The sequence below is a fragment of the Bufo gargarizans genome, chromosome 5, assembly GCF_014858855.1.
Source record: "Bufo gargarizans isolate SCDJY-AF-19 chromosome 5, ASM1485885v1, whole genome shotgun sequence".
Classification (NCBI taxonomy): Eukaryota; Metazoa; Chordata; class Amphibia; order Anura; family Bufonidae; genus Bufo; species Bufo gargarizans.
The window spans coordinates 274,685,418-274,757,506 of NC_058084.1; positions in this window are offsets into that span (position 1 = coordinate 274,685,418).

The following is a 72,089-nucleotide window of genomic DNA, read 5'->3' on the forward strand; positions in this document are numbered from 1 at the left end:
AGATTGTGCATTGAATGGCTCATTCCTCCTCTCAGTCACAGCAGGAATGCGTGGAGGTCACTTCTGTGTCTGAAACTGTGCCTTGGAGCCAGGGTTTCAGGAGGAGGCAGAGGGCCCCATGCATAACTGTGTTAGTGGCGTTAGTAGCGGCAGCCATAGCCACATTGGTGGTGGAAGGGGCAGTAATAATTACAGTAGTATTCGGGGCAAAAACAGAGCAGGAAATTGGGATGGGGCCAAGGAGCTCACAAATACATATCACCAGTGGCGTTGCTAGTTTAAAATATTCGGGGCCTAGGCCCCTAATGTTTTGTCCCAGGCCCAGAATGTCCTGCCTGCCAGCTAGATACAATTGTATTGCCATTCTCAGGACGGTAATACAATTAACTCTAATGCACTGGAAGAGCTGAAGGACCTGTGATGACATCACGGGTCATGTGACCAGTAAAATACGCATGGTGTGAGAAGGACCTGCAATGATGTCATCATCATGTGACCAATGTAGGAGAAGACGGCGGTGAAGAGAAGTCCTGGGGTAAGAAGCTGTGGTGATGTCTGCTACATGAGGAGTGGTAAGTGAAGGGAGAGACAGAGCAATGCTAGGAGTTGTTATTTAACTGGGACTGTATGTTAGGGCTGAAGGGAGGGATGTTATTTACATGGGACTGTATGTAGGAGGGGGCTGGGGCAGGGCAATGCTATTTACACAGCACTGTATGTTGAAGGCGGCTGTGGGAGGGGATGATGTTGTTTACATAGGACTGTATGTTGAAGGCGGTTGTGGGAGGTAGTGATGTTATGTATATGGGATTGTATGTTGAGGGGCAGTGTTATTTACATGAGATTGCATGTTGAAGGCGGCTGGGGAGGAGGTGATATTATTTACATTGGACTGTATTTTGTAGGGGCTGAAAGCAGCGGAGTGATGTTATTTACATGGGACTCTATTTTGGAGGGGGCAGGAGAGATGGTGTAATGTTATTTACATGGGACTGTATGGTGGAGGGAGGAATATAACTACAGGGGGCACTGCAGGGGGCATTATAAATACTGTGGGGACTTCAGGGTAAGCATTATAACAGTAGGGGGCAGTATAAATACTAAGGGCACTGTAGGTGTATTATAAATCCAGGGGACATTATAGGCATTCTTATTACTACTGGGGGCTCTATAGGAGGGACTTATAGATTTGCTTTATTTCAACTAAGAGCACTGTGGGGGCCTTATTACTACCAAGGGGTCTGTAGAGAGCTTTATTACCACTGGGGGAACAATAGGGGGCATTATTTCTACTGGAGGCTCTGTGAAGGCATTACTAATGCTGGAGGGCTCTTCTACTAATGGGGGCACTCTTGGGAAGCATATCACTGTTGGGGGCAGTGTGGGGGCTCTATTACTAATGAGGGCATTCTAGAAGGGAATTACTATTAGTGGTACTTTAAGGAGCACTATTACTATGGGGGCACTCTATTTTCTTCAGGATAGTATTGAGGTATTGGGGGCACAGCAAGCAGCAGGATAACCCTGTGGGGACTCAAAGTTGGGATGATGATGGAAATGTGAGGAAGCTAAGATATTTGTGTGTCACACTCTGCAGAGACGAGGCAATGCTGAAATAAGTTGTACGGACCAAATGGAGAAGATGATGACAGAGAAGATCTACATCGGAAGAGATGTCACCTGTGAGGTCCTGGATGTGACAGTTATGTGCTGCTGTATGGTAAGTACAGGAAAATGTGGTGTGCGAGGGGATGGTCGATTTAGAGAACTGGGCCATATTCAATGGGGCTTGGGCTTGAGACCCTAGCAATACCCCTGCATATCACAGTCTGAAAAAAGTGCCAAAGAGGGTGAGTATGATTTTGTATTCGACAGGATTTGAAATCCTGATTTGTGTGCTGTGGAGGAGGCAATATAACAGAAGAAGTGTGGTGGCAGCAGCAATAATGAGTAGAAGCAATGTATGGACAGAACCTCCTAAAGAATAGTGTTGATCGCGAATATTCTAATTGCAAATTTTTATCGCTAATATTGCCACTTTGCCTAAAATTCGCGACTATCTAGAATATAGTGCTATATATTCGTAATCGCAAATATTCTAGATTTTTTTTCATCAGTACCCATGATCCCTCACTGCTTCTTGCTTGTTGGCCAATGAGAAGGCTGCAATATCTTGGACTTTCGAAGTAGTGTTTGTTGATTGCGAATTTCCGTATCGCAAACATTTTTTAATCGCTAATTTTTATTGCAAATTTTCTGATTGGCGATTTTCACAATCAAAAAAATAATGACTGGAAGTCACGAATTCTCAAATTTGCAAATTTAGGGTGAATATTCACCCAAAAATTCGCTAATTTGAATATTGCCCATGCCGCTCATCACTACTAAAGCACTGCCAGTGCCAGATCTGTCTCAGGAACTGGTGATGCCACTGATACTGTAGGTGCCAGACCAAAAGGTGCCAGACCTAAGTCAAGCTTGGCTGCCTCTATCTCTGTGTGGAGTGTGCGAGTATGTTCTGTCTGGCAGTTTATCTCCCCAGTGCCGGAAAACAAAAGCATTGTGTAAGATCTGTAGGAGTAAAATAACATGTGGGCGTTCAAACACAGGCGCATGCAGTTGCATCTCCCGATCCAGTGTGAAAAAAATAACGGTCCCCAGCTAGTGCAATAAGAGTGTCCTCCTTATTCCGGTCTCCTATGTGGCAACCAGGCTGCATCCATGTGCAGTATACTGTCAATGTCATAATTATAATCACTTACTGCTTCTCCCACTCAGTCATCTTCTCCTACTCCACTCCATGTTTGGCCCTGAATAATGGAATGTGTGGCCAGGAAACAACTTAACACGTCCAGCAATCCGCTGATTCATAGACTTAACTACCACCCTGGCCAAGTTACTGGAGGTGCAGTCTCTGCTGTACCACTTAGTATAGTCTGCTGACATTAGGGAGTTGATGGCATCAGCCCAGCCTTGCTAAAAGATACCTAGCTGCGAAAACCCACCCCTGCTTGTACTGTCATACAGCGGAGAATGTAGGCTTCTCCTTGCAATTCTCATTGTGCAACCTGGAGCAGCTTTTATGAGAGAGGACAGAACATGTTTTTTAAGGCCCAATAGGCAGCACTGCAGCAAAAAGGACAGTTCCTACTGACACCTACACATGTGTCTCGGTCTGGTTCCCACACATGCCACTTAGGCTACTTTCACACTGGCGTTTTGGTTTCTGTTTGTGAGATCCGTTCTGGGATCTCACAAGCGGTCCAAAACGGACCAGTTTTGCCCTTAATGCATTCTGAATGGATAAGGATCCGCTCAAAATGCATCAGTTTGTATCCGTTCTGCCTCCATTCCTCTTTGGAGGCGAACAACAAAATGCTTCTTGCAGCGTTTTGGTGTCAGTCTGACGAAATTAAACCAAACTGATCACTGATCACTGACACAATATGGCACAATTGAAAACGGATCCATCCCCCATTGACTTTCAATGGTGTTCAAGACGGATCCGTTTTGGCTATGTTAAAGATAATACGGATCCGTTCTGAACGGATGCATGCGGTTGCATTATCTGAACGGATGCGTTTGTGCAGATCCATGACGGATCCGCACCAAACGCGAGTGTGAATGTAGCCTTATCTGCTGCCTCCACAGACATCGACCTTCTGTGTCCAACAGCAGCAGGGCAGAGCACCACTCCTCCTCCCTCCTATCACATGTGTAAAGTGAAGAATTGCCATGCAGTGTTAGAGCTAAATGGCCTGAGTGACAGTAGTCACATAGCTAATCAGTTGCTAAAGTGCATCAGGCAGCAAACATCCCACTGGCTTTCTCACTGCCAAAACCAAGTGGGCAAGGTGGTCAGTGCTCATGGCCGGAATATTGTGGCCACACTGCATTTTGAGGAAAACCTTGTCATGCAACACTTTTTAAAAAAGTGTACTGGCGAGCGGAAGGTGCTGGCAAATGCAAGAAACTGTCATTGCATTTCAACCATTCTTATGTGGCAAGGAATGCCCCCCTGGACTTGTAGCCATAAAATGGCCTGCTGTTATACCACTTGATCTGAGACGCTCCAACTTGCTGGAATTCCACTTTGCACATGCTACAGTGTTTGTATGAGCAGCATAAAGTTGTGAATGATTTTGTCATGCACCAGACCACTTCAATAGGGAGCATGTGTTGTTTCAAAGTCAGGCAGTGGCAGCTTATCAGAGACACCTGTCATGTACTGAAGCCATTTGAAGAGGCCATAAAATCTGTCAGAATGGACAACTTCAGCATAAACAATGTCATTCCCCTCATATTTAGCTTATAACACATGCTCACACTGATGCAACAAGGGACAATGGCAGAAGAAGTACAGCTTGCGCATCTTGCTGGCTATCCTGTAGCTGTTGAGGAGCCACAAAGAGAAAGTCTCAGAGAGGATGAAGATGAGAAGGTGTCACTAGAGGATGAGGTGGTGGAGTCGGTACTGGAGGAGCAGGAGGTTGATGATGACAATAACGCCAGTTAAGACACCCAATTATCTTATTGGGCTCAGAGCTGGAAAGAACTGGCTATTGTGGCATGCTGGCCAGAATGGCAAGCTATATCCTTGCTTTCTTATGTAATGGCAGGCTTATCATTCATATGAAGTGTGGTGATTACTGGATAGCCATGCTTTTAGACCCTCGCTATCAAAGCAAAATGGGTAAGGAATTTGCTAGACACAGTATCTCTATTGTCTGATTGCAAATGAGCATAGGCGAGTAAGGTATTAATTTGCTGTTGGGGGAGGAGCCTTTGTGGGAGTGTGTGTATATATATCCACACAGTATTAGCTTGTTAATTATAGCTTGCTGCTTTTCCAAGACTGCTTTACCAAGAGCTGATCTACAAGAGCATTGGAGATATTCAGAAGGTAATCTGGAGGTGGACACAATCTAAACAAGTAAGATTTGTTTGTTTAAAATCTTTCCCCTCTTTACAATGGCAGACCTGGTTCTGTGCAGGAATTGTTGTGCTTTTATTTCAGGTTCCACTCTTCAGAGGTTTGGATACTGTCTAATCTGTAGACAGCTGTCCATAATGCAGCAGGATATAACCTTTTTGAAATATGAGATTTTTAAATTAACCACTAAACAAACTCAGGCTGAGAACATTGCAATGCCACTGCCACAGAGGCCCCCTAGAAATGGAAGATGGGTTACTGTAGGTTCTGGTAGACTGAGAGTTGTGGATAGAAGGCATGTCCCACAGTCTGTGGCTCTCCATAATTCATTTGCAGCACTTTCAGAGTGCAAGAGCAACATGGAGGATGGCTCAAGCACAGGGGGTGAGAAACAATCATCTCCCATGGCTAAAGTATGTAAGACTGCAGCCAAAGACAAAAAGGAGAAGGTGAGGATTGATAGTAGGCAGCTGTTGGTGGGCGATTCCATCATAAGAGGTGTGAAGTTTGAGGAGAATGGTGTTGTGAGATGTCTCCCTGGTTCTACCGCTAGCAGGGATAGACGACGGATCCTTAATATTGTTAGGCAAGCAAAGCAGAAAAGGGAAGTGGATGTTATTTTCCATCTTGGGACAAACGATCTGGCTTGCAATGAGGTTTCAAAGGTGAAAGAAGCTTTTCACACACTTGGAAAGGATATACGGGCGGTTGCATCAACAGTTTCATTCTCTGCAGTTTTGCGTGTGCATAAACTTCAGCATGACAGGAAGATGCGCATTAAGGAATTCAATGTATGGCTTGGTGAATGGTGTCTGAACCAAGGGTTTGGCTTTGTGTCTCATGTTAGCACTTGTTGGAATGGAAAAGAACTGTACAAGAAAGATGGTTTGCATCTTTCTCTCAAGGGAACGAATGTCCTCGGTGAACAGTTCCAAGTATTTGCTAAGAAGCATTTAAACTAGGAAAGGGGGGCAAAAGAGTGATAATCCAGCAGTCCAACTGCCCCCCGAAACAATGCCAGAAGAGACCAGTAGCACAAAGGTTAAGAAATGACAAGCTCAGAGTCTTGTCTACAAATACTCGTAGTCTAGGGAATAATATCAACGAACTTGAGGCTATAATGGCATCTGAGAATATAGATGTAGTGGCTGTTACTGAGACGTGGTTCAAGGGGAGTAATGACTGGGATACATCAATACCAGGGTTCTCTCTATACAGGAAAGATAGAGAAAGCAAGAAGGGGGGAGGGGTGGCCCTGTATGTGAAAGATAGCATAAAATCTAATTTGATACAAGTTAGCAAGAACAATTTAGAGTTAGTTTGGGTTACCTTGCAGCTTGATAATCATAAGGTAACTTGTGTAGGTGTGATATATAGACCACCTAGCCAAGTCAAAGAATTAGATGATCTACTAGTTGAGGAAATAGCTAAAATGACATTGAAGGGGGGAAGTTATCATTATGGGAGACTTCAATCTTCCAGATGTAAACTGGAAAACCAAAATAGCTAGTTCTGCCAGGAGTACAGATATTCTAAATTCTCTACTGGGATTATCTCTACAGCAAGAAGTGGAGGAGCCAACCCGGAAGGAGGCCATTTTAGATTTAGTATTCACAAATGGGAATTTGGTATCTGATATTACTGTAGGGGAAAGCTTGGAATCTAGTGATCACCAGTCAGTGTGGTTTACTATAAGTACAGTGACTGAGTCACACCACACAAAAACAAAAGTTTTAGATTTTAGAAAAACGGACTTTTCTAAAATTAGATTAGTGGTATACGAGTCCCTATCAGACTGGAACAGTTTCATTGGAGTCCAGGAGAAATGGGACTACTTAAAAGTGGCACTATTGAAGGCAACAGAAAATTGCATTAGGCTTGTCAGTAAAAGCAAAAAAAGGAAAAGAACACTGTGGTACTCAGCAGAAGTGGCCAAAATCATTAAAAACAAAAAGATAGCATTTAGGAATTATAAAAAAAAAATAAAAAATAAAAAACAGGATGACAGACAAATTTATAAGATTAGGCAGAGAGAGGCCAAACAAGTTATAAGAGCTTCTAAAGCACAGGCAGAAGAGAAATTAGCTCAGTCAGGGAAAAAAGGCGATAAGGCATTCTTCAGATACATAAATGAAAAAAGGAAACTAAAACAAGGAATTACCAAATTAAAAACAAAAGAAGGAAGGTATATGGAAGAAGATAAAGGACTAGCTGACTGCCTCAATGAATACTTCTGTTCAGTTTTTACAAAGGAAAATGAAGGAGAAGGACCTCAGTTAGGAAAGAAGACTAATGAATCTTTTGATGCATGTGTCTTTACAGAGGAAGAGGTTCTAAGTCAACTGTCTAAAATTAATACAAATAAGTCACAGGGGCCTGATGGGATACACCCAAAGCTATTAAAAGAGCTCAGCGGTGAACTAGCAAAACCATTAACAGATTTATTTAACCAATCACTGGCAACAGGAGTCGTCCCAGAAGATTGGAAATTAGCAAATGTTGTGCCCATTCACAAGAAAGGTAGTAGGGAGGAATCGGGCAACTATAGGCCAGTAAGCCTGACATCAATAGTGGGGAAATTAATGGAAACCATACTTAAGGAGAGGATTGTGGAACATCTAAAATCCCATGGATTGAAAGATGAAAAACAGCATGGGTTTACTTCAGGGAGATCATGTCAAACTAATCTAATAGATTTTTTTGATTGGGTGACTCAAATAATAGATGGAGGAGGTGCAGTAGACATCGCTTATCTAGACTTTAGTAAGGCTTTTGATACTGTCCCACATAGAAGGCTTATCAATAAAGTGCAGTCTTTGGGCTTGGACTCCCATATTGTTAAATGGATTAGGCAGTGGCTGAGGGACAGGCAACAGAGGGTTGTAGTCAATGGAGTATATTCAGACCAAGGTCTTGTTACCAGTGGGGTACCTCAGGGATCTGTTCTGGGACCCATATTGTTTAATATCTTTATCAGCGAAATTGCAGAAAGCCTCGATGGTAAGGTGTGTCTTTTTGCTGATGACACAAAGATTTGTAACAGGGTTGATGTTCCTAAAGGGATATACCAAATGGAAAAGGACTTAGGAAAACTAGAGGAATGGTACAAAAATCTGGCAACTAAAATTTAATGTTGATAAGTGCAAGATAATGCACCTGGGACGTAATAACCCAAGAGCAGAATATAAAATCAGTGATACAGTCCTAACCTCAGTATCTGAGGAAAGGGATTTAGGGATCATTATTTCAGAAGACTTAAAGGTAGGCAGACAATGTCATAGAGCAGCAGGAAATGCTAGCAGAATGCTTGGGTGTATAGAGAGAGGAATTACCAGTAGAAAGAGGGAGGTGCTCATGCCGCTCTACAGAGCACTAGTGAGACCTCATTTGGAGTATTGTGCTCAGTACTGGAGACCATATCTCCAGAAGGATATTGATACTTTGGAGAGAGTTCAGAGAAGAGCTACTAAACTGGTACATGGATTGCAGGATAAAACTTACCAGGAAAGATTAAAGCACCTTAACATGTATAGCTTGGAATAAAGACGAGACAGAGGGGATATGATAGAAACTTTTAAATACATAAAGGGAATCAACAAGGTAAAAGAGCAGAGAATATTTAAAAGAAGAAAAACTGCTACAAGAGGACATCGTTTTAAATTAGAGGGGCAAAGGTTTAAAAGTAATATCAGGAAGTATTACTTTACTGAGAGAGTAGTGGATGCATGGAATAGCCTTCCTGCAGAAGTGGTAGCTGCAAATACAGTGGAGGAGTTTAAGCATGCATGGGATAGGCATAAGGCCATCCTTCATATAAGATAGGGCCAGGGGCTATCCATAGTATTTAGTAAATTGGGCAGACTAGATAGGCCAAATGGTTCTTATCTGCCGACACATTCTATGAAAGGGAGGCCAAATTATTTTATTACCAGGAAACACTGTGTATGCAGCTTGCCACAGCTTTCAGCAAGCAGGCGTTTGACATCCACATTTTTGAGGTCCCTGCCTTCTGCCATCTCCGCTAGAGAAAGAGCAAAAATGTGTAAAAATTAACTAAAGAGATAACATCTTTTCATAAAAAATATGATTCCTAGGACACTAGAGGCTATATACCATTTTTAAGGGCAATTTGAGCAACTTTGATTCCGAATCAATCAACGCCTTCCGAAACAAATTCGATTTTTTCAAATCTTCACCAAATCAGACACAAAATGCATTTCAAGAAATATATTCATTCTTACAATAGACCTTTAAACAATTGCTCAAGCACCTCAACACCTATCTAACTTTGGCACTTACCACAGACAGACATTGTTGTGCCTTTGGTGATCTCCCAGAATTGTATTTTAGCCGTCATGGCAGATAACAGGTAGAATTTAGTGTTTGGTTCCCGTCTTACAGAGATCGCCTTGACGTGTGTCAGACGGGCCCAAATACATTTTGTACATTTTTGTACTTTATTTGGTTTGCAGAGTGCTGTTGTATTGTATTTTTTTATTTGTGTTTTCAGCCATGGCAATGTGCACCTGCACATTGGGATGTGCTGACTGACCCCCTTTTTTTCTTTGCGGCTTAGTGATCTTCTATATCATGCAATTTAGCAGTAAGTCTACTAATCTCCTTTTCTAATGTCTCATTGGCATCAATCAGTGTTATAGCATAAGCAGAAATAAAATATGAACAAAATATGTCTTCAAACCTGCTCCGACTCAGATACAGGAGCAGACATGCTTCCATAATTCACGTTTCATCATACTGATTGTAAAGACACCAAATATGAAATATGTAGGCTTTAAAGAAGGTGAGATGCTTGTCACTTGGGAATGCATTCAGTAAAGTATGGGGAGTTTGTCCCTTCATGGCTTCATGTCCCAAATGCAATTATTAATATGTAGTTCTTAAAAAGGTTCTCTGATCCTAACATCATTTTTTTTTTTATGTGTGCCTAACACCCCTAACAAAGCACAATCTACTGTAATCATGCTCTTTACACCTCCTGTGGCCTTAATAGTACACCTTAACATTAATCCTGCTAGTCTTTCTCTGTGTTAGAGCTCATTCAAGGACCGTCCGAATGGGTTCTCATCCATTACGCAATTTTGCAGAACGGGTGCAGACCCATTCATTTTAATGTCCGCATCTGTAGTTCCGTTCCGCGGCCCCACAAAAAAATATAGAGCAAGTCCTATTCTTGTCCGCAATTGCGGACAATTATAGGCATTTCTATTATAGTTCCAGCCATGTGCGGTCAGCAAATTGTGAAATGCTACTTATTGGGGTGTCTACCTTGCTTAATAGATAAGCAATTCTATTATGCCTTGATTCTCAAATTGTAGTGAATAAGCTGTGTAATTTAACTGTTATTGGGGTGTCCATCTTGTTGGATAGATAATCAATTCTATTAAAACTTGATTCTCAAATTGGGGTGAATAAGCTGTCTAATACTATTGTTATTGGGGTGTCCACATTGACATCAAATTAATAATTTTACATATACAGTTACTGTTACTGTACAGTATGTCCAACCAAGTGGTGACAGGGCCCTCCAAAGGAAGGGGCAGAAATAACATTTCTCATGCTGTGATTCCAGCGCCAATGTCCTCCTCTGCCTCCTCATCCTTCAACTTGTCCTCAGCCTCCACTGAAGGCGCAGTTCTGAGTGGTCTCCCAGATGCTGATAAATATGGCTGGCCAGGAGAGGTGGCACCTACATTTCAAGGCTACCTGAGCCCTGTGGGGGCTGAACTAGCAGAGGAGGAGGATGAGGACAAGGAAGAGGACATTAACTCCCAGGAATTATATACAGAAATAGGTGCTTTAATAGTAGGAGCATGAGGAGATGGAGGGCAATGAGGAAGACCAGGCAGATAACCCTGATAGATCCTGGCAGTATGCAGTGGAGAGAAAGGCAGGGAGTCCCTCCTATTCCCTTGTGCAAAGGGACAGCAACATAATCAGCATTCGGCAGAGGGATGACTACTGGCTGTCCATGATGTCAGACCCTCACTACCGGGCCAAAATGGGTGTAATTTTTTCACCTGCTGAGAGGGATCATATACTCAACTACTATCGAGACACCCTATATAGTCAGTCAGTCGCTGCCTATGTGCATTATCACCCATCCTAATGAAGGTGTGACCGGTGTGACCCTCTGAGCTCATGGTCGACTGGTCGACTTCCATGACTGCTGGGGGGGGGGGGGGTAGGAGCAGTACCAGCTCCATCAGCAGCAACTTAAGTCTTGAGTCTCTAATGAGAACTTTTCTTCACCCGCCTACTGAAGAAAACACCCAGCAGCAGTGGGACATGGAGCAGAACCAGCAGGTGGTGGCATACTTGGAGTGCACCCTTTCACCCCAGATCCAAGATCCCATGGACTATTGGGCAACCAAACTTGAATTGTGGCTGCAACTGCCCAAGCTTGCCCTGGATAAGCTTTCCTGCCTGGCCAGCAGTGTGGCATCAAAGCGGGTGTTTAGTGCAGCGGGGGGCATAGTTACCCCAAAGAGAACTCGCCTTTCAACACAAAATGTAGAGAGATTGACCTTTATAAAGACTAATCAGGAGTGGATCAGCCAGGATTTCCACACACCTGTGCCTGATGCATCAGACTTGTTTATTCTGGCATTGATGTTCTGACTGCAGTGTGCTGCCACACCAGAGCATTGTGAAAAATGCCCTGCTACTTCTGGTCATGTGCTTCAGCCACTATTCTGATGCTGCCATCTCCTTGATGCCACACACCGGCTGCCTCTGCTGCCATCTTTTCCTACTGCCACCATCTTGTGCTAGTACAGCCACTACTATTGCCCCCCCCCTCTCACATACCCACTCTGTGTTTGGGCCACTATGTTGACTTCTCATGCTGTTGCCACCCTCACCAATCTGACTGGTTCTCTATGTTTACTCTTCATGCTGTTGCCACCCTCACCACTCTGTTACAGGGCCACTAATGTCAATGTTTGGCCTTGTGGACATCACTGTTTATTTTACCCTTCTGATCTGTCAGAAGAACCGTAAAATGAAAAACACAATGGATCCTGTCTTTGGAGCATCCATAATGCCAATATCACACACTATTTTGCATTGTGTTTTGATCACTATTTGGAAGCCAAAAGCAGAAGTGGATCCAAAACACAGAAGACTTGCAAATATTTCCATCACATCATCTCTGTTTTGGATCCACTCCTGTTTTTGCCTTACCCATACTGATCAAAAACTGATGCAAAAAAATTACCAAATACTGACCATGGGTAGTCGGATGCAAAAAAGACAAGACTCGCTTTTTTGGGGTTGTTCTTATGACAAATCAGCAGAAGGGAAAAATAAACAGTGATGTCAACACAAACTTACAGCTGACACTCTCCCCACTCTGTCATGGGGCCACTACTTGTATCAGTGGCTAACAAAATAGGTGTCACGGTCTCTCCTGTGACAGAGGTCAGAACATCTAGGAGACTGGCTGCATGTGATCTGACAGCCTCTCTGGTTTTACTCTTCTGTGTTGTTGCTGGGTATGACCACATCTCTGGTCTCAGGTGTAGATTAAGTGGTCATTCCTACTCCTCTATTTAGTCTGGCCTCACCCATAGTGCTATGCGGCTGATAGCACCATTTGGTTGTGAAGAGCTGGTGTCTGATTCTCCTCTGAGTTCCTGCTCGTCTGCATATTTTGGAGTTAAGGTTTTCCCCTACCTTTTGGTATTAGGCCTGAGGGAGTCTCCTGTTTCTTTAGCTGGGAAGGAACAGGTCATCTCTTGTCCTGACACTATTTCCAGGGCCCTTTAGGGTCAGATAGGGGCCTAGGTTCCTGCGTATGAACATTCCTACTATCAAGGTCTGTTCATTCTTATAGTAGTCAGGGCTTGGGTTAGGGATTCATTGAGTATACAGTACATGAAGTACTATGAAATTGAAGACAATTACGGAAATGTGATACACTATACCTGAGGGGATCCGATGGTTGCTGCACTATGAATTATCACAAGAGAATGAATTGTTTTGTATAGAGTTTTTATATGCACCAGTATGGAATTGAACAGGAAATTAGCACTGATTACTTCCTGCAATGTTTCTATATATACACAGTCACTTTATTATTTGTTTCACTTGGCTTGATAATGGCTCTGTGAGAGAGCTGAAACGTTGCCTGTATCAACATGTGTTGAATAAATTTTGTATGAAGGAGTGCTGCGTTACATTTATTTGGATTGTGTTTGGACCCCAGGACCTAGGGGAATAACGCTGACACCTGAATCATCTCCATCACTTGAAGTGAGTAGTGCTGCCCTGTCATTTTTTAGATATACTTTTGGTCTTCAAGGCTTTGCACCAGTGGAAAAAAGTTAAAGGTCTGTTGTGGCCTCGCAAGTTCATTACAATAAGGTATGGAGAATTCTACAGTTAACCATGAAGCACATGTTTTTTCATACAATAACTTGGATGTGGAAAGGATTATGGGAGCTGTAGAGGGTGAGGCCATCTTTTTGAATGTACCCTCGGTAACCAATCTCAAAAGGGACTATGAGAATGTGACAAAAAATAATCTTTCGTTTGAATTACATTTGTTAACACTGGCACAATATCATAAACATAACCGGATCCCGAGAGGGATAAAGACACGGTTGAAACGTAATATTTTTACACAAGATGCTGAGTTTCGAGCCAAATTTGAGGCCATTTCTAACAAATATGCACTATATATTATTCTCCTTAATATTGAATATCTGCAGAAGGATGTGCTTGCATCTAAAGAGAGGATGCAAGTTCTTGAAAACTCATTAAGAACTAATACGACAAACAGGATTATAAGACCGAACGAGTATATGTATGGAAGGAGACACAAAATAACGCAAGGACGTATCCAAAAAGACCTTAGAAAAAGTTTCAGGATTCCAAGCGTGATACGAGGGGTCAACAGAAGGAAAATAAGCTGAATACTAACAAGTTGGTTCATGTTCCTTTTTTAGGAGACAGCTGTCCCCCCACGGAAACCGTACAAGGAGGGGAGGATGTTGTCGCCATCCCTCCCGGAAGAAACAAGCCACAACGTCCACAGAGACAAATGACTTCCAAAATACAGAGAAAGAAATAAGTCCATACAATGCAGTGGTAAATATATCATAATATGAGTTAATTATTATGGAAATGAAAGTGTTAAACAAGGGGTTGTCATTTTGTCCACAGTCCAAAATGGATTGGTTCCAGATGGAATTTGACTTGAACCGCTTCTTCAGGGTTGCTGCACTATGAATTGTCACAAGAGAATGAATTGTTTTGTATGGAGTTTTTATATGCATCAGGATGGAATTGAACAGGAAATTAGCACTGTTTACTTCCTGCAATATTTCTATATATGCACAGTCACTTTATTATGTGTTTCACTTGCCTTGATAATGGCTCTGTGAAAGAGCTGAAACGTTGCCTGTATCAACACGTGTTGAATAAATTTTGTAATGTTTCACTTTTTATCTAAGGAGTGCTGCGTTACATTTATTTGGATTGTGTTTGGACCCCAGGACCTATGGGAATAACGCTGGCACCTAAATCATCTGCATCACTTCAAGTGAGGAGTGCTGCCCTGCCATTTTTTGGATATACAGTTGCAAGAAAAAGTATGTGAACCCTTTGGAATGATATGGATTTCTGCACAAATTGGTCATAAAATGTGATCTGATCTTCCTCTAAGTCACAACAATTGACAATCACAGTCTGCTTAAACTAATAACACACAAAGAATTAAATGTTACCATGTTTTTATTGAACACACCATGTAAATATTCGCAGTGCAGGTGGAAAAAGTATGTGAACCCTTAGATTTAGTAACTGGTTGAACCTCCTTTGGCAGCAATAACTTCTAACAAATGTTTCCTGTAGTTGCAGATCAGATGTGCACAACGGTCAGGAGTAATTCTTGACCATTCCTCTTTACAGAACTGTTTCAGTTCAGCAATATTCTTGGGATGTCTGGTGTGAATCGATTTGAGGTCAGGACTCTGACTGGACCACTCCAGAAGGCATATTATCTTCTGTTTAAGCCATTCTGTTGTTGATTTACTTCTATGCTTTGGGTCGTTGTCCTGTTGCAACACCCATCTTCTGTTGAGCGTCAGCTGGTGGAGAGATGGCCTTAAAGGGAACCTGTCATGTGGATATTTGATTATAATCTAACTAATTATATACAATCATTAACTACTAAAAAGTGCCTTAGGCTACTTTCACACTAGCGTTCGATCGGATCCGTTCTGAACGGATCCGCTCATATTAATGCAGACGGTGGCTCCGTTCAGAACGGATCCGTCTGCATTATATTGGCAAAAAATGGCTAAGTGTGAAATTAGCCTGAGCAGATCCGTCCAGACTTTTACATTGAAAGTCAATGGGGGACGGATCCGTTTGAAGATTGAGCCATATTGTGGCATCTTCAAACGGATCCGTCACCATTGACTTACATTGTAAGTCTGGACGGATCCGCACGGCCAGGCGGACACCGGAATGCTGCAAGCAGCGTTCAGGTGTCCGCCTGCTGAGCGGAGCGGAGGCTGAACGCCGCCAGACTGATGCAGTCTGAGCGGATCCGCATCCATTCAGACTGCATCAAGGCTGGACGGAAGCGTTCGGGTCCGCTTGTGAGCCCCTTCAAACGGAGCTCACGAGCGGACAGCCGAACGCTAGTGTGAAACTAGCCTTAGATGTATTCACTTACTGGTGTGACAGATGGTTATCTCATAATATACACACAAAGATTCTGCATGCTAATGAGCTAATTTGAGTCCGGCGTGATGTCATTGAGTCCAACGTATATTTAATTCAGAGCTATAGCCACTCCCCTGCCCACCTGCTGCTAATTCATATGGAAACAAACTGTCATTCAGCAGCAGGTGGGCGGGGAGAGTCGGGAGCTCATGAATATTCATGACTCATCATTATCAGCTGGAGCTTTTCAATACAAGATGTTGGCAGATTGACTGGGTCAATTAAAGAAAGTGACCTAGCATTTTGCTAATAGAATCAGTCACTAATTTATGTTGCCCTTAGTTAGGACACCATAAAACTGGTGACAGGTTCCCTTTAAGTTCTCCTGCAAAATGTCTTGATAAACTTGGAAATTGATTTTTCCTTCGATGATAGCAATCCATCCAGGCCCTGACGCAGCAAAGCAGCCCCAAACCATGATGCCCCCACCACCATACTTCACAGTTGGGATGAGATTTTGATGTTGGTGTGCTGTGCCTCTTTTTCTCCACACATAGTGTTGTGTGTTTCTTCCAAACAACTCAACTTTGGTTTCATCTGTCCACAGAATATTTTGCCAGTACTGCTGTGAAACATCCAGGTGCTATTGTGAAAACTGTAAACGTGTAGCAAATTTTTTTTGGGACAGCAGTGGCTTCCTCTGTGGTATCCTCCCATGAAATCCATTCTTGTTTAGTATTTTACGTATTGTAGATTTGCTAACAGGGATGTTAGCATATGCCAGAGACTTTTGTAAGTCTTTAGCTGACACTCTAGGATTCTTCTTCACCGCATTGAGCAGTCTGCGCTGTGGTCTTGCAGTCATCTTTACAGGACAGCCACTTAGGGAGAGTAGCAGCAGTGCTGAACTTTCTTCATTTATAGACAAGCTTTATGCAAGTCAACAATTCTTAATCGTAGGTCTTCTTAGAGCTCTTTTGTGCAAGGCATCATTCACATGAGGCAATGCTTCTTGTGAAAAGCAAACCCAGAACTAGTGTTTTTTTTATAGGGCAGGGCAGCTGTTACCAACACCTCCAATCTCATCTCATTGATTGGACTCCAGTTGGCTGACACCTTACTCCAATTAGCTCTTGGAGATGTCATTAGTCTAGGGGTTCACATACTTTTTCCACCTGCACTGTGAATGTTTACATGGTGTGTTCAATAAAAACATGGAAACATTTAATTCTTTGTGTGTTATTGGTTTAAGCAGACTGTGATTGTCTATTGTTGTGACTTAGATGAAGATCAGATCACATTTTATGACCAATTTGTGCAGAAATCCATATAATTCCAAAGGGTTCACATACTTTATCTTTCAACTGTATATATAAAGGATACAAGGCAGCACTCCTGTCTTGTAAGTGAAAACGGATCCCTTTATTACACCATATGCAACGTTTCAGCTCATCTTATTGGAGCCTTTGTCAAGCAGTGAATTCAGTGCTCATCATAAGTATATATACTTTAGGTGAATGCATTCAAGACTTGATTGTTACAAAAATGTATCAATCAATAACCATGATTATCAGTGTAAATACAAAAGACATTAATACATAAAAATTCATAAACATAATAAAACACGATCCCCAGAATTAACAAATAAATATCCGTGTATAAATTCATGTGTATATTTATTAATCCACAATATTATAGTGTATATCATCATGATATAAATAATTGTGCACATGTGTAAATATAATCCTATGTGGTTATTGTATAATTAAAACTATGTTCTATCGTGGGGCGCTCACCCTATTAATCAGGACTCCATGTGGCTGCAGTCTGGCGTGCCGAAATAGCTACTGCCCCTGCACGGGCACAGTGCAAGTCTCGCGAGAACATCACACCGCTCGTGCGTTCATGCAACCTGGGTGATGCAATGTTTCCACCAGATACTTGATAAAGTTTGCCCTCTTTGAATCCTCCACATCGCATGTTTCTACAGATCCAAGATACTCAGCTGGTAGTCATAGTTACCAGGTAAACAGAGATGGTTCCATTGATGATATAAAGCAAAAAAAAAAATATATTAAAACTAGACATTGAATCCCTTCTTGAGGTTGAGACCTGTAATATATTTTTGTTTCAAGATAATTTTTATATTCAGCTGCGCGGAACCGCAATGGGGTGAAACGTAGCGCCAAATTATGCAAATATCTTTATGGCCCATATGGAGGAGAGACACATCTATGTGAGTCACCACTTCAGACATGTTCTGGGATGGTGGCGTTACATAGATGATGTCTTCCTACTTCGGACGGGTACGGAATCAGAACTTACTGATTTCTGATAATTTGACAACAGCATAGATCCTGGGGTTAAGTTCACACTTGTATGATTACCAAATGAGGTACAATTCTTGGATGTTACTGTAAGGAGAGTAGGTCAACAATTGCATATGGATTTATATGTGAAAGCAACAGATAGAAACACATTGCTGAGATATGATAGTAATCATTCCGAACCAATGTTGAAATCCTTACTCTATAGTCAACTACTCAGGGTAAATTTTTTTTTCAAAACACAGAGGTCTAGGAAGAAATATTAACAGAGATTGGGACCAAATTTGTCAGTAGAGGTTACCCGAGAAATTTGAAACAGAGGTGCACTGATAAGGTACATTTATTGTCTAGGGAGACCCTTTTAAGAAGTGACAAAACACAGAAAACTAAAATGGATTGTATTCCATTTGTCTCTAGTTACACACCAATGAGTATGAAAAGTATGAAGAAAATTCTGTATGCCTCCACTCATGTCCTTCCAATATACCCAAAATCTTCCTGTCTTGTCTAGGCTGATATAGGCTCCAAGAAACAAACATGCTGTTCAGATTTTGGTGTCACCAGGACAGGTTGTTACCCCTGCCACAACTGTTTAAATTGATCATTAATTTTGAGAGATCCCTCGTCTGCACATCCAGATACTGGGGCGGGTATACGTATAAAACATTATTTAACTTGTGACTCATCGCATGTAGTTAATTTACTTGAATGCCCTTGTCACTTGCACTACGTAGGAGAAAACATGTGGGACGTTAACCCCTTCCCGACCGCAATCTGTATATATACGTGATAGCTGCACATACCCCGTGCAGCTACCATGTATATAAACGTTCTGGCAGCTCTTTAATCCAAGAGCTGCAAAGTGCTTGGATTAATGCTTCTGCCCCTGCCTTCTATGCTGTCACGGACAGCATACAGTGCAATAATGCCGGCAAGGGACCAATCAGAGTGGCCCCTTGCCGGCAATAGATCCGATTGGTTAGTCTGGCAGACTAACCAATCGGATTGTGGCAGTGAAAAAATGCCAGTTTCAGGCTCTGATCTGTGCTCTGCAGATCAGAGCCTGAAATCACAGTTTCCTTGTGCCCCCCCCCGATCCGTGCAGCCCCCCCGATCTGTGCAGCCCCCCCGATCTGTGCAGCCCCCATCTGTGCCTCATCTTGCGTCCACAGACAGTGCCCCTCATTGAGTCCGCCCCCTCCATTCCTCCTGCTGGCCGCGGAATGGAAGCGTCACACCCTCCCTCCCCCCCTTCCAGCGCTGCCCCCCGCTCGGTCTGCCCCCCTGCTGTGTTTGATGGCAGCGGCTCCATTCCTGAGCCGCCACCATCATCAGAGTGTCAGCTCTATGCTGACACTCTGCTGTAAGTTCTGTAACCCCATAGATGCCGCGGCAGTGGCATCCATGGGGTTAATAGAGGGAGGAGGCTCCCTCTCTCCACCATCAGGGCTGCTGCGCTGCGATGGCAGCCCTGATGGTTGCCATAGCAACCGGACGCTTTGCAAAAGCGTCCGCTGTTGCCACCTACAGGGCATCTGAATGTATTACACTTTGCAATGCAAGTGCATTGCAAAGTATAGTACAGCCCCACTGGATCTTCAAGATTCAAAAAAGTAAAAATAAATAAATAAAAATGTAAAATTAAAAAAATAAATTGCCGTTTCCTATAAAAAAATTAAAATAAAAAAACTACACATATTAGGTAACACCGCGTCCGTAACGACCGTTTCTATAAAGATATCACATGATAGACCCGTCCGATAAACACCATAAAAAATAAAAACTGTGTAAAAAAAAGCCATTTTTGTCACCTTACATCACAAAAAGTGCAACAGCAAGCGATCGAAAAGGCGTCTGACCCTCAAAATAGTAGCAATCAAACCGTCACCTCGTCCCGCAAAAAATTATACCCTATTTAAGACAATCGCCCAAAAAATAAAAAAGCTATGGCTCTCAGACTATGGAGACACTAAAACATAATTTTTTTTGTTTCAGAAATGCTATTATTGTGTAAAACTTAAATAAATAAGAAAAAGTATACATATTAGGTATTGCCACGTTCACAACTATCTTCTCTATAAAACTATCACATAACCTAACTCCTCAGATGAACACTGTAAAAATAAATAAATGAAAACTGTTCCAAAACAGCCAATTTTTGGGTCACCTTGGCCCATAAAGTGTAATAATGAATGATCAAAAAATCCTATGTACCCAAAAATGGTACCAATAAAAACCTCAACACTTTCTGCAAAAAACAAGCCCCTGCACAAGACGATCAGCAGAAAAATAAAAAACATATGGCGTTCAGAAAACCAATCCAGCACAATCTGCCTTCCAAAAACCGTATGGCATTCCTTTCCTTTTGCGCCCTGCCGTGTGCCCGTACAGCAGTTTATGACCACATGTGGGGTGTTTATGTAAACCGCAGAATCAGGGTAATAAATATTGAGTTTTGTTTGGCTGTTAACCCTCAATGTGTTAAAGAAAAAAAAATTATAAAATGGAAAATCTGCCCAAAAAGTGAAATTTAGAAATTTCATCTCCATTTTCCTTTAATTCTAAATGCTTAACAAAGTTTGTAAAATCAGTTTTGAGTAACTTGAGGGGTGTAGTTTCTACAATGGGGTCATTTATGGGGGTTTCCACTATGTAAGCCTCACAAACCTGAGCTGGTCCTTAAAAAATGGGTTTTGGAAATTTTCGTAAAAATTGTAAGAATTGCTTCTAAACTTCTAAGCCTTCTAACGTCCTAAAAAAAATAAAATTACATTTCCAAAATGATGCCAACATAAAGTCGACATATGAGGAATGTTAAGTAATAAATATTTTATTAGGTATGACTTTCTGTTTTAGAAGCAGAGAAATTGTGAATTTTTCAAAATTTTTGGTAAATTTGGGATTTTTTCATAAATAAAGGTGAAATATATTGAATCAAATATATGACTATCATGTAGTACAATGTGTCACGAGAAAACAATCTCAGAATGGCGTGGATTAGTAAAAGTGTTCCAAAGCTATTACCACATAAAGTGACGCATGTCAGATTTGTAAATTTTGACCTGGACACTGGGGCATCAATGACCCTTGGTCATGAAAGGGTTAAGACTAGGGATGAGCGAACTCGAACTGTATAGTTCGGGTTCGTACCGAATTTTGGGGTGTCCGTGACACGGACCCGAACCCGGACATTTTCGTAAAAGTCCGGGTTCGGGTTCGGTGTTCGTCGCTTTCTTCGCGCTTTTGTGACGCTTTCTTGGCGCTTTTTGAAAGGCTGCAAAGCAGCCAATCAACAAGCGTCATACTACTTGCCCCAAGAGGCCATCACAGCCATGCCTACTATTGGCATGGCTGTGATTGGCCAGAGCACCATGTGACCCAGCCTCTATTTAAGCTGGAGTCACATAGCGCCGCCCGTCACTCTGCTCTGATTAGCGTAGGGAGAGGTTGCGGCTGCGACAGTAGGGCGAGATTAGGCAGATTAACTCCTCCAAAGGACTTGATTAACTGATCGATCTGCAGCTGTGGATCATTGAGCTGCTGATCCTCAATTGCTCACTGTTTTTAGGCTGCACAGACCGTTTGTCAGTCTCATTTTTCTGGGGTGATCGGCGGCCATTTTGTGTCTTGTGGTGCGCCAGCACAAGCTGCGACCAAGTGCATTTAACCCTCAATGGTGTGGTTGTTTTTTGGCTAAAGCCTACATCAGGGTGAAGCTGTCACACCAAGTGCATTTAACCAGCAATAGTCTGTTCATTTTTTGGCCATATACAAAATCAGGGGCAAGCTGCGCCTGTCACCAAGTGCATTTAACCCTCAATGGTGTGGTTGTTTTTTGGCTAAAGCCTACATCAGGGTGAAGCTGTCACACCAAGTGCATTTAACCAGCAATAGTCTGTTCATTTTTTGGCCATATACAAAATCAGGGGCAAGCTGCGCCTGTCACCAAGTGCATTTAACCCTCAATGGTGTGGTTGTTTTTTGGCTAAAGCCTACATCAGGGTGAAGCTGTCACACCAAGTGCATTTAACCAGCAATAGTCTGTTCATTTTTTGGCCATATCCCAGTCTAATTCTGTCACTAAATCCATACCGGTCACCCAGCGCCTAAATACTAGGCCTCAAATTTATATCCAGCTAAATCTGTCCCTAGTGCTGTAGCTGGGCGAGTTATTTAGTGTCCGTTCAAGCACATTTCTTGTTCTGGGTTGAAATACAATTCCCAATTTAGCAATTTCATAATTTAGTGGTTCCTGCTATATCAGAGCTATTTGAAATCTATCCCAAAAAGGGTATATAATATTGAAGGTGCACATTGGGTCATTCAGAATAACTTCACACACACCCGCTACTGTGTATTTCCAAGTCTAATTCTGTCACTAAACCCATACCTGTCACCCAGCGCCTAAATACTAGGCCTCAAATTTAAATCCCTCTAAATCTCTCGTTACCCACCGCTGTACTGTTGTTGCTGGGCAAGATATTTAGTGTCCGTCAAAGCACATTTTTTGTTCTGGGTTGAAGTACAATTCCCAATTTAGCAATTTCATAATTTAGTGGTTTCTGCTATATCAGAGCTATTTGAAATCTATCCCTAAAAGGGTATATAATATTGAAGGTGCACATAGGGTCATTCAGAATAACTTCACACACACGCTTCTGTGCATTTCCAAGTCTAATTCTGTCACTAAATCCATACCGGTGACCCAGCGCCTAAATACTAGGCCTCAAATTTAAATCCCTCTAAATCTCTCGTTACCCACCACTGTACTGTTGTTGCTGGGCAAGATATTTAGTGTCCGTCAAAGCACATTTTTTGTTCTGGGTTGAAGTACAATTCCCAATTTAGCAATTTCATAATTTAGTGGTTTCTGCTATATCAGAGCTATTTGAAATCTATCCCTAAAAGGGTATATAATATTGAAGGTGCACATAGGGTCATTCAGAATAACTTCACACACACGCTTCTGTGCATTTCCAAGTCTAATTCTGTCACTAAATCCATACCGGTGACCCAGCGCCTAAATACTAGGCCTCAAATTTAAATCCCTCTAAATCTCTCGTTACCCACCGCTGTACTGTTGTTGCTGGGCAAGATATTTAGTGTCCGTCAAAGCACATTTTTTGTTCTGGGTTGAAGTACAATTCCCAATTTAGCAATTTCATAATTTAGTGGTTTCTGCTATATCAGAGCTATTTGAAATCTATCCCTAAAAGGGTATATAATATTGAAGGTGCACATAGGGTCATTCAGAATAACTTCACACACACGCTTCTGTGCATTTCCAAGTCTAATTCTGTCACTAAATCCATACCGGTGACCCAGCGCCTAAATACTAGGCCTCAAATTTAAATCCCTCTAAATCTCTCGTTACCCACCGCTGTACTGTTGTTGCTGGGCAAGATATTTAGTGTCCGTCAAAGCACATTTTTTGTTCTGGGTTGAAGTACAATTCCCAATTTAGCAATTTCATAATTTAGTGGTTCCTGCTATATCAGAGCTATTTGAAATCTATCCCAAAAAGGGTATATAATATTGAAGGTGCACATTGGGTCATTCAGAATAACTTCACACACACCCGCTACTGTGTATTTCCAAGTCTAATTCTGTCACTAAACCCATACCTGTCACCCAGCGCCTAAATACTAGGCCTCAAATTTAAATCCCTCTAAATCTCTCGTTACCCACCGCTGTACTGTTGTTGCTGGGCAAGATATTTAGTGTCCGTCAAAGCACATTTTTTGTTCTGGGTTGAAGTACAATTCCCAATTTAGCAATTTCATAATTTAGTGGTTTCTGCTATATCAGAGCTATTTGAAATCTATCCCTAAAAGGGTATATAATATTGAAGGTGCACATAGGGTCATTCAGAATAACTTCACACACACGCTTCTGTGCATTTCCAAGTCTAATTCTGTCACTAAATCCATACCGGTGACCCAGCGCCTAAATACTAGGCCTCAAATTTAAATCCCTCTAAATCTCTCGTTACCCACCGCTGTACTGTTGTTGCTGGGCAAGATATTTAGTGTCCGTCAAAGCACATTTTTTGTTCTGGGTTGAAGTACAATTCCCAATTTAGCAATTTCATAATTTAGTGGTTCCTGCTATATCAGAGCTATTTGAAATCTATCCCAAAAAGGGTATATAATATTGAAGGTGCACATTGGGTCATTCAGAATAACTTCACACACACCCGCTACTGTGTATTTCCAAGTCTAATTCTGTCACTAAACCCATACCTGTCACCCAGCGCCTAAATACTAGGCCTCAAATTTAAATCCCTCTAAATCTCTCGTTACCGCTGTACTGTTGTAGCTGGGAAAGTTATTTAGTGCCCGTCAAAGCACATTTTTTGTTCTGGGTTGAAGTACAATTCCCAATTTAGCAATTTCATAATTTAGTGGTTCCTGCTATATCAGAGCTATTTGAAATCTATCCCAAAAAGGGTATATAATATTCAAGGTGCACATTGGGTCATTCAGAATAACTTCACACACACGCTTCTGTGCATTTCCAAGTCTAATTCTGTCACTAAATCCATACCGGTCACCCAGCGCCTAAATACTAGGCCTCAAATTTATATCCCGCTGAATTTGAATACAATACATTGGGCCAAATAATATATTTGTTGTTGTGGTGAACCATAACAATGAGAAAAACATCTAGTAAGGGACGCGGACGTGGACATGGTCGTGGTGGTGTTAGTGGACCCTCTGGTGCTGGGAGAGGACGTGGCCGTTCTGCCACATCCACACGTCCTAGTGTACCAACTACCTCAGGTCCCAGTAGCCGCCAGAATTTACAGCGATATATGGTGGGGCCCAATGCCGTTCTAAGGATGGTAAGGCCTGAGCAGGTACAGGCATTAGTCAATTGGGTGGCCGACAGTGGATCCAGCACGTTCACATTATCTCCCACCCAGTCTTCTGCAGAAAGCGCACAGATGGCGCCTGAAAACCAACCCCATCAGTCTGTCACATCACCCCCATGCATACCAGGGAAACTGTCTCAGCCTCAAGTTATGCAGCAGTCTCTTATGCTGTTTGAAGACTCCGCTGGCAGGGTTTCCCAAGGGCATCCACCTAGCCCTTCCCCAGCGGTGAAAGACATAGAATGCACTGACGCACAACCACTTATGTTTCCTGATGATGAGGACATGGGAATACCACCTCAGCATGTCTCTGATGATGACGAAACACAGGTGCCAACTGCTGCGTCTTTCTGCAGTGTGCAGACTGAACAGGAGGTCAGGGATCAAGACTGGGTGGAAGACGATGCAGGGGACGATGAGGTCCTAGACCCCACATGGAATGAAGGTCGTGCCACTGACTTTCACAGTTCGGAGGAAGAGGCAGTGGTGAGACCGAGCCAACAGCGTAGCAAAAGAGGGAGCAGTGGGCAAAAGCAGAACACCCGCCGCCAAGAGACTCCGCCTGCTACTGACCGCCGCCATCTGGGACCGAGCACCCCAAAGGCAGCTTCAAGGAGTTCCCTGGCATGGCACTTCTTCAAACAATGTGCTGACGACAAGACCCGAGTGGTTTGCACGCTGTGCCATCAGAGCCTGAAGCGAGGCATTAACGTTCTGAACCTGAGCACAACCTGCATGACCAGGCACCTGCATGCAAAGCATGAACTGCAGTGGAGTAAACACCTTAAAACCAAGGAAGTCACTCAGGCTCCCCCTGCTACCTCTTCTGCTGCTGCCGCCTCGGCCTATTCTGCTGCTGCCGCCTCGGCCTCTTCCTCCGCCTCTGGAGGAACGTTGGCACCTGCCGCCCAGCAAACAGGGGATGTACCACCAACACCACCACCACCACCTCCGTCACCAAGCGTCTCAACCATGTCACACGCCAGCGTTCAGCTCTCCATCTCACAAACATTTGATAGAAAGCGTAAATTCCCACCTAGCCACCCTCGATCCCTGGCCCTGAATGCCAGCATTTCTAAACTACTGGCCTATGAAATGCTGTCATTTAGGCTGGTGGACACAGACAGCTTCAAACAGCTCATGTCGCTTGCTGTCCCACAGTATGTTGTTCCCAGCCGGCACTACTTCTCCAAGAGAGCCGTGCCTTCCCTGCACAACCAAGTATCCGATAAAATCAAGTGTGCACTGCGCAACGCCATCTGTAGCAAGGTCCACCTAACCACAGATACGTGGACCAGTAAGCACGGCCAGGGACGCTATATCTCCCTAACTGCACACTGGGTAAATGTAGTGGCAGCTGGGCCCCAGGCGGAGAGCTGTTTGGCGCACGTCCTGCCGCCGCCAAGGATCGCAGGGCAACATTCTTTGCCTCCTGTTGCCACCTCCTCCTTCTCGGCTTCCTCCTCCTCTTCTTCCACCTGCTCATCCAGTCAGCCACACACCTTCACCACCAACTTCAGCACAGCCCGGGGTAAACGTCAGCAGGCCATTCTGAAACTCATATGTTTGGGGGACAGGCCCCACACCGCACAGGAGTTGTGGCGGGGTATTGAACAACAGACCGACGAGTGGTTGCTGCCGGTGAGCCTCAAGCCCGGCCTGGTGGTGTGTGATAATGGGCGAAATCTCGTTGCAGCTCTGGGACTAGCCAATTTGACGCACATCCCTTGCTTGGCGCATGTGCTGAATTTGGTGGTGCAGAAGTTCATTCACAACTACCCCGACATGTCAGAGCTGCTGCATAAAGTGCGGGCCGTCTGTTCGCGCTTCCGGCGTTCACATCCTGCCGCTGCTCGCCTGTCTGCGCTACAGCGTAACTTCGGCCTTCCCGCTCACCGCCTCATATGCGACGTGCCCACCAGGTGGAACTCCACCTTGCACATGCTGGACAGACTGTGCGAGCAGCAGCAGGCCATAGTGGAGTTTCAGCTGCAGCACGCACGGGTCAGTCGCACTACAGAACAGCACCACTTCACCACCAATGACTGGGCCTCCATGCGAGACCTGTGTGCCCTGTTGCGCTGTTTCGAGTACTCCACCAACATGGCCAGTGGCGATGACACCGTTATCAGCGTTACAATACCACTTCTATGTCTCCTTGAGAAAACACTTAGGGCGATGATGGAACAGGAGGTGGCCCAGGAGGAGGAGGAGGAGGATGAGGAAGAGGGGTCATTTTTAGCACTTTCAGGCCAGTCTCTTCGAAGTGACTCAGAGGGAGGTTTTTTGCAACAGCAGAGGCCAGGTACAAATGTGGCCAGCCAGGGCCCACTACTGGAGGACGAGGAGGACGAGGATGAGGAGGAGGTGGAGGAGGATGAGGATGAAGCATGGTCACAGCGGGGTGGCACCCAACGCAGCTCGGGTCCATCACTGGTGCGTGGCTGGGGGGAAAGGCAGGACGATGACGATACGCCTCCCACAGAGGACAGCTTGTCCTTACCCCTGGGCAGCCTGGCACACATGAGCGACTACATGCTGCAGTGCCTGCGCAACGACAGCAGAGTTGCCCACATTTTAACCTGTGCGGACTACTGGGTTGCCACCCTGCTGGATCCACGCTACAAAGACAATGTGCCCACCTTACTTCCTGCACTGGAGCGTGATAGGAAGATGCGCGAGTACAAGCGCACGTTGGTAGACGCGCTACTGAGAGCATTCCCAAATGTCACAGGGGAACAAGTGGAAGCCCAAGGCCAAGGCAGAGGAGGAGCAAGAGGTCGCCAAGGCAGCTGTGTCACGGCCAGCTCCTCTGAGGGCAGGGTTAGCATGGCAGAGATGTGGAAAACTTTTGTCAACACGCCACAGCTAACTGCACCACCACCTGATACGCAACGTGTTAGCAGGAGGCAACATTTCACTAACATGGTGGAACAGTACGTGTGCACACCCCTCCACGTACTGACTGATGGTTCGGCCCCATTCAACTTCTGGGTCTCTAAATTGTCCACGTGGCCAGAGCTAGCCTTTTATGCCTTGGAGGTGCTGGCCTGCCCGGCAGCCAGCGTTTTGTCTGAACGTGTATTCAGCACGGCAGGGGGCGTCATTACAGACAAACGCAGCCGCCTGTCTACAGCCAATGTGGACAAGCTGACGTTCATAAAAATGAACCAGGCATGGATCCCACAGGACCTGTCCGTCCCTTGTCCAGATTAGACATTAACTACCTCCCCATAACCATATATTATTGGACTCCAGGGCACTTCCTCATTCAATCCTATTTTTATTTTCATTTTACCATTATATTGCGATGCTACCCAAAGTTGAATGAACCTCTCCTCTGCCTGTGTGCTAGGCCTAAATATATGCCAATGGACTGTTGCAGTGGTGGCTGACATGAAGCCTGATTCTCTGCTATGACATGCAGACTAATTCTCTGCTGACATGAAGCCAGATTGTCTGTTACGGGACCTCTCTCCTCTGCCTGGGTGCTGGGCCTAAATTTATGACAATGGACTGTTGCAGTGGTGGCTGACGTGAAGCCTGATTCTCTGCTATGACATGCAGACTGATTCTCTGCTGACATGAAGCCAGATCGTCTGTTACGGGACCTCTCTGCTCTGCCTGTGTGCTAGGCCTAAATATATGCCAATGGACTGTTGCAGTGGTGGGTGACGTGAAGCCTCATTCTCTGCTATGACATGCAGACTGATTCTCTGCTGACATGAAGCCAGATTGTCTGTTACGGGACCTCTCTGCTCTGCCTGTGTGCTAGGCCTAAATATATGCCAATGGACTGTTGCAGTGGTGGGTGACGTGAAGCCTCATTCTCTGCTATGACATGCAGACTGATTCTCTGCTGTCATGAAGCCAGATTGTCTGTTACGGGACCTCTCTGCTCTGCCTGTGTGCTAGGCCTAAATATATGCCAATGGACTGTTGCAGTGGTGGGTGACGTGAAGCCTCATTCTCTGCTATGACATGCAGACTGATTCTCTGCTGACATGAAGACAGATTCTCTGTTACGGGACCTCTCTCCTCTGCCTGTGTGCTAGGCCTAAATATATGCCAATGGACTGTTGCAGTGGTGGGTGACGTGAAGCCTCATTCTCTGCTATGACATGCAGACTGATTCTCTGCTGTCATGAAGCCAGATTGTCTGTTACGGGACCTCTCTGCTCTGCCTGTGTGCTAGGCCTAAATATATGCCAATGGACTGTTGCAGTGGTGGGTGACGTGAAGCCTCATTCTCTGCTATGACATGCAGACTAATTCTCTGCTGACATGAAGACAGATTCTCTGTTACGGGACCTCTCTCCTCTGCCTGTGTGTGTGCTGGGCCTAAATATATGCCAATGGACTGTTGCAGTGGTGGCTGACGTGAAGCCTCATTCTCTGCTATGACATGCAGACTGATTCTCTGCTGACATGAAGCCAGATTCTCTGTTACGGGACCTCTCTCCTCTGCCTGTGTGCTAGGCCTAAATATATGCCAATGGACTGTTGCAGTGGTGGCTGACGTGAAGCCTCATTCTCTGCTATGACATGCAGACTAATTCTCTGCTGACATGAAGACAGATTCTCTGTTACGGGACCTCTCTCCTCTGCCTGGGTGCCGGGGCCTAAATATCTGAGAATGGACTGTTCCAGTGGTGGGTGACGGGAAGCCAGATTCTCTGCTATGGAACCTCTCTCCAATTGATTTTGGTTAATTTTTATTTATTTAATTTTTATTTTAATTAATTTCCCTATCCACATTTGTTTGCAGGGGATTTACCTACATGTTGCTGCCTTTTGCAGCCCTCTAGCCCTTTCCTGGGCTGTTTTACAGCCGTTTTAGTGCCGAAAAGTTCGGGTCCCCATTGACTTCAATGGGGTTCGGGTTCGGGACGAAGTTCGGATCGGGTTCGGATCCCGAACCCGAACATTTCCGGGATGTTCGGCCGAACTTCTCGAACCCGAACATCCAGGTGTTCGCTCAACTCTAGTTAAGACCAGACTTAACCAACATAGATATAGCATCAGAGAGAAAAAGCTTGATCTGCCAGTGTCCAAGCTCTTTACGGAAGCAAAACACACAGAAAGAGATTTGAGGTTTAGGATTATTGCTCAGGTTACAATGCCCAGACGCGAGGGTGACAGAACAGCTTTGCTTAAGAAATTGGATTGTATTGGATTTATTTCTTACAAATATTGAAACCAAAGGGACCTAATGTGGAGTTTAGGGTGATTACTGGGGCCCCAAGAGTGTACTCTGACATCCTAAGTTATAGGATTTGGACCAGTGCTCTATTATTATTTAATAAATTGATTCTTGTTTTGCTTTATTTCAGGAGTTGATGATGAACAAGATGTATAAAGCCATTGTGGTGACGACACCCATTATGAGGCCTCCATTGTGGTTTTTCATTGTCTTTTTGTCTCATTATTATGTTTGCCCGAGTTTGGGACCACTGTGCTTATTATAGTGAGGAGGGGTTTGGTTCCTGGAGTGTCCTGGATCTGTATAGACATGCGCAGTGGAGGATTCAAAGAGGGCAAACTTTATTAAAGTATCCAGTGGGAACATCACATCACCCAGGTTGCGTGAACGGTGTGATGTTCTCGCGAGACTTGCACTTCGCCCACTCAGGCGCTGTAGCTATTTCAGCACGCCATAGTTTTTATTATACAATCACCACATGGGATTATATTTACACATGTGCACAATTATTTATAACTAGCAAAAGGACCCAGTTTTGCACGGGTATAGTTCATCTATTTTATTTTATGTTTCCGTGTGTCGTAAAAAGATAACAGTTTCCCCCATAACAGTGACCTCTACAGTACCCGCCCCTCTAACAATGACCTCCAAAGCGCTCGCCCCTTTAACAGTGAACTCTACAGTGCCCGCCCTTTTAACATTGACCTCCACATTGGCCGACCCTTTAACAGTGACCTCCACAGTGCCCGCTCCTTTAACAGTGACCTCCACATTGGCCGACCCTTTAACAGTGACCTCCACAGTGCCCGCTCCTTTAACCGTGACCGCTACAGTGCCAACCCCTTTAACAGTGACTACCCCTTTATTAGTGACCTCCACAGTGCCCACCCCTTAAACATTGACCACCCCTTTTACAGTGATCTTCATAGTGACGGCCCATTTAACTGTGAACTTCACAGTTCCCACTCCTTTAGCAGTGACTTCTACAGTGCCCATCCCTTTAACAGCAACCTCCACAGTGCCTGCCTTTTTAACATTAACCACCCCTTTAACAGTGACCTTCATATTGGCCGCCCCTTTAAAATTGACCTCCACAGTGGCCACCCTTTAACATTGACCTCCACAGTGGCCAACCCTTTAACAGTGACTGTAACGGATCTCCTGGCATCCCGACTGGGTACATCCGTTGATGGATGCTCCTAGTGCTTCCCAAGTACTCAAAGCACTCCACTTGATACCGCAATAACTGCCGACCCCACAAACTGCTGCAGCTTGTTTGGGATCTTGCCATCTTCCACCCACCCTGGAACTTCGACAAGGCTTCCAGGTTCCAGTGGGTAGAACCGTGTTGTAATCCTAGGGGAGTATAATACTGATAGCAATCCCCAGAGTAAATATAGCTGTTCCCACCCACACAAGAGATGACACTCTATGTTGAGGGTAAAACAGGAACTGATTTTATTGAAGACTAAGGCTACTTTCACACTAGCGTTCGTCGGTCCGCTCGTGAGCTCCGTTTGAAGGAGCTCACGAGCGGACCCGAACGCCTCCGTCCAGCCCTGATGCAGTCTGAATGGAGCGGATCCGCTCAGACTGCATCAGTCTGGCGGCGTTCAGCCTCCGCTCGCCTACGCGCGGCCAGGCGGACAGCTGAACGCCTGGCCGTGCGGAGGCGAGCGGATCCGTTCAGACTTACAATGTAAGTCAATGGGAACGGATCCGCTTGAAGATGACACCATATGGCTCAATCTTCAAGCGGATCCGTCCCCCATTGACTTTACATTGAAAGTCTGAACGGATCCGCTCAGGCATCTTGCGCACTTAGACATTTTTCTAAGTTATTAATGCAGACAGATCCGTACTAAACGGAGCCTCCGTCTGCATTAATATGATCGGATCCGTTCAGAACGGATCCGATCAAGCGCTAGTGTGAAAGTAGCCTAACTCAGTATATATACAGTTCAAGAAGTCTAACAACATAAACCAATATACCATGAACAGCATGGAAACAGACATCTCTCCCCTTCCCCCCCTAATGAATGAATAGGGAAAGAGGAAACACATGTGATGGGATTATCTCCTGAGTGTATCATAGAGTGATCTACTCATCTACAGCGGAGTCAACTATCTTAATCCCATCACTAACACAATCAGTGGGAGTCTCAGTGCAGAGTTAACCCTTTTTGTGTTGCTGGATTCACACCCTGCATCTTTAGTGGTCAATAGGAAATATGTGGCATATAAACTCCACACATAAATCAGGGTCCATTGTTACTTGTAACCCCAAAAGGTCTGAGGGGGTCTCCATAGTTATGGGTCCATAGTCTGTAGGAAGGATGCTAGCCCTCAGGCTTCTCCAGCAGCCCCAGTGATGGTTCAGTCCGTCACAGTGACCTCCACAGTCACCGCCCCTTTAACAGTCACCTCCACAGTGCCTGCCTCTTTAACAGTGCCCGCCCCTTTAACATTGACCACCTCTTTAACAGTGACCTTCATAGTGGCAGCCCATTTCTAGTTGAGATCCACTTTCTGTAGCCTAGTACATTGTATATGAAAGAAACTATAGTGATTTTCTTTTCCAGTCACTATAAATATATATATATATATATTTTGTAGAAGGGCGCAAGGGTCCGTCGTTGATGGAAGGTATGTGTCATGAAGGTTCCTGGCTTCGGTGAAGTAAGAGCCGGTATTGGCCAGTGTCAGCTGCAGCTAGTGCTGGTTGACACTTAGCTATTTTAGTATGGATGTAAGCTGATCTGGGCCAGCTCTTACTGGGAGTAGCCAAAGTGCTGGGTGGGTGGCTACTCCCCACGCTCCAGGCTGGGGATGTTCATTTCTGAGACTGCTCCAGCCAGCAGTCTCAGCTGTGTGTGGATTACTCCTCTGTGACAGTGGAGCGCTGTCAGTCCCTTTGTGTTTTGGGATCTGAAAACTTGTGCCGTGCAAAAGGGCTGAGAGCCGCATGCTGAGAAACAGGCCCCTAAAGCCTGCTGTGGACCACAGGTGGAGAAACTGCAAATTAGGTGGAGGTTTTTGTTCTGTGGACTTTCCATGGTGTGAACAAACACCTTGACTGCAAAGTGTCGCTATTTGTTTTTCCTTATGTGTGAATAAAACACTGACCTCTTTAAGTTAAAGACTTTGTAATTGTCTGCATCTTCGTCGTCCTCATTGGGGTCTGGACCTGAATGCAGTTCATCGTCGTAACCGACTTGAGTGGGCAAATGCTCACCTTTGATTGCGTCTGGCACGTTGGAGAGGCGTTCTGTTCACGGATGAGTCCCGATTTTCACTGTTCAGGGCCGATGGCAGAAAGCGTGTGTGGCATAGTGTGGGTGAGTGGTTTACTGACGTCAGCATTGTAGATCGAGTGGTCCATGGTGGAAGTGGGGTTAAGGGCCACTCGATCCACAACGTTGACGTCAGCAAACCGCTCACCCAGTGGGGGTATGGGCAGGCGTATGTTATGGACAATAAACACAAGTACATTTTATTGATGAAATAGGAAAGAAAAAAAGAGAGAGAGGACAGCACCTCATGTGTGGTACTGCTGATAATATTAATGTACAGGGAGTGCAGAATTATTAGGAAAATTAGTATTTTGACCACATCATCCTCTTTATGCATGTTGTCTTACTCCAAGCTGTATAGGCTCGAAAGCCTACTACCAATTAAGCATATTAGGTGATGTGCATCTCTGTAATGAGAAGGGTGTGGTCTAATGACATCAACACCCTATATCAGGTGTGCATAATTATTAGGCAACTTCCTTTCCTTTGGTAAAATGGGTCAAAAGAAGGACTTGACAGGCTCAGAAAAGTCAAAAATAGTGAGATATTTTGCAGAGGGATGCAGCACTCTTAAAATTGCAAAGCTTCTGAAGCGTGATCATCGAACAATCAAGCGTTTCATTCAAAATAGTCAACAGGGTCGCAAGAAGCGTGTGGAAAAACCAAGGCGCAAAATAACTGCCCATGAACTGAGAAAAGTCAAGCGTGCAGCTGCCAAGATGCCACTTGCCACCAGTTTGGCCATATTTCAGAGCTGCAACATCACTGGAGTGCCCAAAAGCACAAGGTGTGCAATACTCAGAGACATGGCCAAGGTAAGAAAGGCTGAAAGACGACCACCACTGAAAAAGACACACAAGCTGAAACGTCAAGACTGGGCCAAGAAATATCCCAAGACTGATTTTCTAAGGTTTTATGGACTGATGAAATGAGAGTGAGTCTTGATGGGCCAGATGGATGGGCCCGTGGCTGGATTGGTAAAGGGCAGAGAGCTCCTGTCCGACTCAGACGCCAGCAAGGTGAAGGTGGAGTACTGGTTTGGGCTGGTATCATCAAAGATGAGCTTGTGGGGCCTTTTCGGGTTGAGGATGGAGTCAAGCTCAACTCCCAGTCCTACTGCCAGTTTCTGGAAGACACCTTCTTCAAGCAGTGGTACAGGAAGAAGTCTGCATCCTTCAAGAAAAACATGGATTGAAAAACAATTTTCATGCAGGACAATGCTCCATCACACTCGTCCAAGTACTCCACAGCGTGGCTGGCAAGAAAGGGTATAAAAGAAGAAAATCTAATGACATGGCCTCCTTTTTCACCTGATCTGAACCCCATTGAGAACCTGTGGTCCATCATCAAATGTGAGATTTACAAGGAGGGAAAACAGTACACCTCTCTGAACAGTGCCTGGGAGGCTGTGGTTGCTGCTGCACGCAATGTTGATGGTGAACAGATCAAAACACTGACAGAATCCATGGATGGCAGGCTTTTGAGTGTCCTTGCAAAGAAAGGTGGCTATATTGGTCACTGATTTGTTTTTGTTTTGTTTTTGAATGTCAGAAATGTATATTTGTGAATGTTGAGATGTTATATTGGTTTCACTGGTAAAAATAAATAATTGAAATGGGTATATATTTGTTTTTTGTTAAGTTGCCTAATAATTATGCACAGTAATAGTCACCTGCATACACAGATATCCCCCTAAAATAGCTAAAACTAAAAACAAACTAAAAACTACTTCCAAAAATATTCAGCTTTGATATTAATGAGTTTTTTGGGTTCATTGAGAACATGGTTGTTGTTCAATAATAAAATGAATCCTCAAAAATACAACTTGCCTAATAATTCTGCACTCCCTGTATATCCTACTAACCCCTTATGCACCAGGTGGGGCAATGACGGCAAGCCCTGTAATACCCTTCACCAATAGCGCTCTCTCCCAGAAGAGAGGCTGGAATCGTGACCACGCCCCCCTCGCTTGACGAGCACACTATAGAGAAGGCCGGCTCTGCACTACGGCCCCTCACTCACCCCGCCACCCCCATACTTCGGGCGCTTGGGAGCTTTCTCTAATCTATGCAAAATAAATATATAGAGAAATAAAACTAACATAGCACTGATTGTGAGCCAGATCGAGGATCTGTTTATTAGCAGCTATGCAAAAGAAACCCCCCTGCTGTGTACATACCTCATCTAAAATTCTCCCCCCCCCCACTTCCCCTCCCTTTCCCTCCCCCATAGTCGTTCTTGGCACCAAAAACACTACCTAGCAAGCATATATATATGTTCTGTTTGTATTATACATGTTTTATTGTCCTGATGAAGGGGGTAATTCACCCCCGAAACGCGTAGACGTATTAAAGCCATTTTAACTACACGCTTTATCTATATGGTATCCTTGGCAGCGCCCGCAGAAGAGGATCATCCATTTTTATCCAGCATAAGTTCTACATTTTATTGATGGCATTTTGAATGCACAGAGATACCGTGACTGGGATCCTGAGGCCCATTGTTGTGCCATTCATCCACGACTATCACCTCATGTTGCAGCATGATAATGCACGGCCCCATATTGCAAGGATCTGTACACAATTCCTGGAGGATGCTAACATCCCAGTTCTTGCATGGCCAGCATACTCACCGGACATGTCACCCATTGAGCATGTTTGGGATGCTCTGGATCGGCGTATACGACAGCGTGTTCCAGTTCCTGCCAATATTCTGCAACTTCGCACAGCTATTGAAGATGAGTGGACCAACATTCCACAGGCCACAATCAACAACCTGATCAACGCTATGCGACGGAGATGTGCTGCACTGCGTGAGGCAAATGATGGCCACACCAGATACTGACTAGCTGACTGGTTTTCTGCCCCCCCCCCCCCCCCCAGTAAGGCAAAACGGTGCACATTTCAGAGTGGCCTTTTATTGTGGGAACACCTGTGCAATATTCATGCTGTATAATGGGTCTTTTGTGTATGTAAAAAATGTTTCAGATCTTTGAGTTCAGCTCATGCAAAATGGGAGCAAAACCGAAAGCGTTGCGCTTATATTTTTGTTCAGTGTATATACACACATATACACTACACACCAAAGGCCAGGGTACAGGCTTCTTTTAGAAGCGTCCAGGGCTTCAGTGAATGATGCCAAAAACTATGTTGGCCCATTTATTGCAGAGACCCTGTTTTACTAGTTGCGTACTGAGCATGTGTCAGGGATGAACGTTTTCCCCCATGAAGTCTTCCAGGCAGCAGACAATTGTGATGTCAGGGATGACACACCATCTACTGCAAAGGTTTAGATGACAGAAGATTCTTTCCAGGTGGGACGTTATCAGGAGGAGAGGATTCGGCTGAAAAGGTTATCATGTGATCGCGTTTAAGATCGAGGGATTAGCTGCACAGCCAAGGGTAACTATGCTACAGATCTTCCCTCCATAGGTTAGTTTGTTCTGACTATTATAGAGTAGAGCCAAATAATCTCTTTACTCTCTAACCTGGGTGCTGGACAGCACATGTTTAGTGTATACATTTGCCTTGACAATCAAACTATATGGCAGTCTATTTAAAACTCAGTTGATCCTTAACGCTAGCCTTCTGACTGAATATCCACCTTTTTTGCTCATTACGTTCACTCCACCAGAAGTATCTACTGGAGATTCAGCAAGTACTGAAGTCCTGGGGCCAGTAGAATACCAAGGCCCTAAGCAAAATCAAGGGGGCTATCAGTGAAACATTCAAACCAGTTATAGTTCTTTTCCTAGATATCTTAGTACCAGTTGATAAAAAATGGCTGCACAACATTTCACATACAAACAATAGAGCTGAGAAATGGGGATCATTATAAATACAGGGAGTGCAGAATTATTAGGCAAGTTGTATTTTTGAGGATTAATTTTATTATTGAACAACAACCATGTTCTCAATGAACCCAAAAAACTCATTAATATCAAAGCTGAATATTTTTGGAAGTAGTTTTTAGTTTGTTTTTAGTTTTAGCTATTTTAGGGGGATATCTGTGTGTGCAGGTGACTATTACTGTGCATAATTATTAGGCAACTTAACAAAAAACAAATATATACCCATTTCAATTATTTATTTTTACCAGTGAAACCAATATAACATCTCAACATTCACAAATATACATTTCTGACATTCAAAAACAAATCAGTGACCAATATAGCCACCTTTCTTTGCAAGGACACTCAAAAGCCTGCCATCCATGGATTCTGTCAGTGTTTTGATCTGTTCACCATCAACATTGCGTGCAGCAGCAACCACAGCTTCCCAGACACTGTTCAGAGAGGTGTACTGTTTTCCCTCCTTGTAAATCTCACATTTGATGATGGACCACAGGTTCTCAATGGGGTTCAGATCAGGTGAACAAGGAGGCCATGTCATTAGATTTTCTTCTTTTATACCCTTTCTTGCCAGCCACGCTGTGGAGTACTTGGACGCGTGTGATGGAGCATTGTCCTGCATGAAAATCATGTTTTTCTTGAAGGATGCAGACTTCTTCCTGTACCACTGCTTGAAGAAGGTGTCTTCCACAAACTGGCAGTAGGACTGGAAGTTGAGCTTGACTCCACCCTCAACCCGAAAAGGCCCCACAAGCTCATCTTTGATGATACCAGCCCAAACCAGTACTCCACCTCCACCTTGCTGGCGTCTGAGTCGGACTGGAGCTCTCTGCCCTTTACCAATCCAGCCACGGGCCCATCCATCTGGCCCATCAAGACTCACTCTCATTTCATCAGTCCATAAAACCTTAGAAAAATCAGTCTTGAGATATTTCTTGGCCCAGTCTTGACGTTTCAGCTTGTGTGTCTTGTTCAGTGGTGGTCGTCTTTCAGCCTTTCTTACCTTGGCCATGTCTCTGAGTATTGCACACCTTGTGCTTTTGGGCACTCCAGTGATGTTGCAGCTCTGAAATATGGCCAAACTGGTGGCAAGTGGCATCTTGGCAGCTGCACGCTTGACTTTTCTCAGTTCATGGGCAGTTATTTTGCGCCTTGGTTTTTCCACACGCTTCTTGCGACCCTGTTGACTATTTTGAATGAAACGCTTGATTGTTCGATGATCGCGCTTCAGAAGCTTTGCAATTTTAAGAGTGCTGCATCCCTCTGCAAGATATCTCACTATTTTTGACTTTTCTGAGCCTGTCAAGTCCTTCTTTTGACCCATTTTGCCAAAGCAAAGGAAGTTGCCTAATAATTATGCACACCTGATATAGGGTGTTGATGTCATTAGACCACACCCCTTCTCATTACAGAGATGCACATCACCTAATATGCTTAATTTGTAGTAGGCTTTCGAGCCTATATAGCTTGGAGTAAGACAACATGCATAAAGAGGATGATGTGGTCAAAATACTCATTTGCCTAATAATTCTGCACTCCCTGTAGAAGTGATATTACTACTTTAAATGTAAAAATAGAAGCTCTTTGCACACATTTTTTATCAAACGTGTGTCGGGCCCATCTATTAGGCGTCAAGTAATGTTTGTTTGATCGATATGCACCTATGACTATGAATATAAATGTGCTAGTCTAAATTTTCTTGTAGTATATATTGAGGGTAGCGCCTCTTTTAGACTGAGCAACACCCATCTGCCTGGGGCTTTTGAGAAGAGTATAAATGTAGCTGGTTCCTACACTGCCCTGAAAATTGTAGGCTTAGATAAGTCCAAGAGAGGCGGTATATTAGTGTTAGGTACCCATCTGCGGAAGCCACCTTGACGCATGGAAGATGGGCCCGACACACGTTTGATCAAAAATGTGCGCAAAGAGCTTCTATTTTCCATTTATAGTAGGTATAATGCCACTTTTATTTAGAATGATCCCCATTTCTCAGCTCTATTGTTTGTATGTGAAATGTTGTGCAGACATTTTTTTTTATCAATCATGTTTGCTTGATGGATATGCACCTGTGACTATGAATGTGCTAGTCTAAATTTTCTTGTAGAATCTTAGTACCAGTTTCATTACAAAAACTAAAGGTATTTGATTGTATTGTCATACTGTATATGGTTCCATATGTTTATGGTTAGATAAAGCATTTTGTATGTTACAAATAAAAGGATAAAAATGCTCATTAGGGGTATGAAAAGGTCCTAAATAACAAGAGAACTTCAGGTAGTATTCCAGACAGTCGATCAGATTTATGTAGATAAGATTTAATTTTGTTTTAATCTTTGCTTATAAGTCATGGCTTTATTAGATTTTTTCTACTTTAAGTATTATGTAATTGTTTTCTTTAATATTTTTAGAGATAATTTAGACTGTGATTGAGGAACACAAGCTATGCATTTGTTTCATTAGACTAAGTGCCAATTAATCAAACTTCAAATGATTAGAGAGATGTGGTCTTTATTTCTGTCTACTTATTAACTTTCATTATGTGCAGTAGCTGAAGTGTAATTGTTAACAGGATGGATTATACAGTAAGTTTTTTTTTTTCTTATTACATTATATCTTCACAACACCCTTATTAAAGTGTAGCCAAGTGATATGTTATGTTAAGAAGGTTTATAACATAAGGTGACAATGACCTTCCCTTTAATTAACTATGATGGAAACAAAGGTGAGGACAATGATGATGAAGCTTTGGTAAAAACCATAAATCATCAGCCCTACTGTTAGACAGGACGAAGCTACAAATATAACCTTGCATTACATAGGTTAAATAGGAGTTCCATAGAATTTCAATTTCAAGTACTTATTCAAGCATATGGTCACATAAAGAAATATTATATCAATCTATATTTATAATATGTTAGACTGGTTTAAAAAGCCATTAAGTCTATAAAACATAATGCAGAAAGTTGATCCAGCATTGTGGTTGAATAAAACTTGACTTTTTATTGAGTTATTTAAAAGCAGCAAACATGTATAGGCCCTTAATCGTAAATAGAGTGAAAGTGGCTGTCTGGCGATTTTAACCTGTGTTCCAGACACGCCTCCTAATTAATACTATATGAGACAAAGTGAAAAAAAACAATCAATAATTTAAAAACAAGTCCAACTTATTTAGTTTGTATGGAAAAGAGGTATTTAACATCAAAATTCAATAACCCCTTCTATTCAGGAGGTTTCTCCTTGTGTTCCCTCCTCTCTTAGAGAATTGTCACGGCCTATGGTGTATGCTGTGACACTGTTGCCACGCTTGCTGTTGCTGGTGGCAATGTGCTGCTGTTTTGGCATGTTGTGGCAGTGTCATGGGTTTTGCTGTGTGTGCTGTGACTTGCTTGCCACGCAGGCTGTTGCCTGCGGCAACCTGTTACCTTTTGCTTGTGTATGCAATTCCCCTTCAGTTGCTTCTTCCTTGTGTTTGGTTAACTTGGGGATAATGTGTGTTCTTGGTGTGGGTGTGGTCGCTTCAGCTATTTAGCTTCTGCTGGGTGCCTGTAGCTCAGTGTTCCTCCAGGCTTGGTATGTGCTGGTGGTTCACTGCTTCTGGCCTTACCATCTGTCCAGTGAGGGCCACCCTTGTGGTCATCAAGGTCTTCCCCGTGTCCCCTTCCCATCCTACCCTTTGTTGATTGGTGTGGGTTTTGTCCAGGGTGTATTTATGTCTAGTGTGTTGTGACTGTCTGGTCTGTAAATGTTGTTTCCAGCATGTCTGCTAGATATTCCCCTGTTGTATGTTGTATCTCCATGAGGGGGCTGGTTTCCCTGAGGGGTGAACCATAAGCCTGTATGCAGTGCTGCCTGGGGCTGCCATGCACCTTGCTGCATGGGTGTCCAGGCAGTAACTGTATGCTGGTTTCCTGTATGCATTGTTTGTGTTGTGCCCTATTTGGTTTGTGGGCTCCAGTTCGTATGCACGGATTCCAGTCGTGGTGGCAACGCCGGGTATGTGAGTTTTCCAGTTTTATTACCTGCCGATCCAGTTGCTGCATATAGTCTTTTCCCTTCCACCTGTTACTAGGCAGCTGGAGACTCAGTTTCGTCTGAGTTCCTGAGGAACCAGGTGTCTCCTATTCCTGAACCCTATGCCAGGGACCGTCAGGGTCATCATAATTCAGGTTCCAGTGCATAAGCCCTCCCACCTTCAGGGTTCGCTCATGCGTTCAGGAGATCAGGGTCAGGATTAGGGCGGCTGTAGGTTGTGGCCTGCTCCCTTCACTGTAGTCTGGCCTAGTAACAGTTCCCACTATACGGTGGGGAGTTTCCACCACTCTCCACTGTGACAAGAATATAACTTGTTCTATGGCGGGGAAAGAAAAAATCAAGATAAATTACTAGCATGTACTTCTCTGATGTGTTTGGACACATTAGAAGGGTTATTAACTTGCATATTCAAAGCCTCATAAATGTGTTCCTTGATCCTAGATTTTAATTGTCTGCTTATGCAGCCAACATACTTCAAATTGAACTCAGTACACATGGTGCGATATATGACATTTATTTATATTACAATTAATAAAGCTGACAATAGCGTGTGAATTCTTATCTATACAATTCTCGATTGACTGTGTGGGCAGAGCATATTTGCAAACCCATTGATTGTAGCCGGTGTGTGGGATTCATGGATCTATGTTTATAAGTTGTTACTAAACTTGAGGAAAGTAAAGAAGCTAATGTGTGTGGTCTATGTGCTGGAAAAGAAGGCCCTCGTTTTGAATTTCCAATCCTGAATGCAGTGGGAAAAATAAGTATTTGATATACTGTCGGTTTTGCAAGTTTTCCCACAAAGAATGGAGAGGTCTGTAATATTTATCGTAGGTACATTTAAACTGCAAGAGACTGAATCTAAAAAGAAAATCACATTGTATGATTTTTAAATAATTAATTTTCATTTTATTGCATAAAATAAGTATTTGATACAACAGAAAAACAGAACTTAATATTTGGTACAAGAACCTTTGTTTGCAGAGGTTACAGAGGTCAGACGTTTCCTGTAGTTCTTGACCAAGTTTGCACACACTGCATCAGGGATTTTGACCCACTTCTCCATACAGATCTTCTCTAGATCTTTCAGGTTTTGGGGCTGTCACTGGGCTACATGGAGTTTCTGCTCCTTCCAAGGATTTGGAAGGAGACTGGCTAGGCCACTCCAGGACCTTGAAATGCGTAATATAAAGCAACTCCTTAGTTGCCCTGGCTGTGTGTTTCAGATCATTGTCATGCTGGAAGACCCAGCCACAACCCATCTTCAATGCTCTGAGGAAGGAGGATGTTAGCTAAAATATCACTATACATGGCCCCATCCATCCTCCCTTCAATATGGTGCAGTCTTCATGTATCCTTTGCAGAAAAGCACCCCTAAAATACGACGTTTTCACCCCCATGCTTCACTGTTGGGACAGTGTTCTTGGGGTTGTACGTATCCTTCTTCTTTCTCCAAACACGGCGAGTGGAGTTGATACCAAAAATTCTATATTCGCGCCCGCCATATTCTTTTACATTGTAAAGAACTTTGACCCATGACACATCCATCAGGTGGTATAGGACAGCCAAATGAGATGTTTAAGCACATGGACATACCCCCTACCTTATAAATAGACCAAATCTGGCCACCATTTTACATTCAGTCTTTTGCCAGTGTAGGGAGAGGTTGCTGTGTGGAGCAGGGACAGACTGTTAGGGACACAAATTGCTAGCTAATAGTGCCACAAAAGTCCTTATAAGTACTGGTATAGGTGTGCTATAAATAGGTGTAATATACTGAGGGGTGTAATATACTTATACTTTCTAACTTAGAAAGTATATTATAGTGCAATTGTATTGTGCAGCAGTAGTGTGCGGTTCTGCTGCGATACTGCAGCCACACAGAGTGTCAAACGCTATTGGAACAAATAATTTCTACTGGTGTGACTTACCAGTTGCCCCCCCAAAAAACTGATTGAGGCAGGGGTGTTATATACCAATAATATACTTTCTATATAGTGCATTTGGGTAGTGCAGTATTTGTCTGCAGTTTTGCTGCGTTACCGCATCTACACAGAGTGAAAAACGCTATGGGAACAAATCATTTCTACTGGTGTGATTTACTAGTTACAAACAAAGTATCTGTGGATCGCTACAGCTGAATAATTTGGATTAGGTGCTCTTGATCTTTGTGACCCACCCAGCCACAGAGAAATAGTCAATAGGTAAAAAGATAGATCAGGCACTCAAAATATGTAGTCAAGGATGAGAATTGATTGAAAAGTATTTAATTAAGCTCCCTGAAATAGCATTAATTCATAAAAATAGCAGCATAAAAGTAATATACAACATAAATGGCATTAATAATATAACAGCATAAAACTCTCCTAAAAACAAATTGCCTGAGTAGCAGCGATGGGTGCTCAGCAAAGTGCAATTAGTAGCAGCAATAGTTAACAAAGCCCAACCTATGGACAACCGCAATCCGTATATTAGGTCTTTATAAATAATAGTCCTCCTATGTATCCAGATGTTACTTTTGGATAAATATATATTTTTGAAATACTCATAGTTCCAAGTAATATTGCTACTGACTTTTAGTAGCAGCACATCAATAAATGTCACAAGTCCTTTAAAGGAAACAGGGAAGACTAAGTTGCACAGTGCGATAACATGCAGCGGTGGCGTCCCACCTCTTGTCTTGTTGTTACTGTGTCAATATTACCTTAGTCCGATCAGTGTTCACCTGTCTTTATGCAGGCTTGGCGATTCGCAATGAACCGGATGTCAGCTGACTGCGCGTTGGTTGAAGTTTGGTATCATCAGCTGACTGTGCGCTTTTTGAGGTTACGTGTCGTCAGAGCTTTCTCCAAAGATTGCCGGTCCTTTGATGTGGCCGTCTTTACTTCAAATCCAGTATGCCAGTGCAAGGTATAACCCATGCGCGTTTCGGGGATATTGAAATGACCCCTTCCTCAGTGGTAACCTTGCAATGTTTCCCCTCCTCCTTTTATATCCTGATCCAGGTAAGTATCAAAGTCCAGACTGGAATCACATCATCCCAGAGAGCTATCTAAAACCCGGATTTTCCATGATGCGGTTTCTGTGCGTTTGTTTACTATGCGTTTTTTTGTAAAATTGCGTTTTTTGCACCATAGCTGCTTAAATATAGCATAAATCATAATGCATATATATGCATATATGCAAATAAATATAAAATAAATTCAATTTATATGTAAAAACACAAAATTTATATAATACAATGTAAAACACACTGTTAAACCATCATTTCATCCACAATTCAGCCATAAGGGTTAAAATCATGCGTCTTTATGTGAAACTCATTAACACAAGGGGGGACAGAATTACAGGTCCCCCATTGTGTCAAGGATCATTTTATTCACAAGAACCCAAATAGCTCCCAATCTGCATTTAGCCCATTGGGGACCAATGAGTCAAAGTCAAGTATGAATTTGGATTCCAGTCTTGACATCTTTTTTTTATCAGATCACCACCTCTCCAATCTTGTTCCACTTTGGCTAGTGCCGTCAGTGATGCTGTGTGAAGGATTACAGATTGTATTACCCTTCAACACTCAACACAAGAAAGTTGAGAATATCATTGTAAAATATTGGCCCTTCCTGCAAAAGGATAAGGTTATCGGGCCCATGATACCAGCAAGACCAAAAATAGTGTACACACGTGCAGATAATCTGGGTTTAAAAATAGAACCCACAGTAAAAAGATCTAACCAATTGAAAGACAAACACTGGCTATGTTTTGAGGGCTTTTTTAGATGTAGCTCTTGTCCTAATTGCAAAATAACAAGTTTCCCCCCAAAAAACGTGAAAGCCATTTCAAACAGCAATGGCTATTCACATGAGATAAGAACTTTTCTAACATGCAATAGCAAGAGTGTCATTTATTTGTTGACATGCCCCTGCAAAAAACAATATTTTGGCCGCACTAAGAGACTTAAAAAAAAAAGGATCTCTGAACATGTGGCCAACATACGCAGAGGTTATGAGAACCATACTGTCTCAAAACATTTTAAATTGTGCCATAATAATTGTGCCAAAGTGGAACCAGATTGGAGAGGTAGTGATCTGATAAAAAAGATGTCAAGACTGGAATCCAAATTCATATTTTACTATGGCTCATTGGTCCCCAATGGCCTAATGCAGATTGGGAGCTATTTGAGTTCTTGTGAATAAAATGATCCTTGACACAATGGGGGACCTGTAATTCTGTCCCCCCTTGTGTTAATGAGTTTCACATAAAGATGTATGTCAAGGAACCCATTGATTTTAACCCTTATGGCTGAATTGTGGATGAAATGATGGTTTAACAGTGTGTTTTACATTGTATTATATAAATTTGGTGTTTTTACATATAAATTTAATGTATTTTATATTTATTTTATATGCATTATGATTTATGCTATATTTAAGCAGCTATGGTGCAAAAAACACAATTTTACAAAAAAAAAACGCATAGTAAATGCACAGAAACCGCATCATGGAAAATCCGTGTTTTAGATAGCTCTCTGGGATGATTTGATTCCAGTCCGGACTTTGATACTTACCTGGATCAGGATATAAAAGGAGGAGGGGAAACATTGCAAGGTTACCACTGAGGAAGGGGTCATTTCAATATCCCCGAAACGTGTATGGGTTATACCTTGCACTGGCATGCCGGTTAAGAAGTCCCTGTGGATTTGAAGTAAAGACGGCCACATTAAAGGACCGGCAATCTTTGGAGAAAGCTCTTACGACACGTAACCTCAAAAAGCGCACAGTCAGCTGATGATACCAAACTTCAACCAACGCCAAAAAAATGATTGAGGCATAGATGTTATATACCAATAATATACTTTCTGTATAGTGCATTTTGGTAGTGCAGCATTTGTCTGCAGTTTTGCTGCGTTAACGCATCTACTCAGAGTGAAAAACCTATAATGGGAACAAATAATTTCTACTGGCGTGATTTACCAGTTGCCTCCCCAAAAAACGAACTGAGGCAGAGGTGTTCTATACCAATAATATACTTTCTATATAGTCCAGTTAGGTAGTTCAGCATTTGTCTGCGGTTTTGCTGCGTTACCGCATCTACACAGGGTGAAAAACACAATTTGAATAAATAATTTCTACTGGTGTGATTAACCATTTGCCCCCCCAAAAAACTGATTGAGGCAGGGATGTTATACACCAATAATATAATTTCTATATAGTGCATTTAGGTAGTGCAGCATGTGTCTGCCGTTTTGCTGCCTTACCGCATCTCCCATATCCCCTCCGCTCGAGTCAGAGGAATTATTTTCCCTTCCATTACAAGACCTTACCGATGCACAGCCATTATTGGCATTGGATCAGGAAGAGGAGGTTGCAACAGTCGCCACCCAGCAGTCTGATGACAGTACCCAGATCAACCCAAGAAGGGTGATCCCCGCTGTTGCTGCCTACTCCGAGATCTCTTATGTTAGTGGTGGTGAAGGTGACAAATCCAATAAAGACGTGTCGATGGACGTCACGTGGGTGTCCACAAGAGAGGAAGAGGAGGGAAGTTCAGAGGGAGAGACAGAGCAGCAGCTAGGGAGGAGAAGGAGGAGAAGCAGGCAGAACTTACAGATGCACAGGAGCCAGCCATCCACCGTGAACAGTCACATATGGTGCTCCCAGGATGCCTTCACATGGCTTTGCAGTGTGGGCTTTTTTTAACGTGCCCGCTGCTGACAATAGTGTTGCCATCTGCAGCCTGTGCTGTCAGCACATAAGTCGCAGTAATCCCAACACTCACCTAGGGACGACCGCCTTAAGAAGGCACCTGGCCTCCAATTACATACCCCAGTGGCAGCAACACTGTCAGAACCCACAAAGCCACACTCCTGGTGCTCCCTCTCCTGCCTCTTCTCCTTCTCCTCTCTCCTCCCAGTTGCCCTCCACTCCACCTTCCACCATGCTATCTTCGTGTTCATCTGGCAAAAGGCAGGCTTCCTTGCCCCAAATGTTCGAGCGAAAAAAGATGATAACCCTCTTGCCCAATGGCTGACCGCTGGCTTGTCAGAACTGCTAGCCCACCAACTACTGCTATATAAACTGGTGGACTTGGAGGCCTTTTTGTGGCCATAGGAACACCGCAATGGAAGGTCCCCGCAAGGAAATATTTCTCCCAGAAGGGCATCCCAGAGCTATATGGCCACGTTCAGCAGCAAGTGAATGTATCTCTGGCACACACTGTCAGTGCCAAGATACATCTGACCACAGACACGTGGTCTAGCAAACACAGGCAGGGAAGATACATAACTTTTACTGCCCACTGTGTGAACCTTCTGACGTTCGTCAAGCATGCAACCCGTGGCACCCGTGTAGATTTGGTGTTACCACAACGATTGCATGCAGGCCTGCCTATTCTTCTTCTCCTCCTACTCCATACTCCCTCTCCTTCTCGAATGACTCCTCCTTTTCCGCTGCCACCGTCTCTTCTGCTGTGCCCCCCAAGCTCCACAGAACCTATTTGAGGTGCCAGGTGAGACTTTGCCATGCTGTGCTGCATCTGTTGTGCCTGGAATCCAAGAGCCACACCGGTCCTGCACTCCTTTCAGCTTTGCGGTCACAGGCCGATCGGTGGCTAACCCTGCTCAATTTGACAGTTGGTAAAGTGGTGTGTGACAACTGTGGCAATTTGTTGAGCGTGCTCAAATAGGGCAAAATGACACATGTGCCATGCATGGCACACGTCCTGAACTTAGTCGTGCAGTGATTTGTTGCCAAATACCCCGGGATCCAGGACGTCTTGCAGCAGGCCAGGAAAATCTCTGGCAATTTTAGAAGAATTTACATGGCCATGTCTCGCCTTGCTGACATTCAGCGGCGACACCACCTGCCCATCAAACGTCTGATTTGTGACTGCCCGACGTGATGGAACTCCACCTTGTATATGCTTGATAGGCTGCTCCAGCAGAAACGTGCAGTTAACGACTACCTGCACGATCTCTGTGTCAGGACAGGTTCTGGGGAGATTGGTTTTTTTTCACCGCGCCAGTGGCTGCTCATGCATGACACATGCAGACTTCTGTTGCCATGTGATGAGATCACCAAACTGGTCAGTTGCAGCCAGGGCGTCATTAGTGACATCGTACCTTACGCCTTCTTTCTGGAGTGTGAATTGTGTCGTGTCATTGATCAAGCCGTCGAGGAGCAGGAGCTGGAAGATGAGGAAGTCGCAATGCTGTATGAATTCCCAGGGGGTGCTACTCCATCTGAGACAAGTCAACAACAGGAGTCTGAAGAGGAGTCAGAGGATGATGGTCCCGGGGCGGAGGAGGAGCAAGAAGAGCATGCTTTAAACGTCTCTGGGATCCTTGGGATCGACATTATCCTGGATGATGAGCAGGAGCCAGGCCACTCCACCGCTTCCAGTTTAGTGCAAATAGGGGACTTTATGCTCCAGTGTTTGAAGAGGGACCCCCGTATAAAAGCATAAAGGGCAAGGACCAGTACTGGGTGGCAAAGTACTTACACCCCGGTACAAACACAAAATGACGGACAAGTTACCATCATCACAGAGGGCTGTCAGAATGCAGCACTTCCAGACCTTGCTTCAAGAAATGCTGCATTCTGCTTTTGAGGGCGCTGGCAGAGGAATTTCTACTCACAAAGAAACAGCTGCGGGTACCAATCCAACAGCGCATGCAATAAGAGGGCGGTTTGAAGATGTGTTGGTCACTTCAGATATGAGATCATTCTTGCAGCCAACCCATCGACAGCTGTCCTCTGGATTCAGCTTCAAGATACGCCTAGACCGACAGGTGTCCGACTACATCGGGTTAACGGCCGATGTGGACGCTCTGAGAAGCGATGAACCCCCGGACTATTGGGTGTGCATGCTTGACTGTGGCCAGAGCTAGCACAATTTGCCATGGAACTGTTGGCTTGCCCCTCATGCAGTATCCTGTCCGAAAGTACGTTCAGCGCAGCAGGGGGGATCGTGACCGATAAGTGCACTTGCCTAGCTCACGACAGTGTGGACTACCTCACATTTCTAAAAATGAATGAGGCATGGATCCCGGAGGAATTCAACACATGTGACGAGTCAACCACGTTTGATTAAATTTCCTCATGACAGGCCACAAATATCCACCACCACCCAGAACAAATCATGGTCCCTGTCTTAGGTAAATACAGCGGCATAAAAGGTATTTTATGTCTGTTGAATGCCTAATTTTTGGGGTCTGTACTTGCCGACAATTACATATTTATCATGTGACCTCCTAATGTACCTCCAGCCACAGAATCCAAAGTTCTTTGCTGTCAGGTGAATGCCTATTGGCTAATTTTTGGGCCTGTACAGGCCGACAGTTACATTTTTATCCTGTGACCGCCTAATGTCACTCCTGCCACAGAATCCAAAGTTCTTTGCTGTCAGGTGAATGCCTATTGGCTAATTTTGGGGCCTGCACTGGCCGACAGTTATATTTTTGTCACGTGACCGTCTAATGTACCTCCAGCCACAGATTTCAAAGTTCTTTGCTGTCAGGTGAATGCCTATTGACTATTTTTTGGGGCCTGTACTGGCCGACTATTCTGTCTCAGCATCGGTTGTACCTGCGACAAGCTTCTTGTAGACCCAGTCTGTAAGGATGTATGCGGCAGGTTGAATGATCACTTTAACAGATAGCTTACTCAATGAATAAAGACTCCAGAGGTAACTTTCAATGCTTCTTTATGCTTCAAGGTAGCAAGGATATGAACATAGAGGCTTTTACATAGATAAATTTCTAATGAAGTTACACAGCTCCCTCACTCTGCAGTCTCTTCACAACAACTATACAAAATGGAGTTACAGCAGGAAATGGAGTGTGGGAACAACCAACTAGCCATAAACAGCAGGGGTGTAAGGATCATACCAAATAATATAGTAAAATAACATGTAATAACAACTGCTAGACAGTAAAAGCTGCGTGGCAGCACACTCCCCGCCTGGTATCGTGAGATACCACTATAAACTACATTATTTTATTTTAACATACTATTAACATTGCATACAGTAACATGCTATTTAACCTTCTCAAGTCTATAAGCTAGCTATATTCAAGGTCTTAAGTGACTCCTTCACATAACGTTGAATCTGAATTTTTTTGGACGCAGGCATAATTAGGACTGTCTCTGTGACTGGTCTCAGGAAGGTTTTTGATGCCCCATCCTTAACGTTCCTGACTTCCACACTTCGGACTCTTCCATCATCACTGGTAATGGCCTTTGTAATAAAGGTCCCCTTCCTTTAAGTTAGGCTTCTGGGTTTGCCACTTTTTACGTCCTTGAAGAAGTGTGAGATATTCCTTCCTCCATCTGTCCCAGAAACAATTTGCAAGGTATTGAGCGTATCTCCACTGACGTTTATATATGTCCTTTTCATCTTGCAGGAATTATGTGACTTCGACAGCTAGGGTTGCGCCACACAATTCTAATCTTGGAATAGTGTGAGCAGGTTTTGGAGCTAACTTGGCTCTTCCTAGTAGAAAACCGACATAGGATCTCCCGGAGGGATCTATGATCTTGAGATAAGCCACAGCCGCTATAGCCTTGGTAGATGCATCACAAAAGATGTGAATCTCTTTCCTCAGACTTCTTGAAATTGAAGTGGGTGAATAGCAGCGCGGGATATTAAGTTCTTCCAGTACTTTCATGGAGTTTCTCCATTTCTCCCTTTTAGGCAGTAGGTCTACTGGCAGAGGGGCATCCCAATCTGTCACTCTCTCAGTAAGGTGGCGAAGTATGGATCTCCCTTGGACGGTAACTGGAGTCACAAAGCCTAGGGGATCGTAAAGGCTATTAACAGTTGACAGGACTCCTCGTCTAGTGAATGGCTTCTTGGCTTCAGAGACCTGAAAGGTGAATGCATCTGAAGTTATATTCCAGAGAAGACCGAGACTCCTTTGAGTGGGTAGGGCATCTATATCATTTTCATGGGTCACTGGGACCAAAGCGTGGCTTGTATCACCTCTCTGATACTAATATTTTTATTTTATTGAATAAAACATATATTTTTATTTATTCCACTTAAAAAACTGTAACTCTAAATCAAAAGGATTAAAATTCCTCAGACTTTTAGAGAGGTGGGAATTGTAGTGACTTCATCCTCTGTGTCACTCCTGCGGATGCACTTTGAGTTTTGGAGGGCGTCTGATAATCTCTCAGAAACACCCCCTAGCTTGCACTTCACTCCTCACTGTCTCTGCTTCAGCTGTATATTTAGCTGTATGCCTTACCCCATATTGGGGGCCCTACCTCTCTAAGTCTGAACTAAAAGAAAGCCTGCATCCCTACATGTTTCGCCATGAAATGGCGTCTTCAGGGGATGGCGTGCAGGTAAATGGCTGGAGGGGGACGGTCCCTTAGTTATATATCCTCGGTTTAGGTGGGCGGACCGACCTAAACCGAGGATATATAACTAAGGGACCGTCCCCCTCCAGCCATTTACCTGCACGCCATCCCCTGAAGACGCCATTTCATGGCGAAACATGTAGGGATGCAGGCTTTCTTTTAGTTCAGACTTAGAGAGGTAGGGCCCCCAATATGGGGTAAGGCATACAGCTAAATATACAGCTGAAGCAGAGACAGTGAGGAGTGAAGTGCAAGCTAGGGGGTGTTTCTGAGAGATTATCAGACGCCCTCCAAAACTCAAAGTGCATCCGCAGGAGTGACACAGAGGATGAAGTCACTACAATTCCCACCTCTCTAAAAGTCTGAGGAATTTTAATCCTTTTGATTTAGAGTTACAGTTTTTTAAGTGGAATAAATAAAAATATATGTTTTATTCAATAAAATAAAAATATTAGTATCAGAGAGGTGATACAAGCCACGCTTTGGTCCCAGTGACCCATGAAAATGATATATGTAATTTGAATAGCGTGACCACCTCCTGCAGGATCAAAAAGTTTGTCGTGAGCAGGTAGGGCATCTACTCCCAAGTCCAAATCCTTCAAATCCTTAGCATGATCTGCAGGATTGAAAGACCTCATTACTTCACTGCTATTAGATTCAATCTTCTGAAGCCTTAAGTTAGCAGTCAACAGGATCTATTGAGTTCTTTTTATCAGATTGACGGCTTCTTCAGGTGTTGAAAAGGATTTCAGGCCATCGTCTACATAAAAATCTCTCTCAATAAATTGCCTGGTGTCAGATCCGAATTCCTTTTCACCTTCCTGCGCTGTTCTTCTCAGTCCATAAGTTGCCACGGCAGGAGATGGACTATTTCCAAAGACATGGACTCTCATGCGATAATCTATCACCTGATCATTAATGTCATTGTTGCGATGCCACAAGAACCTGAGATAATTTCTGTGGTCCTCTTTGACTATGAAACAGTGGAACATCTGTTGGACGTCAGCTGTCACGGCAATTGGTTCCTTCCTGAACCGCATCAACACTCCTACAAGGTTGTTCGTTAGATTTGGACCAGTTAGAAGAACATTATTTAAAGAGGTTCCCTGGAACTGAGCGCCTGAATCAAAGACTATTCTGATTTGCCCCGGTTTACGAGGATGGTAGACTCCAAAGGATGGAAGGTACCAGCATTCTTCACCTTCCATAAGGTCTGTTGCTGGCTCAGCGTGAAGGTTATCTAAAATCTTCTGCATAAATTCTAGAAAGTGCTCTTGCATCTCAGGTTTGTTACAGAGAGTTTTCTTAAGTGCAGAAAATCTGGTTAAAGCTTGTTGTCGATTGTTAGGGAGAGTAAGCCTTGGTACTCGGAAGGGTAATGGAGCTACCCAACTGTTGGAATTGTCCTTGAAGAACTCTTCATCCATAATCTTGATGAACTCCTTGTCTTCGACTGAAGGGGCAATCTTGTTGTCATCACAAGTAGTCTGGTACACTGAATCACCAAGGTCCTTCTGAGAAGTGAGCTTGCAGTTTATACCTTGGAGTGCTTGATATGGGACTTTGTTTTTAAAATCAAGTCTTTCCTTCACATAATAGTGCAATGGACATTTCATTGACTGATAGGCAACATTAGTTTTGTAGGAAGCTACATCCAAGAGCTTGTGAGATTGATCTAAACAGACTTCTCCTATTATCACCCATCCAAGATCAAGTTTCTGGACCGTTACATAACTCTCTTATTTTATGAACTCTAGGAATGTCTCTCCCTAGTAGAATCAAAATCTTAACATCCTTGTAAAGAGGTGGAATGTAGCCAGCAATGTGGCTCAAATGAGGGTGATGACGTGCAACCTCTGGTGTGGGGATTTCTTCTCTATTGTTTGGTAGCTGATCACATTCGATTAGAGTTGGAAGAGGAAACTCTATGTCCTCATATTCTGATGCCACTATGAAGCCATGGGCTCTTCTTCCAGAAGTATTGATCTTTCCTGCACATGTCTGCAAGGTATAGGACCAGGTCTCTCCATGAATGTTGAATAGGTCAAAGAATTCTGTACTGGCCAATGAGCAATTGCTCTGATCATTGAGTATGGCATACATTTTTATGGAATTTTGTGGACATCCTTCAGGAAAAACCCTTACAAGACATATCTTGCTACAAGACTTGCTATGAAGCCCTTCTCCACATACCTCTGTACACCTTGTGGTTACGGGGTTGGCACATTGCTCAGTTCTCTCCCCGCCATCATCTGATGTAGTCTTGGGGTTGCTGCCGGGTGAAGGTTTCCTTTTTAACAGGTCTGAATGAAGAGCATCCACATGTTTGGCACTGTTACACAGGGAACATCTGATGGTGATCTTACAGTCTCTAGCTAAATGATCGGAGGATGCACAACACTTGAAACAGATTTTATGCTCTTTGAGAAATGACTTGCGTTCTTCAATAGGCTTATCCTTAAATGCACGACATTTGGAGAGAGAATGTGGCGCATTATGAATAGGACACTGTTGATTAAGATTGCTTGCCTTAATGTCTGTAGCCAAGACGTTGGATGCTATTGCGGTATTCCTCACGGCAATAGGATGCTTTAAATTCTTAAATTTACTGTTGGTGGCAATGCCCCTTGAAGTAGTTAAAGGAATGGTGTAAGTTGTATCTGGATAGAAGACGCTTGGGTCATTCTTGGACCTTGCAACCTTCTGCACAAACTCTGCAAAATAAAAAAAGGGAGGGAAGGAAACATGATGTTCATACTTATACTTTGATCCTACACTAGTCCACTTTTCCTGAAGATGACTAGGCAACTTTGCTACAATAGGATTTACGCCCTGAGCAGTGTCTAAATAGCTAAGACCTGGTAAACTAGGATCTAACTTAGCAATTTCAAGTTCATGAAGGAGGTCACTTAACTCTCTAAGCTTATGATTGTCCTTAACAGAGATCTTAGGAAAGTCGTTTAGTCTCTGGAATAAGGCAGATTCAATGACTTCGGGGCTCCCATAGTCTTGTTCTAGACGTTCCCAGGCAGCATCAAGGCCTGCTTTAAAGTTATAAATGTAAACAGATTTAAGTCTCTTTACTTGTTCTGAAGATTGACGCCCCAACCACTTTATTAGTAAGTCGAGTTCTGCTTGAGGTTCAATGTCCAAGTTCTTGGTTACTGCCTTAAATGTAGATCTCCAACTTCTGTAGTTCTCTGGGCGGTCATCAAATCTAGACATTCCAATAGTAATCAACTCTTGTCGAATTATATATTTGCTGAACTCTGCAGCATCAGTGCTTTCGGTTTTTATAGCCACAGGGGATACTGATGGTGCGCCGACTTGGACCATGGTTGGTATCAGATGTTGGCTGGTAGGTGGAGAGAAAGGTGTTGCAGATGGGTTTAATCTAAGTAAGGGTCTGTCAAATGAAGATCTCTGAGCATTTGAAGTTGAAAAGAGCTGTATCACAGGGGGTATAGAGTTCATTCTGTAGTCTTCTGCTGTGCCCTTGTAATCTCTATTCACATAGGGTTGTGGTGGCACATGAGCTGCGTAGGTTGGTTCACTTGATTTTGTGACATGCGGTAGTTGTGGAGTGTCTCTGTTAGTAGGTGTGTGTAGTTGACCAGCTTGATTTGGCAACACGTTGCCTTCTGATCCACTTGCTGGATGATTATGAGAAGAATCTCCAACTGTAGGTGGGACTGTATTGTCTTGGTTCTGGGTTAAGACGAACTGTAGGGTCCTTTCAACAGGGTCTTGACAAGCAGCCAAGCTGGGACAAGCTGCTCCTTCTTCTTCCAATAGGGCTTGTTCCAAGACAGATAATTCAGCTAAGGCTACTTCTTTTTCTTTATTCTTCTGAAGGATTTCTAGCTGAGCCTCTGTTTCTGCTTGAATCTGTTTAGCTTCTGCTTTGATGGCTGCTTCTCTTTCAGAACAGGTGGCTTGAACCTGGGCTGCTGCAACCTTCTGGCGAGCTTTGACTATTTGGTCGCTCAGCGTTGACCTTACAGAACAGGACCGCAGTGACTTAGAAGAGGATTTATTATAGGAGCGGGCAGATCTAGATGATTTTCCTGAGTGTCTGGAAGAAGCAGATATACAGGATGTAGTTTCATGTAGCTGTGCTAATCTACCTTCTATCTGTGCCTTTGCTTCAAGATATGTGCTATGCCTCTGCTGGTCAGTGGAAGTAAAGTCCTTTAATTCCAATGCAGCTTCCTCTATGTTGGAATGAGACAATAGGGAATAGTACTTCTCAGAAAGTCTTTTATAGTTCTCAAATGCCTTCTTAACCCTTGAGAGAGCAGTGTTCAATTGCTCAGAATTGTTGCTAGTTTCATTAGTGGCTGTTATACAACTTAAAGTCTTCTCAAATAATGCAGTCAGGTTACTAGAGGTTTCTTCCTTAGTTGCTTCATAAGCCTCCCTTGCCTTGAAGGATGGATGAGGGGCTCTAACCAGGGCCGGATTAACGTAGGGGCTGATGGAGCTGCAGCTCCAGGCCCCTACCATAAAATAGGCCCATCCGTGCCAGGCAAAAGGCCGTCGGGAGCGGCCTTTTGCCGATTTGTACACAGCGCATCGCATCCGCATGGTGCAGGAGGGATAATCGCGGGCGCACTGAGTTCATATCCGGCGGGCCGCGTCATTACAGGAACAGCACCAGCTGCTTTCACGTCCTGCCACTGCCACCGGATATACGTCACAGCCGGATATCCGGAGGCAGGACGTCAGAGCAGCTGGTGCGGTTCCTATAAATAATGCCCGCCAGATATGAACTCAGTAGTGTGCCCGCGATTATTCCTCCTGCACCACAGTTTCGACCAGGCCAGCACAGGACGGCAACGGTGACGGCGACGGCCCACAGCCACAGGCGCTGGGTCACAGGCAGCCCACACCACACGGAGAGTCGGACTCGGAGACAGCAGGCAGCAGCAGGAGCTTCTGGAGGCAGGCTGCAGCAGGTATGAGATGCCCTGCCTTCCAACTAGATGAGTGTATCAGGGCAATCATAGTGCTGTTATGATTTATGGACACAGCTCTCAGCAGGCTCAGAAACAGCCTGTGGACTGTGACTCTCAAGAAGCACAGCCAGATAGAAGGCTGGCTAAGCATGCTGAGAGCTGTGTCCATAAATCATAACAGCACTATGAAAATTACTGACTGGCTAAAAGGCTACTTTCACACTAGCGTTCGGTTCAGAGCGGATCCGTTCATATAATGCAAACGGTGGCTCCGTTCAGAACGGATCCGTCTGCATTATATTGTCAAAAAAATGTCTGTGAAAGTAGCCTGAACGGATCCGTCCAGATTTTTACATTGAAAGTCAATGGGGGACGGATCCGTTTGAAGATTGAGCCATATTGTGTCATGTTCAAACGGATCCGTCCCCATTGACTTACATTGTAAGTCTGGACGGATCCGCTTGCCTCTGCACGGCCAGACGACACCCGAACGCTGCAAGCAGCGTTCAGGTGTCCGCCTGCTGAGCGGAGGACAAACAGTGCCAGACTGATGCATTCTGAGCGGATCCGCGTCCACTCAGAATGCATTAGGGCTGGACGGAAGCGTTCGGGTCCGCTTGTGAGAACCTTCAAACGGAACTCACAAGCGGACAGCCGAACGCTAGTGTGAAAGTAGCCTAAGCATGCTGAGACTGAGCTCAGTCTAAATAACAACACATAAAGAAATTACTGTTTCTAGCTGCTAGTCCACAGTCCACAGCAGCTAGAAACAGTAATTTCTTTAAAGGGATTCTGTCACCAGGTTTCACCCCTCAGCTAAAAATATGCTGATGTTCAGGGCGTCTTCATGATTCCTAATGTGGGCTTATAAATGTAATCTGTGGGCTTATTTAGCTAAAAAAAACTGCTTTTACTAACCTGTCAGTCAAACAAATAAGGTGCCCAAGGGGATGTTAATGGATGCAAGGTGCAGTCTGCACCCGCGCCATTCGTGCCCAGCGCCGCCTTTCCGGACTTCTGCGCCGCCTCCTAATCCTCTGTGCCGCCTCTCTCCCTCCCTCCCCCTTCTTCTGCTGTAAGATTTTGCGCACAGGGCTCTGCCTGATGCGCCGTGCGGACTTCTCCATTTGGCTTCTTACAGCGAAGTGCTCATGCGCCGGCACTTCGCTCAACCCCTGTATGCGTGAGATCTTACAGCAGGAGGGGGAGGGCGGGAGGCGGCGCAGAAGTCTGGAAAGGCGGCGCTGGGCACGAATGGCGGCGGGTGCAGACGGCACCTTGCATCCATTAACATCCCCTCGGGCACCTTATTTGTTTGACTGACAGGTTAGTAAAAGCTGTTTTTTAGCTAAATAAGCCCACATATGACATTTATAAGCCCACATTAGGAATCGTGAAGACGCCCTGAACATCAGCATATTTTTAGCTGACAGGGGTGAAACCTGGTGACGGTATCCCTTTAATGTGTTATGTTATTTATGATTTTATATATTATGTATATATTTCCATAAAAAGGCCCAGCAAAATCCTCAGCACCAGGCCCATGATGCTCTTAATCCGGCCCTGGCTCTAACAGGACGAGCAGAATGAAGTAAGGAGTCTGCTTTATCTTGATTAAATACAGGTAACTCTGTGGGATCTCTGTCAGACATAATGACAGGTGCTGTAGTTTTGGTGTCTTGTTAGAAATCTGCCAGAGCTCAGCTCTGTAGGTAGTGACTTCTGTTAGTAAGCAGGCTGAGCTGAGGAGCTGGATATTTGTGACAATGAGCCAGCTAATGCTACAACTGGTTCAGACTGGATAGCTCAGCTCAGTGCACAGTTCACTATCACTTTATACAGGCAGGAATATACAGCATTTCAGTAGATTCAGGTATTGGATTCACAACCCAAACAGCTTGACAATGATGAATCCTTGGGACTTGATATATCTATGATAAAAAATATGCACTCACCAGCTGGTATGTCTATAGTAGATAGTTTATAGTTAAGATACAAAGTATATATAAAACATACAGGTTTAAACTCCTATTAAACAATCCAACAATATAAAATTTTGTAAAATTATACTGAGGTCCGGGATCCGCTTACATAGACAAATTCATAAATGATCATAGGTTCAAATCATGCAAGAATTAATATAATGTGTTCTAATTTTGAATTTTGAATTGATAATGTCCTGTGCCTGTAAAGTAAGAATGTTCTGTGAACAAGTGCAGTTTTCCAGTGAAAAAGGAAACAACCTTGTGATAATGGCTTGTAATTTATAAAGGAATCAACCTTGTGATAGAAACTCATATGGTTTGATATCTTGCAATAGTTTGAATCGATTTTTGCATATGAACTGTGTCCAGTACTGTTGCTATAATGATGTATATCCTCCAAATGCACCAGTATACAGAGTCCGCACTCGTAGTGAAGCAAGGTAAAGTTAGTATGTAACTAGAGGTCGGGTTTGTTAATTGGGGCGTCCCCCTCTTCCTCAACCCTCTTACCTTGTCTTCAGAGTGTGAAGTTGCCCTTCCAGCGCTTGCTGAGTTCTTTTGTACCTTTTGTTCGATACTCTGTATATGCTTTTTCAGCTCTCTCTGGTTTCAGCGTTCCACGTGGTGGTTAGGTTTCGCTTTCCAGGAAGCACTCAGCTGGGATCGCGGAGTCTCGCGATAGCTTTTAGCTAGTTTCTATTTCGCTCGCATCCAAATCAGCGCATAGATTTTCTCGTGACCGATAGTCACTCAAATGCTGTTCGGGTTTCGGTGGGTAGTTTGTCGCTCTCAGGACCAGCCAGACGCGTTTCGAGGGGTCACCCTCTTCCTCAGTGGCTATCTATGCCATCTATGCGCTGATTTGGATGCGAGCGAAATAGAAACTAGCTAAAAGCTATCGCGAGACTCCGCGATCCCAGCTGAGTGCTTCCTGGAAAGCGAAACCTAACCACCACGTGGAACGCTGAAACCAGAGAGAGCTGAAAAAGCATATACAGAGTATCGAACAAAAGGTACAAAAGAACTCAGCAAGCGCTGGAAGGGCAACTTCACACTCTGAAGACAAGGTAAGAGGGTTGAGGAAGAGGGGGACGCCCCAATTAACAAACCCGACCTCTAGTTACATACTAACTTTACCTTGCTTCACTACGAGTGCGGACTCTGTATACTGGTGCATTTGGAGGATATACATCATTATAGCAACAGTACTGGACACAGTTCATATGCAAAAATCGATTCAAACTATTGCAAGATATCAAACCATATGAGTTTCTATCACAAGGTTGATTCCTTTATAAATTACAAGCCATTATCACAAGGTTGTTTCCTTTTTCACTGGAAAACTGCACTTGTTCACAGAACATTCTTACTTTACAGGCACAGGACATTATCAATTCAAAATTCAAAATTAGAACACATTATATTAATTCTTGCATGATTTGAACCTATGATCATTTATGAATTTGTCTATGTAAGCGGATCCCGGACCTCAGTATAATTTTACAAAATGTTATATTGTTGGATTGTTTAATAGGAGTTTAAACCTGTATGTTTTATATATACTTTGTATCTTAACTATAAACTATCTACTATAGACATACCAGCTGGTGAGTGCATATTTTTTATTTATATTTTCAAATGCTTCTACATCGGATGAATAGGTGATTCATCCAAAAAATAGTGCACCTTTACCATATTGGCAGATACGGGTGAGCCACGATATAAATTGAATTATATATCTATGATACACAGTCCTTGCACAGTTCAAAGGGTACTTATGGCTCCCCAATAAAGGCAAAACTTGTATAAGCTGGTATTACTAGAGAAATGGGTCCACAGCACAGACCAGCAATCCCTGGCAGTACAGGCTGTAACAGTTATGGAGCATTCAGTAGGTGGCTGGCTTCATATGCAGAGTAATGCTTCTGGTGACTGCGGCAGTGACACACAGGCATTGGACTGTCAGTGCACAGCCTGAAGATGGCTTCCTGTCTTAGGGGGTTAGTTCTTCACACAGGCGCGTGGTTACTCACGTTTCTGAGGCTGCAGAGATAGCCATGTGATGGATTCTTCTAGAAATTTACTATTGTGTCTCTGCATCGGTTGTACCTGCGACAAGCTTCTTGTAGACCCAGTCTGTAAGGATGTGTGCGGCAGGTTGAATGATGACTTTAACAGATAGCTTACTCAATGAATAAAGACTCCAGAGGTAACTTTCAATGCTTCTTTATGCTTGAAGGTAGCAAGGATATGAACATAGAGGCTTTTACATAGATACATTTCTAATGAAGTTACACAGCTCCCTCACTCTGCAGTCTCTTCACAACAACTATACAAAATGGAGTTACAGCAGGAAATGGAGGATGGGAACAACCAACTAGCCAGAAACAGCAGGGGTGTAAGGATCATACCAAATAATATAGTAACATAACATGTAATAACTGCTAGACAGTAAAAGCTGCGTGGCAGCACACCGACAGTTACATTTTTATCCTGTGACCACCTAATGTATCTCCAGGCACAGAATCCAAAGTTCTTTGTTGTCAGGTGAATGGCTATTGCCTAATGTTTGGCGCCTGTACTGACCGACAGTAAAATTTTTATCCTGTGACCGCCTAATGTACCTCCAGCCACAGAATCCAAAGTTCTTTGCTGTCAGGTGAGCGCCTATTGGCTAATGTTTTGCGCCTGTACTGACCGACAGTTACATTTTTATCCTGTGACCACCTAATGTACCTCCAGCCACAGAATCCAAAGTTCTTTGCTGTCAGGTGAATTGGCTCATTTTGGGGGCCAGTACTGGCCGACAGTTACATTTTTTATCTTTAGCCTCATAATCACACCCTTCTCTCGCTCCTCTGCCTCTCAATATGGTGGTGTATGAACCACATTCACCATAAGGACCTTCTAATATCACAGGGTCATGTGACTGTGCCCCCACACCCTGTACTGTGTCCCTCACCCCGTACTATGCCCCCTTATACCCTGCATTTTTCCCTGTTACCACACCCTCTGCAGTTTCCATAGCCATTCCACTGTGCACTCTTATACTTTTTTTATCCCGCCACGGTATGTCAGTGTTATCTGGTCACTGTGCAGAGGTGTTATCCAGTCAATGTATGGCGGTGTTATCCAACATCTGGATGGCCATAACTGTATCCCTTTCCCTGCCCATGCCATCCTTTTTTAGACCTGGCATGAGCGGGAAAAATATGCAGATTGCGGTACTAAGAACCTTTGCGCCCCAATCTGTGTTAGAAATACCCCTAAAATAGACATATTTCTATATAATAAATAATCACCTAATTGGGGGTAGGGCTAATATCTTTATATTATATAGATTCTAGTGTATTATACTGTGCTCTGTATTTCCCAGTAGAAAATTATCCTTGGGAAACACAGTCCTCATCCCTGACTACCAGGACCAGGTAGCTCTCTGTCAGTACATGGCGGCCTCCCCTCTCTGCCACGCTGCTCCGATGTGTACTGGTGCTTATTCTGACACTAGGGCTGGGTTCACATTCTATTTTTGCCATCCATTTAATGCATACCAAAAATTTTATGCGTTAACAGATGCATCAGACTGATGCCGTACAGTGGCGTCCGTTCACCATACAGTTCCATGGTAGAAAAAAAAAATTACGTTAATGTATGCATTTTTTTTAATAGACTCTGCAGGATACAAAAACATGGAGTGCTGCACATTTGTATACATCAAACAGATAGGAAATACAATCTTTCTAGGCTCCAGCAGAGCACATTTTTTTGTTTCCCTTTAAAATGCATACAAATGGCCCCTGATTTAAATACATATTTTTTGTGGGAATTTTTGCCAATGATCCTCCTCTGGTATATGACTGTCCATGTTGTGGGACTATTTGTGTAGTTCTAGTAAGTGTTTGCTCCAAATATGTCCTGAAGGTATTCCAGGTTCGCCTGCCATTAAAGTGGGCCTGCTGCGAACTTGCGGTTTGCGAATATTTGATCACGTTCACGAACCGCCCCGGCCAATGTTTGTCCATCACTAACTAGGTCCTCCCATGTAGTTCTGGGTTGATTCCTGACCTTTCTCAGAATCATTCTTACTCCACAAGGCAAGATCTTGCATGGAGCCCTAGACTAAGGAAGATTGACAGTCGTCTTGTGTTTCTTCTATTTTCTAATAATTGCACCAACAGTTGTTGCCTTCTCACCAAGCTGCTTGCCAATTGTCCTGTAGACCATCCCAAACTTGTGCAGGTCTACAATTTTGTTCCTGGTGTCCTTAGGCAGCTCTTTGGTCTTGGCCAGGGTGGAGAGGTTGGAGTGTGATTGAGTGTGTGGGCAGGTGTCTTTTATGCAGGTAACAAGTTCAAACAGGTTCAATTGAGTGCAGAGTAGGAGGGCTTCTTAAAGAAAATCGAACACATCTGTGAGAGACAGATTTCTTGCTGGTTGGTAGGCAATCAAATGCTTATTTAATGCAATACAATGCAAATTAATTATTTTAAAAATCATAACATGCAATTTATCGTGTACCTACGATCAAGATTACAGACCTCTCCATTCTTTATAGGTGGAAAAACGTGCAAAATCGCCAGTGTAACAAACATTAATTTTCCCCAATGTAAGTATGGGTATCTTATTTATTAAATTGGATTTGAAAGAACTCTAAACAGAGTAGTAGCAAAGGTTGGGATATCTTTATGTTGCGTGACTGTTTTCTTGTCTCGCTGCAAGTAAATTTGATCTATTTTTCTTTTCCACTGTGTTGCTGGCCCTATCTATCATCCATTGTGGATATCAATGGTTTTTTAAACATTTGCCAATTTCAATTTTTTCTTTGAAAAACTATTTATTTTAAAACATAATAGTTCTCCCACTGGTATGTTTCAAATAATGTTCAGTGGATGGTACAAAGTGGCATACAATTAAATTTTGCCAGCTGTGGACTTACATTTAGTAAATGTGCAGACACAACCATTTGCAGTAGCTGCTGCATATGTTGCAAATATTCTCTACCCACAAAGTCAACAGAGAAATGTATAGATACAAACTCTCACACTATTGACACCTTCATTAATTGTAATACTAAAAAGTCATATATCGCACCATGTGTACAGAGTGCAATTTAACATATGTTGGCTGCACGAGTAGGATCAGGGAACATACAGCCAGGTCCATAAATATTAGGACATCGACACAATTCTAACATTTTTGGCTGTATACACCACCACAATGGATGTAATATGAAACAAACAAGATGTGCTTTAACTGCAGACTGTCAGCTTTAATTTTAGGGTAATTACATCCAAATCAGGTGAACGGTGTAGGAATTACAACAGTTTGCATAGGAACTGGTTCTCTTGTAATTATTGATGATGTGACTGCTGACAAAATCAGCAGGGTGAATTCTGAAGTGTTTCAGGCAATATTATCTGCTCATATTCAGCCAAATGCTTCAGAACTCGTTGGACGGCGCTTCACAGTGCAGATTAACAAGACCCAAAGCATAATGCAAAAGCAACCAAAGAGTTTTTTAAGGGAAAGAAGTGGAATGTTATACAACGACCAAGTCAATCACCTGACCTGAATCCGATTGAGCATGCATTTCAGTTGCTGAAGACAAAACTGAAGGGAAAATGCCCCAAGAACAAGCAGGAGCTGAAGACAGTTGCATTCTGGTGATGTCTATGAGTTCCAGACTTCAGGCTGTAATTGACTGCAGAATTTGCAACCAAGTATTAAAAAGTGAAATTTTGATGTATGATTATTATTCTGTCCCATTACTTTTGGTTCCTTAACAAGTGGGAGGCACATATGCAAACTGTTGTAATTCCTACACCGTTCACCTGATTTGGATGTACATACCCTCAAATTAAAGCTGACAGTCTGCTGTTAAAGCACATCCTGTTTGTTTCATTTCAAATCCATTGTGGTGGTGTATAGAGCCAAAAATGTTAGAATTGAGTCGATGTCCCAATATTTATGGACCTGGCTGTATTACTGAGACTTTGAATATGCACGTCAGTAACCCTTCTAATGTGTCCAAACACTTCAGAGAAGTACATGTTAATGATTTATCTTTTTTTGTTTTTTCCGCTATAGGACTATATTCTATAGTTAGTTATATTCTCTAACAGAGGAGGGAACGTATGGAGACACCTCCTGAATAGAGCGGCTTATTGGGTATTGATGTTAAATACCTCTTTTCCATAGGCCAAATGCACATGTGAACGGTCCGTGGTATCACAGCCTAGCATCCTGATGACAGCAGGAGTGCACGGCGTCATTGGTTGCTATGAGACCCTGCGCTTCATGCAGCCGCTGCACTACAGTGATATACTCGTATGATCTATGGATACCACGGACGAGACTTTTCTTGTGAATCTTTTTCTATTGACAGGGCTGAATTCTTATTTTGTCAAAAGGAGTATGGACCTTTCTTTGACTATTACTAAACCTTAATTTTAATGAAAGATAAAGATGACATCAACAAGACTGCCTTCAATACTGGGATACGTACTGATAAAGCTGCCCCTAATCAGGGCTGATCACATTTGCTCTACTGCTCCAAAGTTTTACGTGCAAGGAAGAAAATAACTGTGACACACACACATTGGGTTTAAAGCAAATTCTTGTTTATTATAGGAAGTACAGCAGTTTATATAGACATCAGAGAGGCATTCCCCCTGAGGCATGTGGCATTGTTGCATTGGCTGAAAAATGAGATAACACTTGGTATCTGCCCATTGTGCATTGTTTTACTAACTGTGGTATGTGAACTATGTAAATATCTAACTACAAGCGCCATCTTGTGATGGAGTTCTCTAACAGCAAAAAAAGCATATATGACGTAGCAGGGAGGCACGTACTCTTGGGTACGATGGAACCTTTGTGCTCTGGAGAAGGTAAGGTGTTTGTCCGAGAGCTAAAGTATGTCGGAGCTTTCTTAGCTGAATTCAAAGAATGTAGTCCACATCTCTTTCAGTCCCCCCATGGACCTAATTTTTTCCCTAATGAAAGCTTAGCACATCTGTCCACATGCTTTGAATCCTCTTCTCAAGCTTCCCTAACAACCTAGCCTAGTGTATTGCCTCCCATGAGACTGGACTTAGCATGGGAAAGTCAGATGTCAGTCCCTATGGTCAATGATCTCCAGGTGGCATTATAAGCAGGAAGGGGGCCAACAGTACGAAGTGGACCTTGTCTTCCATCCTCACGGAGGTCTCCCGTCCTTATGGAGGTCTCCCATGAGCATCTCCGGGGTAGGCCTCAGCTACGACTTTTAACAAAAACCTCCTAATGTAGGGGATGACACAACAAACAATTAACGTAAATAGCAGAATTTACTATAAAATTCCAGAATAGTCCTTTTAGGGCATTCATGACCTGATCATTGATTGGTGTGAACATAAGAATTATCAATACTGGGAGTCTTTGGGCTATACTATTAATGGGTCACTGGGCTAGAAGTATCGGACTGTAATAAATTTGTTCTTCCTTTTGCACACCTCTTCCTTAGCCCAGAAACCTATTTTTACTATCTCAATAAGAATCCATATTCTTTTAGTCAGGATCCGCAGTCACACAAGGGGGAACAAGAAATATGTTTTCAAGCCTCCCGACTCAATACATTCTTGAAATGACTTGAATTTGGCCTTCCTCAAGCATCACTGATGTGCTTGTGGTCAACAACACTTGAAATGGACCATCAAACCAGGATTTGAGGACAGGACTTTTCAAACGTGTCTTTTTACCACCACCCAATCTCCAGACACAAGTGGGTGGGTTCCTGGTGCTTTATCAACATCTGGAAGTGAAGCAAAAACTCGAGAATGTATTTTAGTCAAATGCTTGTGCAAATTGATCAGATAATCTGTCAGACAACCATGTTGCATCTGGAGCTACTGTGGGAAATACAATCCTGTCCTTGTGCCTGACACACTAAGGACCTTATAAGGACTAAGGCCTGTCTCACGGTTAGGGGTATACCTTATTGAAAATATGGCTACCAGCAGGCACTCTGTTCATGGCTTACCATTACCTGCCATGGCTTTTTTAATCTTTACCTTTAATGTCCCGTTCATTTCCTTTTGTCCCTACTCTACCGCTGCTTTGTGGATGGTACAAAAGATGTAAGGTCTGTTCTACACTCAAAACCTTCATTATCTTCTGCATCACTTCACCTGTGAAGTAAACACCTCTCACTTTCAACTGTCTCAGGTACCCCATAACTGTATACAACTTTGGCCATAATCGTCTTTGCTGTGGTCTTAGCTACCGGGTATGCTTCTGGCCATCCTGAAAACAAGTCATCAGACATCAATACATGCTCATACATGCCCACCTTCCCCACCTGGTTCTGTAAGGTCTTAAGAACTTCCAGTGAGACAGGGACCTGAGCTGTGTCCACTAAGGCAGTAGTCTGCCTAGGCAATTTAGGCAAACATTGTTGCCGCCTGATCTGCCTTGGCTTTTCCCTTTGCCTTCTCTGAGTCCAGTGGAGTAGCGTGGGTTGCCAGCACCTGGGGCAAGCCAAAAATTGCCCTCCGCAGCCTATGGGCACACTCCATTTAACAGATAATGTAGTAGATCACTTGCAGTCCTATGTAACGCCACAGATAACACAGTGATAGCTCTCTGAGTACAGATAATGTAGTAGATGTTACCTGCAGTCCTATGCAACACCACAGATAACAGTGATAACTCTCTGTGTACAGATAATGTAGTAGCTTCACCTGAAGTCTTGTGTAACACCTACGATAACACAGTGATAACTTTCTGAGTACAGATAATGTAGTAGATGTCACCTGCAGTCCTATGTAACACCACAGATAGCAGTAATAACTCTCTGAGTACAGATAATGTAGTATATGGGTGTGAGCCCCCAGAATTCAGAACACACACAGTGATGTGGCAGGATGGGCCAAATTCTCAATCTCCTCCCCAACCCTACTGTAAAACAGATATGTGTATGGACATTATTATATACAGGAGAATACAGCAACATACCTGTTACATCCAGTGACGTCTCCTGTGATGCAGACTTTACTCAACATCTTCATTCAGAGATAAGACCGCCATGATACCTTCTTTCAGCCGCTTCTAGTCTCTGCAGAGTTTCACAGAAAAAAAAATTAGGTTCCTCACTTTACTATCATCCTCTCCTTCCTGGTGTCTGAACACTGTCATCCTGCTGCCCCCCAATGCTGTGCTAGAGCCAGACAGATTTTCCCCCATTCCCCATAATATTATTCCCCCTGTATTGTAATGGCCCCCTCTGTATTAGTATTATTATTAATATTAATATATCAATGACCCCCTCTGTATTATTATTATTAATATAATGGCCCCTCTTTTTTTATATAATGGCCCCTACTTTATTATTAATATAATGGGCCCCTCTTTATTATTAATATAATGGCCCCCTCTTTGTTATTAATATATTGGCCCCTCTTTATTATTAATATAATGGCCCCTTCTTTATTTTTAATATAATGACCCCCTCTTTATTATGAATGTATTGGCCCCCTCTTTGGAATTAATGTATTGGCCCCCTCTTTGGTATTAATGTAATGGCCCCTCTTTATTATTAATGTAATGGCCCCATCTTTATTATTAATGTAATGGCCCCCTCTTTATTATTAATATAATGGCCACTCCACTCTTATTAGTATGATGTCCTCAGTCCTCCTCTCTCTGCTCCTCCCCCACCCCCATAGTGCCCCCAGTACTTCTGAAATTAGCGTAGGGTACATAAAAAAAATAAAAATACTTACCTCTCTCCATCACAGCTTGTGGTGTCCCGTCACAGGTGGTCACAAATGCCTCATTGTGCCTTCCCGCGCCGCGTCATCTCGTCATTTCGCGAGATCCGATGCAAGAGGTCACAGTGAGGTAATCGTGACCGAGTCCTGCGTCACTCTACTGTCTTATAGGCTATAAGGCATAACGGAGGGGACAGAAGCCATAGGCTCCCGTGGCCCTCATTGAAATTCCTGCTGTCTGGCGTCCCCTGTAATTTGGCGCCCGAGGCAAAAGCCCCCGCCCCATTCTACTCCACTGTCTGAGTCAGTTTTACAGTAACCTTTGTTTTTTTCACCGCCACTCAAGTTGGCGACATGAGGGCTTCTATAAGAGACCTCACTGCTTCCCCATTATGATCGGTTTACCTGAAGCGGTCAGGAAGTCTCTGGCTTTCCAAATGGGTCCATAGTCATGGGCTGTACCTGGAATCAACGTAAATGTTGACTGCTTTTCCATCTGCATATCTGCAAGCCATTTCCAGAGCCCTTTAGCTCTGCTTCTTGGGCAAACATGTGTGGTGGTAGCGGATCTGTTTTTTAGTGTCATGTTTAATCACCACTGCCCAACCTGTGTAGTAACTGCCATCCTGGCCATACCTCGATCCATCCACAAAGAGCACATGATCTGGATTATCTAATAGCTGATTTAACAAATCCTGCTGTCCCTTGTGACATTTATATGCAAACAGTGAACATGAACCTCTGGATCTGGAAGTCTGAAGAAAAGTTTAAGTGCCCTAACTCTTCCCCTACCCCCTTCCCCCTTGCTCCAGAGGCAACAGGGTGGCTGGATCCAAAATATTAAATTTTTTAACATTTCAGGTGTTATATGAATACCCTTTGCCAACGAACACACATTATATTAATCAATTAAAGTGGATGATCATACATCAACACAATAATATCCTTGATAGGCACAATATTTTGATGAATAGATTGATGGAAAAAGTTACAATAGCTGGAAATCTGTGATAGAGAAACACTTCTATAAAGATAATATTATCTAGAATGGTCCCATATGTTAGTAATTAGGACAAATAATCAACACGATGAATCCATGATAGTACTTAAAACACTTGATCTATAATCGTCAGTAAATAAGTTTGTGATACGTCATGATCGTCTGTAACAGTGTCAATTGTGAGAAGCCAAGAAAGGTAATACAATCTAGAATGAGAGTTTATGACATGATCCTATGTGTTAGTAGTAGGTTAAGAAATCAACACAATAAACATATGGTTGGGATCAGTTATTAACTGTTAATTTAGTAACTTCTTGGTGTACTAAAACACAAATATACTGTTGAGAAACACACATTTGTGTACCAGTTGTTGTCTCTCTCATGCCTTTTTGAGAAATTTGGACACAATGACAGTGTCTGGAGGTGGCAGCAGTAGCAGCAGCAGGAGAAGGGCACCAATTGGCACAATAACAGAGCCTGCAGTTGGCAGCTACAGGAGAAATCCACCGAGTGGCACAATGATACAGTCTGGAGATGGCAGCATCATGAGAAGGCCACAGAGTGGCACAATCACATAGTCTATAGTTGGCAGCATTAAGAGAAGGCCACCAAGTGGCACAATGACAGAGTCTGGAGTTGGCAGCATCAGGAGAAGGCCACCGAGTGGCACAAGGATAAAGTCTGGAGATGGCAGTATCAGGAGAAGGCCACCGAGTGGCACAATGACACAGTCTGGAGGTGGCAGCAGTATGAGGAGGCCACCGAGTAGCACAATGACAGAGTCTGGAGTTGGAAGCAGTATTAGGAGGCCACCAAGTGGCACAATGACAGATTCTGGAGGTGGCAGCAGTGTGAGGATTCCACCGAGTAGCACAATGACACAGTCTGGAGTTGGCAGCATCAGGAGAAGGCCACCTAGTTTCACAATGACACAGTCTATAGTTGGCGGCAGCAGTTAGAGGAGGCCACGGAGTGGCACTATGACAGAGCCTGAAGGTGGTGGCAGCTGCAGCAGCATCAGGAAAAGTCCACCAAGTGGCACAATTACACAGTCTGGAGTTGGCAGCAGTATGAGGAGGCCACCGAGTGACACAATCACACAGTCTGGAGGTGGTGGAAGCAGCAGCAGCATTATGTGAGCAATGTATGTGAGGTATGGAGCATGTATGTATGTTATTTTTATGTTATTCGTTAATAAGTTCAAAGACGTGTGTGTAAAAGTATGAGAAAGTGTTCTTTCTATATGTCTGTTCGACATTGAATGTTATGTCTGTGTGGACCGGAATCTGACCTTGTGTGTTGCCAACTAGAAAACTGACTAGTAGAGGAAGCTCATGCATGCCAAGTTTACTGTGAGCGAAATTGTGGCGAAACCAACCTCGCCACTGGTTTTGGAGGGGCCTGGCTACTAGCCTCTTGCCCCGGGATTATGGGCCCTCTCATCAGCCAGGCCTCCTTTGTTCACAAAGGACATGGACTAACTTGAACCCCTTGTCTAATTCGTGCCATTTTGGGATGTTAAATGTCTATGTGTATTGAAAAGGGTGGGTCATTGTATATGTTGAGTAGTGAGGTCTGTTCCATTGTCTGATATAGCAATAGTGAAGGAGATGCACAGGAATGCTGATCCTCCAACCAAGGGTGCTCACAGTCCTACAGTGTCACCCCACTGTTGAATAGAGTAAAGTATTATAGATAAAAAGACTGGGCACACCTAGGATATGAGGACAAATGCTTTAATTGGTAAATATTCTGATAAAACAAAATTGAATAAAATTATGTTGAATAAAATTACAATAGGGTATAGACCACAGTCTAGATTAATTTAGGACTAGAGTTGAGCGAACACCTGGATGTTCGGGTTCGAGAAGTTCGGCCGAACATCCCGGAAATGTTCGGGTTCGGGATCCGAACCCGATCCGAACTTCGTCCCGAACCCGAACCCCATTGAAGTCAATGGGGACCCGAACTTTTCGGCACTAAAAAGGCTGTAAAACAGCCCAGGAAAGAGCTAGAGGGCTGCAAAAGGCAGCAACATGTAGGTAAATCCCCTGCAAACAAATGTGGATAGGGAAATTAATTAAAATAAAAATTAAATAAATAAAAATTAACCAAAATCAATTGGAGAGAGGTTCCATAGCAGAGAATCTGGCTTCCCGTCACCCACCACTGGAACAGTCCATTCTCAGATATTTAGGCCCCGGCACCCAGGCAGAGGAGAGAGGTCCCGTAACAGAGAATCTGTCTTCATGTCAGCAGAGAATTAGTCTGCATGTCATAGCAGAGAATGAGGCTTCACGTCAGCCACCACTGCAACAGTCCATTGGCATATATTTAGGCCCAGCACCCAGGCAGAGGAGGGAGGTCCCGTAACAGAGAATCTGTCTTCATGTCAGCAGAGAATTAGTCTGCATGTCATAGCAGAGAATGAGGCTTCACGTCAGCCACCACTGCAACAGTCCATTGGCATATATTTAGGCCCAGCACACACACAGGCAGAGGAGAGAGGTCCCGTAACAGAGAATCTGGCTTCATGTCAGCAGAGAATCAGTCTGCATGTCATAGCAGAGAATGAGGCTTCACGTCAGCCACCACTGCAACAGTCCATTGGCATATATTTAGGCCCAGCACACACACAGGCAGAGGAGAGAGGTCCCGTAACAGAGAATCTGGCTTCATGTCAGCAGAGAATCAGTCTGCATGTCATAGCAGAGAATGAGGCTTCACGTCAGCCACCACTGCAACAGTCCATTGGCATATATTTAGGCCCAGCACCCAGGCAGAGGAGGGAGGTCCCGTAACAGAGAATCTGTCTTCATGTCAGCAGAG